Source organism: Arachis hypogaea, chromosome 15 (genome assembly GCF_003086295.3).
Source record: "Arachis hypogaea cultivar Tifrunner chromosome 15, arahy.Tifrunner.gnm2.J5K5, whole genome shotgun sequence".
NCBI lineage: Eukaryota > Viridiplantae > Streptophyta > Magnoliopsida > Fabales > Fabaceae > Arachis > Arachis hypogaea.
In genome coordinates, this window is record NC_092050.1 from 5,836,887 (window position 1) to 5,908,975 (window position 72,089).

At 32.9% G+C, this 72,089-nt stretch overlaps 5 protein-coding genes across 13 annotated transcripts in view; 2 read left to right on the plus strand and 3 right to left on the minus strand.

The window, feature by feature from the left end:
• Positions 1 to 984: 984 nt before the first annotated feature.
• Positions 985 to 3,468, minus strand: LOC112748025 (uncharacterized). Its single transcript, XM_025796233.2, has 2 exons — positions 2,737 to 3,468; positions 985 to 1,695 (listed from the first exon to the last, which is right to left on the minus strand). Exons 1-2 carry the CDS (start codon positions 2,974 to 2,976, stop codon positions 1,459 to 1,461), a joined length of 477 nt encoding a protein of 158 aa, XP_025652018.1. The 5' UTR covers positions 2,977 to 3,468; the 3' UTR covers positions 985 to 1,458.
• A 3,014-nt stretch (positions 3,469 to 6,482) lies between these two features.
• Positions 6,483 to 11,102, plus strand: LOC112748027 (AT-hook motif nuclear-localized protein 8-like). Its single transcript, XM_072217566.1, has 6 exons — positions 6,483 to 7,280; positions 7,328 to 7,379; positions 7,468 to 7,520; positions 8,028 to 8,159; positions 9,932 to 10,093; positions 10,271 to 11,102. Exons 1-6 carry the CDS (start codon positions 6,771 to 6,773, stop codon positions 10,547 to 10,549), a joined length of 1,188 nt encoding a protein of 395 aa, XP_072073667.1. The 5' UTR covers positions 6,483 to 6,770; the 3' UTR covers positions 10,550 to 11,102.
• A 1,135-nt stretch (positions 11,103 to 12,237) lies between these two features.
• LOC112748029 (auxin-responsive protein SAUR77-like) lies at positions 12,238 to 12,618 on the plus strand. The gene has a single exon (XM_025796236.2). The coding sequence runs from the start codon at positions 12,238 to 12,240 to the stop codon at positions 12,616 to 12,618; it is 381 nt and encodes a 126-aa protein (XP_025652021.1).
• A 13,702-nt stretch (positions 12,619 to 26,320) lies between these two features.
• LOC112748039 (AT-hook motif nuclear-localized protein 23-like) lies at positions 26,321 to 28,059 on the minus strand. The gene has a single exon (XM_025796244.3). It carries the CDS (start codon positions 27,550 to 27,552, stop codon positions 26,671 to 26,673), a length of 882 nt encoding a protein of 293 aa, XP_025652029.1. The 5' UTR covers positions 27,553 to 28,059; the 3' UTR covers positions 26,321 to 26,670.
• Positions 28,060 to 63,258: 35,199 nt separating this feature from the next.
• The window catches only part of LOC112748041 (DNA ligase 1-like), an 11,123-nt gene continuing 2,292 nt past the window's right edge, over positions 63,259 to 72,089 (minus strand). For 2 of the 9 annotated variants that reach the window (XM_072217567.1, XM_025796248.3), the window contains 18 exons: positions 69,325 to 72,089; positions 69,087 to 69,198; positions 68,858 to 68,974; positions 68,254 to 68,355; positions 68,053 to 68,169; positions 67,533 to 67,763; positions 67,345 to 67,439; positions 67,082 to 67,169; positions 66,794 to 66,925; positions 65,965 to 66,077; positions 65,750 to 65,851; positions 65,610 to 65,671; positions 65,346 to 65,417; positions 65,184 to 65,257; positions 65,059 to 65,115; positions 64,726 to 64,803; positions 64,048 to 64,125; positions 63,259 to 63,778 (listed from right to left, as the gene is read on the minus strand). The exon at positions 69,325 to 72,089 is cut by the window's right edge and continues 1,281 nt beyond it. In XM_072217567.1, the coding sequence (XP_072073668.1) occupies positions 63,548 to 63,778; positions 64,048 to 64,125; positions 64,726 to 64,803; positions 65,059 to 65,115; positions 65,184 to 65,257; positions 65,346 to 65,417; positions 65,610 to 65,671; positions 65,750 to 65,851; positions 65,965 to 66,077; positions 66,794 to 66,925; positions 67,082 to 67,169; positions 67,345 to 67,439; positions 67,533 to 67,763; positions 68,053 to 68,169; positions 68,254 to 68,355; positions 68,858 to 68,974; positions 69,087 to 69,198; positions 69,325 to 69,809 (2,346 nt within the window). In that variant the 5' untranslated portion in view covers positions 69,810 to 72,089 and the 3' untranslated portion in view covers positions 63,259 to 63,547. Of the gene's footprint in view, positions 63,779 to 64,047; positions 64,170 to 64,725; positions 64,804 to 65,058; positions 65,126 to 65,183; positions 65,258 to 65,345; positions 65,418 to 65,598; positions 65,672 to 65,749; positions 65,852 to 65,964; positions 66,078 to 66,793; positions 66,926 to 67,081; positions 67,170 to 67,344; positions 67,440 to 67,532; positions 67,764 to 68,052; positions 68,170 to 68,253; positions 68,356 to 68,857; positions 68,975 to 69,086; positions 69,199 to 69,324 lie in introns of those variants that run through there. The other 7 variants (XR_003174976.3, XR_003174977.3, XR_011872757.1 and 4 more) reach the window with 7 other exon arrangements.

The window sequence follows — 72,089 nt, forward strand, 5'->3', positions numbered from 1 at the left end:
AGCAACATATGCAGCCTTTTGGTTATATAGATAGATCAAAGCTCTTTTCAGAGTCTTCTGTGCCGATCTTCCCGTGTTCTGTCTTCAACTTGAACCATTAGGAGGTAGCAAAATCTATCTAACCCCACTATATATTTGGATTCAATCATTACAAGAATGTCAGGATCAATTGAAAGTTACTATTTTGTGTTCATCAGGCGTGCATCATTTTAACTTGATGACTTTGCATAGTTGCCTGTGAAAAAGAAATATCAAATATCAAAAGTAGTGGTTATGGGTGCAAAGTTGAGGAAGAAACCATCTTACTAACTAGGTCCTGAAAATCTCAAAATCCTATTCCTTAATCTGGTTAATTTGTTGTTACTGGCTCCAATTAAATGGGAGTAAAAAAATAGTTCCCAGTGGACCAAAGTGTCACCATACCCACCAAAACTTCTTCAACACAAGAGATAAATTACATTCACCTTATCAATGTATGGTCCAAATTTTGGACCACCAAGTATCAATTTATAGCTGTATAAAATTGACACCCACAACCACAAGCAACACTAAATAACAAGAATTAATAATTGCATTTGCATTATGCAAAAGTGTGCTCTGGCAAACTCACAACAGCAAAACAACGACTAAGAAGTATGCCAAAAGATATGGTTCAATAATTGAACAAAAGCTTTTACTGTTAAATAAATGCGTTTCCCTACAATGGTTAATCTTATAATGACCTTATCGGTAATTCAATTCAATACGCTAATGAATGCCTCATTTGGCAGACAAATCAATGAAACATTTACGTTTAGTTTACATATTATGTAGAAGAAGAGAACAGAGACACAAGCCAGGCACATGTAATCAGATGGTAACAACCACCCTCCTTATCGATGGCCTGTTTTTATACCCTTAATTTTGACATTCACATAATATCAAACTATTTAGCATAACAAACAGTTAAAACAGTAGTTAGAAAGAGACAAAGAACAGATCGGCTTTTTGGTTAGCAGAATCAAACGTGCAACATTTCAATAATTACAGAACACTGCCATTCCTCGCAACTCGGAAGGAGCTTCATTGGAAAACTACTTGGAGCTTGGAAGTTAAGAGCTCCATAACTCTCCTCAAACATGGTCCTGTTCAATCAAATACCCTTCTACATTACATTATTCAATGTTTGTACCAAAAAATGCAGAAACTTGACACAAAAGCTGTGTATAATACTAGAGAGAAGATTCAGAAGCTTAATTTGTAGGGTGACTCACTCGGACTTTCTTAAATTTTACATTGAATCCCCACAAGCATTTCCCAGGCATATTCATAACTTAAGATATATCCAAAGAGCAAAAAGGAACCATCAAGTAAAGCTCATTTAAAACACTAGTTTTTAGACCCTTTCTTGTGCAACTTCCCCCACCGTACAGAAAGTCCAAAGAATCAATTTCTAGACCGGTTTCATGTAAGGATATTTTATACCAACAACAATCTGCCCTGGTGTTCCACACAATGCTGAAGTTTCCTCTCATCTGACATGATCTGTTTTCTCACTTTGACCAGTTTAGTATTGTACTTCAGCTTAAACCTTGGCTCCATTTGATAATGATCTACTGCAGGTGCTGATGACTCTGAAGAAATCTCCTCAATGAATTCGTCTGCTACATCTCCATCTTCATCTATCCTAAGACGCTTTGCATACCACTTTAGACCCTGATAAAGAGAAACACGACAACTCAAAAAGATTAATGACCTGCTAGGCGCTCATCAGTGAATAACTGGACAAAGGAAGGGGAAAAAGTTTAAAAGTGCAAAATGTCATCTAACTATGCAACTCCCCTAATGTATTTGAGAAAACAAAATAAATGCATCAATTGGATTTAGCAGAACCCGCAAAAAATGAAGCACTGGAAACTGCATAAGCAAGAAGCAATGCAAAACCTTATCCAGATCTCAGGCCAGAAAAGTTACGATAATTCTTTCTTATCAAGCAGGACAATGCCCATTGATATGCAATTAACAAGGCCAGTGAAATATTTTGGATACAAGGCATATGACAAACCGAGCAGTCTAAAATTTCACCGTGAACAATTCAAGTGACATAAAGGTGAGCAGAATAGGCTTAATGCTTGATCTAACATACATAGTTAAACTAAATCCAGCAGAAGATAGTAAAGCATGCACAAGCCTCATATGTTACCAATACTACCATAGTACCTAATTCCTCTATTTTCAGTCAATACATGTCAGCCAAACCCCATTAAAGTGCATAAAAAAAAAAATTAGGTTAACGATATTGCAAAATTCCACATTCCACAAGAATAAGATTTTCCTAGTTTAAGAATGATAGTAATAACATTCTCACAACAACCAAAAACACGATACAAAAAAAATGTAGCAGTCAATAGCAGTTCTACTCTCTATATATAGATGCTGGAACTCCAAGTGAAAAACAATGGAAGGGCCATATGATCTGCATTCTTCATGATCATGACCATGAAAACAAACACTACAACAGTTACCAATTTATACCCTGAAATTCAGATACTTAGCAGCGCAGAAGGTAAATAAAAAGCATAAATTGAGCATCCCGAATACACCAAGTTAAGCCCTTTTCTGGTCGCGCAAATTAGATTCAAGGTCTCAGGAAATTAGATTCGATTCGAAGTTAATCAAAACCAAAACTACCCTCAATTCAAGCAAGTGAAAGGGGAAAAAATAAAATTGGCTAATTGAAATTGACGATTGACGGACCTGAACTCCGCCGTTGCCGGAGGTACAAGGCGTGATAACGGGACCAGGTTGGGGGCGATCGACGACGACTTGGGCGGGAACGCTAAAGCCCCTTCTCGGAAGCCCAGTTTCCTGGACGCGAAGCGGTGTAGCACGAGGTTGAGCATCGGGTTCGGCGTCGGCATCGTGCCTGGGATCGTGGTCATGGGGTTCGTCCTTCGAAAACCCTAACAATCCAGCTACCTTTTTGAAGAATCCCATTAGTCAGATGGAATACAGAAAACGACGTCGTGGCAGCAGTAACAGCAGCGTTTGGTTTGATTGGTGTGTTTTCTGCACGCAAGCTTAGAAATTTTGAAGCAGCGAAACGAAGAGACTTAGCAACGACACCAATCTGCTTTGATGATGCACGCTCTCCTTTCGAGTTTCTATGCCAATTTAAAGTGTAATAATAAATCAGGATAAAAAAACGGATAAATTCAACAGTAATGAATATTCCAATTCCAATATAATCAATTCCAAGTGATGTGGATTTTGGTCCTCAAATTGAATGGTTGACTCAATGTGATTTTTAACTTGTAAAATAGTTTATTCAAATTGAAAAATTAAAATTTGATGAGAAATCTCACTTATAATTATAATGGACAAAGTTAAAGGATGCCTTGTTTTGAAGGAAGTGGGGGAAAGATGAATGAGTTACAAAATTTTTTTTTCAATGGTATTTTTTTTAAAGATTTTTTATAAAAATAAAAATAATTTTATTTTTGGATATCTCATATAAAAATATTTTTTATTTATTAATTATGTTTGAATAAAATAAAATAAAAATACTTTTTGTTAATTTATTATGTAAAAACATCTTTTTTTAAGAAAATTTTTTTAAAAAAAATTATAAATTGTAATTTTTCAAAAAAAAATTTTAATTTTTTTTATTTTTATTATTAAAAATTTATTAAATATATTAAAAAAATACTTTTTATTAAGAAAAATTTTATTATCAATTTAATAGCAACCGAACAAGCACAAACGTTAGTAGTTACTATTGCCATCTATTTGAAATCTCTATCTTTTTTATTTTGACCCTTCAAATTAGAGGTTAAAGGGGAAAACACACTAAAAATCCTTTGCGTTGTCATTCTCTTTCTCGTTGCTTTTCGATTCTAATATATTTATTATGAGACATGTCTTTTAATTGTTCATAAAACTTTTTACACATAGGGTAAAATTCTAGATAACTTTTCACTTATTAAGATGGTTATGGGCCAAAGAGGGGGAACAATTTTAATATAGGACCAAAACTTGAGTTTTCAAGTATATTATTTTTTCACCCCAAAATATGGAGATAGTTTAGCAGAAAATAAAATCAAATGATCTGATTTTAATTTTAATTTTTTTTATTTTTAAAAAAAATCAGAGTGTTTAAAAGTAAAAGAAAGCCTTAACGTCCAATTCTAAATAAACTTTAATACATAATTTTAATCATATTTGCACTTGTCAATAATAAACTAACTCATTTTTATATATATTTACCAGGAATTTTAGTCCTACTTCATCGTTTCGTCGTCGCTTGTACGACTTTAGGCGAACGAGAATTATCCGCTCTACAACCTCGCAAAACACTACTATAGAGTTCTTTTGGTTTCCATCGAAAAACTTTAAAGATTAACCTACTGAACAATAGAGATTATTATCTATGCAATTTTTGGATAAATTGATTTTCGTTGATCGAATCGCCTTTTTTGACTGTCTGATCATCAATCTAATCACAAAATTTTAAATTTTTTATTTTTTAAAGTAAAAATTAAAAGGTCTGATTCGATTTGAAATAAATAATTTAAAATATTTTAATTTTTTAAAAATAGAAATTAAAAAGCTCGATTTTTTCCCCTTAAAAATCAGAAGGTTCGGATTTATTTTTTTCAAAATATAGAGTCAATTTTTTTTTTTAAATAAAATGGTGCTACAAGTAAAATTAACACTCTTAAAAATTCATAATCTTAAAAAATGGTCCGATGAGTTTTAAATCATTTGTCACCTCTATATAATACCACCAAAATCCAAATAACATATATACTGGATTATGTTAAATTTTAGATTTAATTTTTAAATTTGGCTAACAAATACTTTTATCTTTATTTACGTTATGAAATATAACAAAAGTACATTTTTTTATAAGTCTTTTGTATTTACTAAACCACTTGTATATTTGATCCTAAATTTGGTAGGAATGTTTAAATAACAATTTAAAAAATGTATAAAAAAATAAACTAAAATTCAATTTTTAAATTTTTTATTTTTAAAGATAGTTTAGTCCATTTATAAAAAAAATATGGAAAAAAATTTATTTATTTAAATATTAAATTTTAAGAATAAAAATATATCATTTTTCTATATTTGTTAAAAATGATATCAAATTTTAATTTTTAAAATTTTTGAAAATATATATTTAATGATTGGATATTTTTATCGTATTTTAAAATATTTTGAAATTATTTTTCAGCACATATTTTTCATTATTATATTGACATTGAAATTCTCGTATATTTTTAACTTCTCATCACCTTCATAAATTCTAACACAATTTTCATATATTTTTTATTTTTTAACCTGATCTTCACAAATTTCAATACAAATACATCTCTATCACATATTAGGTATCGACTTCTATCTATTTATATTACTTTTTTGTGCGTTGTTTTTGTATTTTTTTAATAGATCTATGTTTGTTTGTTTTTTATCTTTTCTTTGAAATGTGAAGAGGTTGACTTGGTTTATGAAAACTAATCATAAAATTTTTCTTACAAGAACATTAGTCAAAATTATAATAACAATATATATATAGATATATAATCATAAGAGTAGTTTATTTGAGATATGTGTCCCATTTTTTGTGATCTGTAGAGGTGAGCTAATATACATATAAATTTTATTATTGACTAATGATAACTCTATTTATATTAGTACAATCAAGTAAATATTTAAACTATTAGTCTCTAAAATTTGAGTTAGGTAATTTAGTATTTTTAATAATAATGTTTAGGATAAAATAAATTTTGTTAATATTTATATAAAATTTTAAATTTAAAAAATAAAAGAGTTTATTTATTACAATTGTTTATTATGAATTTTTTATTTTAAAATTATTTTATTTTAAAATATTATATAAAATTTTAAAGAATTTGAAAAAATAAATTATTTTTCGTTATAAACATATTTATTATAATTTTTTTAAGTTTTAAAAGATGTTTATTAAACATAATTGTGGTACTTGTGCTTATTAAAAATTATTTTTAATTTGATTTTACTAAACGCAAGTGTTGCAGCTTTTAAAAAGTAGCTTTCATAAACTACTTTCAAAAAATAAAAACATTACCAAACAAAGCCTAACATTAGTGAAGATAATATGCTTGTTTGGACGCTATTATTTTGATAAAAAATGTCTTTTTTATTTTTTAACGTATTTGATAAATTTTTAGTAATAAAAGTAAAAATACTAGAAAAATAAAAATATATCTTTTCTGTTTACATTTTTTTTAATTTAAAAAAAAGATATTTTTTATGTAGGAAATAAATAAAAAAATATTTTTATATTATTATATCCAAACATAATTAATAAATAAATTTTTTTTATATAAATATAAAATTACCTCTATATCATAAGATTAAAAAAAAATAACTAAAAAAAATCTTTTTTAGAAGTTCGGCTAAACAAACCCAGTAACGATGAATAGTAAATAAGGCGAAAAGGAGGAGGGGAATAAGATGGAAATCTAAGAGAGATTACAAAACCCTAAATTAATAAACCCAAAGAAAAGAAAGAAGGAAGAGAAGGTTTCCCAGGCAATGTGTGTATTTATGAATGAGAGAGAGTGTTGGGGTCCGCGTTCCCATTGTTCCAGTCAGCCGAGTCAGTGATATACTCACTCGTATTTTGTTTTGTTTATACAAATCCCACTCTCTCTTTCTCTCTCTTCAAATCTTCCCTTCAATTAGAGGCAGCACCGCAACCATCGCCAACAACCTCACTTCTCTCGTTTCCCGTAACCGCATTCTCCATGGATTCTCGGGAACCCCACCACCAACCTTCCCATCACCACCACCCTCACCACCACCACCACCAGCAACCACCACCTCCTCCCAACATGATGGTCGGCATGGGACCCACCCAATACTCTCCCTCCATGATGGCCCCCACCACCGCCCGATTTCCCTTTACCTCCGTCGTCCACCACCAGCATCAGCAGCACCAGCAACAACAACAGCAGCAACAGCAGCAGCACCACCAGCACCAGCACCAGCACCAGCACCAGCAGCCGCCCGTTCCACCCACCAACAACAACGGCAACGCCGCTAACGATAACAACAACACCGTCGCGCTTTACGACGGTTCCTCTTCCGCCCTTAAGCCCTGCGGATTCCCCACCACCGACTCCGCCTCCGCCGCCAAGAAGAAGAGGGGCCGACCCCGGAAGTACTCCCCAGACGGCAACATTGCCTTGGGACTCTCTACCACCCACGCCTCTCCCTCTCCCGCAGTACCACCACGCGCCGATTCTCTGCCGGAGGTTCTGGTGGCGGTGGCGCAACCCCCTCATCGGAGCCTCTGGCCAAGAAGCACAGAGGGAGGCCTCCTGGCTCCGGCAAAAAGCAGATGGATGCGCTTGGTACTATTATTTGTTTGAAGTAATTTTCTTTTTAATGTCATTGGTTCGTTGGTTATCGATTAATGGCTTTCTTTATTGGAATGTGCAGGAGCTGGTGGGATAGGTTTTACTCCGCACGTGATCTTAGTGGAGTCTGGTGAGGTATGCAGTAGGATCACTGAGACATAGATGAAGCTAATGATTATGAGTTCTATATAGTCTACAAATCACTGATATTAACTAATTATCTATCTTCTTAGTTGCATTTTTTTGGGTTTTGATTACTATTTGGTTCAATGGATGCTTGAAATAGAAGCAGAATTAATACTTGCAATGAGTTTAGATTGTTTTGTTTACTGTAGTATCTCAATATATTTGGTAAATGGAAGTGGCATGATGGTTTCATGTATTCATTGAGTGTTGATGTTGGTACCGTGTTATTGGATTGCCTCTTTCCATTTTAGTGATGATGGATATAATGCTTCGCTTTCAGGATTTTGAAGGTTGGTTATGTTATAAATTGCATTGATAGTGTAGATCACCTGTATCTGTATTGCAATCTTATATTGTGAATTACTTTCTTTTTAGGTGGGTTTGTAAATCATCTTCTTCTTAAGTATCCATTGTCTTATATCCTTCTTCTCACTGGCATGTTTCTCTTGTTTGCAGGATGTTGCAGCTAAAATTATGGCCTTCTGCCAGCAAGGACCTCGGACTGTAGTCATTCTTTCGGCTAATGGTGCAATCTGTAATGTCACCCTTAAGCAGCCGACAACGTTGGGGGGTACTGTGACATACGAGGTACTTTTTTAGGTCCCTTTTACAATATATTAACAACTGTTTATCTGCCATGATGAAAGATTTATTAATATTGTTTATATCAATGATATGGTATAATATATACTTGCTTGGTAATTGATATGCATATTCCTAAAAGTATGGGTTGGCGAGGACATGAAACTACATGCATTTCTTGTTGTCTAGCATGTAATCAACATATTCCATATTCTCCACTATTTTGCTTGTAAATGTATAATCTATCAGTATTATATATCATAGTGCTTCATTTACCTCGTAATAAAACATGAAAGCCTGTGTACCTTGTGGGATACCAGCTGAAATAATAGTTTTGTATCTTTAATTTAACATCCTTTCTTTATATTCCCGTCGTTTTGGTTGGTTAAATAATTTGCAAGCGTTATTTTCTGTGCCATTGAAGATATTTGGAATCATAAAATCTTGAATTACTGGAACTATTTAGGCACATCTACTTTAAGAAAAGGTTTCAAAAGGTATACTGAATTCTGCATGTTCAGTTAGAATTAAAAACCTTAAAATTGATTTGAATGATATTGGATTAGAATCTGAGTTATGAGATGCATATGAAATGTTTTCATATTTTTCTTTTTTATCCATGAATGAGCTGGAAAATATGTTCTTTGGACATTTATTCCTGCTGGAGGGAGCTGGACCTTACATTGTATGGTGCAGCTCCACCAGGATTCTGTATCCATATGTAATTTGGCCAGCGAAGGAAAGATCTTTCATATTTTGAAGTGCCTTCCACAATTTAATTTGTCAGGTTAAAAGTCATCACCTTTCTACTCCCTTTCTTGTCTATCTCAGGTTTTTTCTGTTGATCCAACAACTAAGAATGCTGTGAAGCTTTACGTGAAGTATTACTTATAAGAATATCTTGATGAGAATTTTTCATGGTTGCTTAATTAAAAATGTTAAATAAACACATGGATCAGCACTCATTTTCTTGATGTATATTTAATCCTCTGATCAGCACTCATTTATTATATTTTTTGTTTTTAGGATTGTGAAGGGAATTATGAGACACAGGAAATTAGAAAAATGTTTTATTATTTATTCTTTTTCCATCACAAAATTTTGAAAAGAAAAAAAACACCAAAATTGAAAGTCAGAAAATGAAAATAGATACCAAACACTTTGCGTGTTTTTTTCAAGTGTTGTTTTAACCTGTTTTTCTTAGACCAGTTGTTGTTGGTCTGATAATAATTTGGGTAGTGGTGATGGGGGGTCAGTAGTTTGGTACATTTTGGAGTGTGGTTTTTGTCCTAATTCCTAATTCTGAGAATAACTACTATTTGTAGATGCTCCTTAATTTCATTCCTGGTTGGTGGTGTTGACCTTCACTGAACCAAGTTTTGGAACACATAATTGAGCATATTAAGGGTCTCTGCGATTTATGTTTCCTGTTTTTTAAATTTTAACAAAGAGAAGAATAAAGAAAACAATGAAAAGGTGTTTTCATTTCTTATTTTCAATTTTTCCTTCACATAATACTGAAAATGAAACAAGTTTGTTGGAATAATTTGATTCACATCACATTCAGGTTTACCCCTTAAAATTTATTTTCAAATTCACTGTTTGGACTTATGGCGGTTTGTTTTTTGAGAAGGAACCAGGTTTCTCAGAATCTTCCATTACATATAGCTTTAAATTTATATAAAGATCTGAAGATGTCATTATTTGACATTGTTGGCTGATTACATTATTATGCATATAGGTTTAATAATTCTCTTCACTTGATGTTTTCGTTACAGGGCCGATTTGAAATTATATCTCTGTCGGGTTCTTTACTACATTCTGAAAATAATAGTGATCGAAGCAGACCGGGCGGCTTGAATGTCTCCCTTGCAGGTTCCGATGGACGAGTTTTAGGGGGTGGAGTTGCTGGAATGCTAACTGCAGCATCACCAGTACAGGTAAAGCTCTTAAGGGGTAGAAAATTTATATCTATTTTTCATAATGGTTCTCGGCCTTAACCCTGTATAGATTATCTAAAATTGTTTATAGTTCATCACCTCATAGGCATTGAAGGGTTTTCCTCCCCTTTCGGCATGAATGATTAAACTGTGTGGCTTATTTAAAATGATTAACAGGTCATTGTGGGTAGCTTTATTGAAGATGGCAAAAAGTCAAATAGCTCAAGTAACAATAAATCAGGGCCTTCGTCAACGCCATCAACCCAAATGCTAAATTTTGGCGCTCCTATGACTCCAACCAGTCCTACCTCTCAGGGGGCTTCCTCGGAATCATCTGACGACAATGATCAGAGTCCTCCTAATAGGGGGCCTGGACTCTACAATAATGCTAGTCAGCCCATTCATAATATGTCGATGTACCATCATCAACTATGGGCTGGCCAAACTCAGCAGTGAGGACAGATTTTAGGTTTGAAGAGTTCAGTGCAGTGCGGGGGCGGGGTATTTTCATGATGACTGTTGAATGTAGTGGCTAGAGGTCAAATTCTAAAATGCTAACATGCCTTATTGGGACTGATTTCGAAGAGCCTATCCTAAGGCTGGAGTTTGTTTCTCTCCATTTTTATGTTGATTAGGGTTTTTAAAATCATAATTCAGGTGATGCTAACGTTGCCAGTGATGATAGCTTTTAGTCTTTTGAGCTTGTTGCGGAATTTGATCCGTTTGTGTTCATTAGGTGCTTGTATTGTGTTCTGAGGTACGTGTCCATTTTTAGATGCTGTGTGGTATATATCTCTTTGGCTTTGCTTAAGCAGTTAAGCTTACCAAAGCGCTCTGGCAATGGACATCAAATTGCTATCCTGCCTCATCCATAGATTGAGTCAAATTCTTTCTGGTTGTTTTGGCTTTGACAAAGATGTGGTTTGGTCAACCAAGACTAACTTTGCAGCCAAATTTGTCCTTTGACATGCATTATTAAATTATGGGATGAGTATCGCGGTTCCATTAATAGTTGAGATGTCAGCTTTTTATTCTCTTCTAATATTTGTGATGGGTTATGGGTGCAAAAGTTGTTTTAAAGTAAGCCATAGGTGATAAGGTGGTGATCATCACACTAGGGACACGTAGAAATACATATATTTTATATACAAATGGCTGAGTTTAATAACCCAAGCTTTATGTGTGATTTGATTGAATTGTAATTTAGGAATTGGAGCACTATATGTGGCCAAAATCACGATTTTGGTTGGTAGTTTGCACTACGGCCTATGGTATGAAATGGGCGAAAAACCGTGCAAAGTGTAGAGCAACATGATAATGACCAAGTTTGATTAAGTCCACTTAGAATATGGCTTTGCATGACGACTTATGTTGATGTACCGTGTATGGATGCACCACAATATTTTCTCGCCGACGTACCAACACAATACCCAACCCTCTTCGGTTCTTCATTTTCGTTTTTCAATATATTTCTTGGCCTTTTGACTCCCAATCTAGTTGGCAGATGTTTTCAAAATTTTAAATACTCGCTATATTTCAAGTTCAGCAAGGAATAACTTATTTCCATATTTTAATAAATAGCTTTTGCAATTAATTGTTGTGTTAGTTTCATGAGGAATCATTAAAACGCAGTAGTATTAATTAATTTCTGATGTAAGGCGTCAATGTCATTCTCATCCAGCTAAACGGATACTGAGGGGCACGAAACGACAACTAGCTCCCTTTTTAAAAATATTCATGTGGATATCACTTGGGATTTTAAATGTTGAAAACCTAATCTTGAATTGATGCGTCACATGATTTATCATATTAGTATTATAAGTACTATACACTTTTTGGGTACATATTTATGTCCACATTGAATATGAAATGGTAACTAAAATTTAACATTAAAGACGGTGCTGGCTAACGAAGTTAACAATGGGTTATGTATATAAGTTGCGTGTCCAGGAGCCTAACACCACTGAAAGCGAGAGGCCACCTCATACACTCACACCACGCGCCTCCTCACACGCGTAAGCACTCTCCAACGGCTACTTTCCATGCAAACTTACTTAACCCACCAACATAAATAACCAAATTGCTAAGTTTGTTTTGTTCCCTTCTTGTTCCAATTTTCAATCTCTATTCTTCTAGCCCCTTCCATGGATTGCTTGGTGATGCCGGTCTCGTTGATCCGGCGACGCTCCGTGAACTCTCGGATGGGGTATAGGCCACTGGGCAATGATGGGCTGTTGGATGATCATGAGAGGCCGGTGACTGTTGTGGTTGGGAAAGAGAGGAGGGTGTTCATGGTGGAGCCTTTCATCTTGCGAGAGAATCCATTCAGGGTTTTGATGGAAATTTCAATGAAGAAGGCGGAGAAGGATCACTTCCACTTCACGAGCAACGAAAGAAGAGTGATATTTGTGGATGTGGATTCAATATTGTTCGAGCATATGCTGTGGCTAATGCAAAATGATGCCTCTTCTCTCTTCCAGCTCAATTTGAAGGAGATCATTGACTTCTATTCTCAGGATATTTAATGTAATAATATAACTCATAGATTTCAGTAATATACCTCATAATTAATATGTTATCCCCTGTTTCTTTTCTTTTGCTAAATTTTAATTTTACCTTACTATAAACTAGGCTAAAGTCACTTTGTTATATAAGAATGTGGTTTAGTGCAGTTTCTAAACCATTCGGTTCGTTTCTAAAAGAACTGCACCATAAACACCTCTAGATAAGATAATTTCAAAAGAATCCTGCTAGGATTTTTGTAACAATGTTCTCATACGCAATTAATAACAACCGATTACGAGGGTTTAGTGTATGAATAGTGTTATTGATTTCTAAATTATCTTATGTTGTGATTTGTGAGTGAGTAATTCAAGTTGTTGTTGGGGCTGTGGATTTGTCCCTATTAAGTTTCTTACCTTGTAATGTAACCCTTCTTTATACGGCGGATTGGATAAATTTGTTTCTTCAAATGTATGCTTTGCTGGCGTCATCTCTTGATAACTTCCAAAAGGCTTTTTCATGCTCATCATCTAATGCAAGATATAGACATGTTACATGTAGTTTTCCTTTTCTATCGATCAATCTAAAAGGCTTAAATTTCTAACTATATTTTTGTTGGTGTCTAAAAGACACTTAAAAACCATATTAAAATTGTAGGTCCCCTGTCAATTATCAGCTAATCTATACTTTATCGCCATGAAAGGAACCTTTGTTGCTTTTATCTTTTCATTTTTTCTACATTGCTAGTTTGCTACCATGAAAAGGAAACTACGTGCTTATTTTATTTAGCTTTTTTTTTTTTTTTGGTCAAGATTTAGCTTTCATTTTGCTTTTCGGCTTGTTTTAGGAAAATGGGAAATGTGTTGGGCTCAAAAGTAGAAATCATGTGTACAAGTTATAGGCCCACTTTTGAATAAAAAAAGTTATAGGCCCACTTTTATGATGGATAACTATTATGGAGTCATTTCTTTCTAAAAAAGGGTGCAAACAATTTTGGTCAACATTCTCAAATTCATAATCCATATCAAGAATTGGACTTCACCTTTTTCAATATTAGTTTTCTACAGATCTTACAATTAGGTTTGGCACAGTTTCTCAAATTTGGGCTAACTGGGATCAGCAAGTTGTTCACTGCCTCTAACCCCACACCAAAAAAAAAAAAAAAAGTAAAAGAGAAACAAAAAAAAGGTTGAAAAAGTTTGTACACAAAAACCATTGAAGGCAACTGAGGCTTTGGTTGAATGTAGTAGTGGAAACATGCACTCTACTGTGGCTACTCAACCTGGTCGGGTAGAGTTGTGAACTCGATCTGCAATGAGTAGGGTAAAGTGCGGGTAGGATTCTCATGCGAATTGGGTAGAGTTCTCATGCGGGTTGAGTCACAATTCTACCGACCAACTCACATCTTATATATGTATATGTTATATTTTTATATAAAAATATGTTTTAAGTTGATGTTAAACTAAAGTCCTCTCACTAAATGCAAAAGATCCTTAATCACTAAAAGAAATCATTAATTTAATATATTTTTTTACATAAAAGTCAATTCTATTTTAAATTATCATCAGGTTATATAATAATGTTGCATCTTTTTTTTAACCAGTAAGTAGGGTCGGGTATCCACAGATTAAGAATTGGTAGGGTTAAGGTTGGGATATTCTGAACTCACAAATAAAAAAGAGTTGAATTTATATAAAAATCTCAACCCGTGGATAAAATTAGGATTGGATCCAAACCCTACTCTATCATACCCATTATCACCCCTAGTTGAATAGTTATATGCGTTACTTCTTAATATGTTACACCCGAATTTAAATCTTGACAATAATCATGTAGTTTTCTAAAATTGAGAATTGTTCGATCTATCTGATAAAAATAACCATTGAAAAATTTTCTAATGTTAATATGGATAATTTTGCCTCCACGTATTTTTCTTTTTAAGTGGTGCATGGGATTAAGGTTGAACTTATAGTTTAGTTGTTATGTTTACATATCTCATTTGAACATGTAAGGTTTTTTTCCCTTACTTTCATTATTCTTAAAGTCTCTTCTTTTTTATTATGTCACATTTTGCATTACCTTCACTAAAATGATTGGAGCACATATTTCAATCAAGCAAGAAAGGAAGGACAGTTCAAATTTGACCCAATATTTAGAAGTTGGATTAATTCGGCCAAATCAGAACACAAGGGTAGAATCAAAGAAAGCGAAGAATAAAGTAAGCAAAAATCGTCTTTGACTTTATGGGAAACTTTTGATACAGTGTTCTCCCATAAGTTTAAACATTATTTCAGATTGTGACATCTTTAAGCGTATTTCACTCACCTACACCCAAAAGGTTATTATTATCTTCCTCTTAGCAGATTGAAGGGTCAAACAAACCTCATGTTAGCTCTATCGGCGTAGTTGCCGTACAGCCTTCAAATATGACAGTTTAAAGTTTTTTTTTTTATCTAATAAAGATATAGAAAAACTAATGCAAGTCGGTACAAATGGATGAAAATTCGATACTCTGGTGTGAAACTTTTTTTTTAGATATTTTTTTTATATATAATTTTAATTTTTCTCTTTCTAAAATTTAAATCTAAAACTTTTTAGATAAATTATAAATTAATTATTATCTCAACTAATTCTATTTTTATTATATTTATATATATTTAATAAAAAATAATGCTTATAATTTATAAAAAATTAATAATATTTAACTAGTTTGCTGCTGAGGTTCCTGAAATGGGGTTACATTATTATTACTTCATATACTTGTGATGAAATGGAGCCATATTATATTGTTGATATGTAGCATCTTTTGGAGTTAGGACAGCATGTCCAGAATATATATTAGGAAAAGTAGACCTTCAAGTTTCATCCCATGTCCCATGGTGATATATATATAACAATTAACATAAGTGTATGTTCATCATTACTTGAATTTTATATGTACTATGCCCTTTTATTGTTTAAAGCTTGATCAAATATAAGACCAAAGCAACTCCGTAGTACTTTGACATCATTGTAATTTTGGCCTCATCTCATAATGGTCACTATACGACAAACATCATAAAACAGCCCTCGATATAACGTGGTTTTGCTTTGTCGCTCTTGATTTTCAACATATAATATTGAATTACAAAACTAATACTGTACGGTCAAAATCAGCTACTAAAATTAATTATTATATATTTATACATAAATATATAATTTAATATATTTTTAATATATATTTTATTTTATGATATATATTCTATTTTAATAAATAGAAAAAGTATAGAGAATTAATGACCTAAGCGTATAATGTGTACAATGAAGGTTTAGAAAGTATTAGAGATATGATTATTAGTGTTACATTATCCTATCAGGTTATGCTTTTGGGATGAATAGTTTCAGGACATGATATTAGAGTTTCAGATCCGGAAGGTCAAGAGTTCGAATTCGGATGGTTATCCTGGTATCCGGATGATTATTCTGGATAATATAGGTGATTGTACACATTGTACATTTAGGTCATTAGCTCCCTAGTACTACTCTAATAAATAATTATAATATACACCTAGTATAATTAATTTAATTAAATTGAACACAAAACTAATAAGTTTTCTGTTTGAAATTAAGTATAAAATTCAACTGCTCTATCTTGTGGTATATTATATTTGAAAAGGTGACATCTTAGAATCAAATGGGTGCAAGCATTCGGATAAAATGGTATTAAATTAATAAATTCCACACACGACTAAGTCTCAGTTTGATTCTTTTATCCAAGACTACTATTTTATCTTCTTCTTTTTATATTTAAAAAAAAACTTAATTATTAATTAACCAAACTTGCACTAATAATTTATGTTCGGGATGGAGTTGGAATCTTCCTTCCCAACAACCCCTTCAGGTGTCGTGTACCATGTTTCATATATGTTCTCATCAACTGTGTGTTAAAACCTTCACTAGTAAATAATTATGAAGACTTGAATAAGTTCCCTCAAGATAAATCTATATATAATTCTTTTTTTTTATGGGGACTAGTTCTTGAATCAATAAATTTCTCACCAGCTTAATGTAAATTAATACTAGAGGCGATTATTGTCTCACTCTTCAAATTTGGAAGAAATTTTATATTGGTAGTAGGTAAGAGAATGTCTTTTATTATTATCGCTACATTTGGAAGAAAGGCTAATATTAGTTTAGTAAAGATTTTATTTTTTAAAAGAAGTTTATAAAAGTTAATTTTTAGAAATTAATTTTTTAAAAATTGTAATATTTTTGTTTAGTAAATTAAATTAAAAATAACTTTTAATAAATACAAACAACAACAAATGTATTTAGTAAAATAATTTTTAAAATATAAAAATACTATAATAGATAATAAATACTTTTAAAATAGTTTTTAAAATTTAGATATTAATTAATATATAAAATTATATTAAACTTTTTAATTTTGATAAACACAAGTCAACTTTAAAAAGTTTTCTTTTAGATGCTTTTAAAAGCACTCCTAACCTTTAAAAACTACAAGTACAAATACATAAATTTTTTGATTTACCAAATGCAAAATTAGGTGCTTGTACTTTTGAAAAGTACAAATATCTCTTCGAAAAATTTTATAAAATCAAGTCTAAGAATAAGACACAAAAACTAAATTAAGTTTTTGTACTATATATATTAATATAAAATGTATTAAAATAAATATATTTTAGTATCATATTTGATTTAAGATAAATATAAAGACTAAAAGATAAATTTAAAATTTAAAAAATTAAATAAAATAATTTTTTAAAAAGATATTATTAAAATTTCAATCTCTATCTTTTAAAATTTTAATTTTAAATTCTAATTATCAAACACAATACTCAATTTCAGCCAACTCAAAAACAAAAGTAACATATATACTTTACTAATTGATTGTCAAAATAATGGAAACTCGCTCTCCTAGAGTTTCACCACTAGAGGATGACCAAATGCAAAGAAGCACGAAAAAAGTGAAGACTCGCCGAGAGGTGGAACTACACAAGCCTCCCGACTGTATGGATATTATGCCAAGTGATGAAAGTGCCATAAAACCAACACCAAAAGGCTCCTATAAGGATACTCTTTTGACTGGCCCTGGTTTGGGAGGCTATCATGAGGAAGATGAACCAATAGACATAGACGATGATGGTCCTAATCCTGAAGATAAGTGGTACAAAGACAATGAAGAACGAGAGAACGAAGATAAACCTTTTGACCCTTGTCCCACGATCCCAGTGTCAAAGGAGGAGTTTGAAGAATGGTGTAAACCATGGAAAAGTGCACTCATGGTCAAGGTTCTAGGAAAAAGGATGTCTTTTGCATTCATGGAGCAACGATTACATAGAGACTGGGCTAATAAAGGTAAGATTCATGTTATTGATATGAATCGTGATTATTTTTTAGTTCACTTTTCAGATGAGGAGGATTATTCGCATGCACTTATGGAAGGACCTTGGATGATTGCGGGACACTACCTCATTGTGCAAAGATGGAGACCCTTCTTCCTCGCAGGCTCAACGGAAGTTAGAAAAATTGCCGCTTGGATTCGCATTCCGAATCTCCCAATTGAGCTATACAACCAACGGTTTCTTTGGAGGGTAGGCTCGGCCATCGGACATATGCTCAAAATTGATCGTACTACATCCATTCATTCGAGGGGAAAGTTTGCACGTATTTGTGTCGAGATAGACCTTGCTAAGCAATTAGTACCGCGGATCTCCGTGCTTGGGTGCGAACTTCATCTGGAGTATGAAGGCCTTTACCAAATCTGCTTTTCCTGCGGCAAGTATGGTCATAGGGCGGAGCAATGTATGGAGAATCCGGTGGCTAACGGTGATCCTGTGGACGTAGCAGCTGCTGAAGAAAGCTCCACAACGGAAGGGAAGGCTGCAACGGTTGAAAACCAAAATGGAAAGAATGAATTTTCATCCAATCAGCGTGATCCTAGTACCGAAAATATCTCCACTGACTTCGGACCTTGGATGCTAGTTAAAAGATATAGTAAAAAAAAGAAAGTCCCATTAAGGCAAGGAAGATCCTCCGCCGTTCAAGATCATGCCACTATATATAATTCCGAAGAGGATAATTCTCCAAGAAAGAAAGATATGGAATCAGGGTCTCGATTTATTATATTACATGAGGAAAGGCAAGAGAACATGCATGAAATTGTAAATCATGAGGAAAAGGCCCAAGAAGAGCCAAATCAATGTGGGCCTCAAAAGCCACAAGCCCAACTTGTGAATGGTAAAACCCAATCCGTGCAAAAAAAGATCCTAAGACCAGGCGCCGGGAAAAATCCACAAAATCAAAGGAAATCAATCTCCCATCCAAAACTTGGAACCGACCCAAATGGAAAAGGAAATAGAAACAAAATTAAAATTCCTGAAGACTCTAATGTGAACCCTAAAGGATTGGAAGCCTCACCAAGTTCCGTGAAAGGGAAAGGCAAAAAGGTTGAAATCGAAGACATGGAGCTTGTCGTCAGGGAATATATGAAACGTATGGAGAAAGATCAATGGGAAGCCTCCGAAGTGTTGAAGAAGGCTAGTGCTAATTTGGGAAACCATACCATAAGAGACAATCTTCTGTTCAACTCTGGGCACAACCAAATGAGAACGGAGGCGCCAACTGTGGTCGCTGGAACTACTAGCAGCCTAGCAAAACATGCGGACACCACTATGGGTGATGTTATGATGGATGGCAAGAAAGAGGAGTCTACCTCCCGGGACCAAGCTGGTCCAGATCAGAGGGCCTCTGGCCGTAAATGACATTGGTCCTATGTGACCCCTCCTCTACGTTTTAGTTTTAATGATGAACATCATTAGTTGGAATTGCCGCGGTGTTGGCAGTAAAGCCTTCCCCTCCCTCATCAGAGATCTTCGACATGAATATGGGGTGAACTTCATCATCCTTCTTGAAACTCAGATCAGCGGTGATCGAGGGAAGCAGATTAGGGATAAGATGGGCTTTGATAAGTCTTATGTTGTGGAAGCAGTGGGTCGCGCTGGTGGTATCTGGTGCTTGTGGGATTCTTCTAAATGGATAGTTGAAGTGCTGGAACACGATAGGCAATTTGTGCACCTCAAAATATCTGGTAATAATCATAACCCTTGGCTCCTTACAGCTATTTATGGCAATCCTCATAAGGTGTATAGGAGGTCTCTATGGAATTCTCTAAAAGAGTATGCCAATAATGTTATCCTTCCTTGGTGTCTGATGGGCGATTTCAACGCGATGCTACACAACCATGAGAAGCAGGGAGGGGCAATTAATAACGGTCAAAGTGCCTGTAAGGACTTTCAAGACTGTGTCTCCACTTGCGGTTTAGTCGATTTGGGTTTCTCTGGCTGGCCCTTCACCTGGAAGAGAGGGAACCTTGCGGAGAGGTTGGATAGGGGGTTGAGTAATCTGGACTGGCAAATTGCTTTTCCTGAAGCAAGAATAAAGCATCTGCCCATGCTCAAGTCAGATCATTCACCTATATGCCTTCAACTTCTTTCTCCTATGGATCATAATAGAGGTCGACGCCCCTTCCGCTTTCTTGCTTCTTGGCTTACTCACCCTGATTTTGGAAATGTGGTTAATAATTCTTGGAATATTCAGACCTCCTGGACTGAGGGTTTATCGACATTTAAAGACCATATCAGGGATTGGAACAGGTCGGTGTTTGGGAATATTTTCAAACGAAAGCAGAAAATCCTTAGAAGATTACAAGGCATAACCAGCAGTTTGATATACAATTCAAATCCTTTTCTTGATAAGCTACAACAGGACCTATGGCGAGAGTATGAAGATATCCTTATCCAAGAAGAAATTCTTTGGTTCCAGAAGTCTAGGTGCAAGTGGATTGAGTTTGGGGATCGCAATACGAAATTTTTTCATGGCTCAACTATGATCCGAAGACGTAGAAACAAGATTGTGTCTCTCCAGGATGATAATGGAAATTGGGTCACAGACAAGGCAACTCTCGAGGTTATGGCTACTTCCTTCTTCATGGATCTCTATTCTGACAACTCTATAAATGTTCCTTACATTGTAAATAATATGTTTCCCAATCTTAATAGTACTGATTTGCAAAGCTTGAACCAAGAGGTATCTAATGCTGATATTAAAGATGCTATCTTTAGTATTGGAAGCTGGAAAGCCCCAGGAAGAGACGGTCTACAAGCCATTTTCTATCAGAGTCAGTGGAATAGAATTGGGGATGATGTCTGCAACCTGATAAAGAATATCTTCAACCAACCTGACAAGATTGGAGAGGTTAATGAAACTCTTATTACTCTTATCCCTAAAGTAGATCCTGTTACTCACCTTAAACAATTGCGGCCCATCAGCCTATGTAATGTATCCTATAAGGTGGTTACAAAAATCTTGGCAAATCGCCTGAGAAAAATTATGGATAAATTGGTGATGCCTACTCAATGTAGCTTTGTTCCGGGGAGACACAGTTCCGATAACATCATCATCACCCAAGAAGTCATCCACTCTATGCGACAAAAAAAAGGGAAGAAAGGATGGATGGCCATCAAGATTGACTTGGAGAAAGCTTATGACCGGTTAAAATGGAGTTTCATCAGTGACACCCTTATGGATATTGGTCTTCCCCAAATGTTTATAAAGTTAATTCTTAACTGCATCTCAACTGCTAAGATGAGAGTCCTGTGGAATGGTGAAGAGTTGGAAGAGTTCTCCCCCTTAAGAGGCATCAGACAGGGAGATCCTATATCTCCCTACATCTTTGTTCTCTGTATTGAGAGGCTGTCCCAGCTTATTGGTGCAGCGGTGGATCATAAATTCTGGAAGCCTATCAGGCTGAAAAAGGACGGCCCACCTATCTCTCATCTCTGCTTTGCAGATGACCTTATCCTGTTTGCTGAAGCCAGTCTAGATCAAGCCAATGTTATTAACAAGTGCCTTGAGGCATTTTGTGAAAGCTCCGGGCAGAAAGTCAGTAAAGAAAAGACTCGTATTTTCTTTTCCAAGAATGTGGGGCATAATGTCCGAACAGAGATAAGCAACACGTTGCAATTTGCCAGGACTGATGACTTAGGGAAATACCTAGGTGTTCCTATTCTTCACTCTAAAGTCTCAAGAAATACCTTTGAAGATATCATCAACAAACTCAATACCAGGCTCAATTCCTGGAAAGCCTCATCTCTTTCTCTTGCGGGAAGAGTTACCCTGGTGAAATCTGTCTTATCCTCTATGCCTTCTTATACTATGCAATCTGCCTATTTGCCTTCTTCTACTTGTGATATGATTGATCGTAAATGCAGGAATTTTCTTTGGGGAGATACAGAGCAGTCTAAGAAGATACACCTGCTAAATTGGAAGAAAGTTTGTGAACCGAAAAATTCTGGTGGATTGGGTATTAGACATGCAAGCCAAATGAACAAGGCGTTCATGATGAAGGCGGGATGGGGTTTGGTTGAGAAGAAAGACGCACTTTGGGTCAGAATTCTTAGATCAAAATATGGCAGTGGTAACAATGTCATTCCTAGAGTAGAAAGGAAGAGGAGCAACTCGAATCTCTGGAAAGGAATTTGTCAGTTGTGGCCGGAAGTCCAAAGTAACTGCATTTGGAGGATAGGGGATGGGGCCCAAATTCGTTTCTGGGACCACAACTGGGTTCCGGGATTAGGTCGTCTCGATAGAGTTGCAAACCAGGTAAGTAGTAATTTTAATTACTCAAATTCACTGATGGAGTTTCTTGACGTTTCAGGGCATTGGGATACTGGGAAGCTACAAGAACTATTACCGGAGGATGTGGTGAAAAAGATAGTGGCGATTTCTTCTCCCTCTCCATGGAAGGGTACTGACCATTTAGCTTGGGGTCTCACCCCTGATGGGTTGTTCAACACCAAGTCAGCGTACCAGAGCTTGTCTGAAGAGCAACATACTCCGAATACAGTTTTTAGGCAAGTCTGGAATTGGCAAGGTCCGGAGCGAATCAGAACGTTCCTCTGGTTGGTGGCTCATAATGCCATCCTTACTAATTCAGAGAGAAGGCGAAGACACCTGACGAACGATGATTCCTGCCCACGGTGCCATCATCATGATGAAACAGTTATTCATGTGCTACGAGACTGTTCCTACGCACAATGCATTTGGAAATATCTTCTCCCTCCCAATTTTGTGAACTCTTTTTTCAATACGGATCTGAAGGACTGGTTGATGCAGAACCTCACTAGCAAGAATGACTGGCCATGTCTCTTTGGTGTAGCTGCCTCCTCTATATGGCACTTCAGGAACAAGCTCATTTTTAATGGCCAGTCTGTTCCTATGGTCACAGCGGTGAGTCGAATTAAAGCGCGGTCGGAGGAGTTTCTAAAAGTCACGAAAAGCAACATTCTACCCAGGAACCTCCAGGCTGCCGGGAATTGTTACATTGCTTGGTCTCGACCCCCTACAGATTTTGTTAAACTTAATGTTGACGGCTCCCTTTATGCCTATAGAAACAATGCGGCATGTGGTGGAGTGTTTAGAGATGCAGATGGTAGATTTTTGAAAGGTTTCTCATGTAATTTAGGTGGATGCTCTATTATGCATGCTGAATTATGGGCAATCGTCCATGGCCTACAAATTGCGGTAGTTAACGGATACCAGTCCATTGTCGTAGAATCTGATTCAGCTGCGGCTATCAAGTTCATCAATCATGGCTGCTCCCCAACTCATCCCTGTGCCCCCCTCATTCAGGACATTCGTATCATGGCAGCTCGCTTGCAGCACATTATTTGGTTACACTCCCTTCGTGAAGCTAACTCTGTAGCAGACCTTCTAGCCAAAAAAGGGCAAGACATGCCTCTTGGTTTACACCTGTTTGATAGAGCACCATCTGATATTACTTATGCACTTTTTTGTGATTGTTACGGGGCCCTCCGTTTAAGAGGGTCCTGATCTGCTCTTTTATTTTTGCTTTTTTCTTTTCTGTTTTCTTTTGCTGTTGGGGTCCTTCCCCCCTTTGCTCATCAAAAAAAAAATTGATTGTCAAAGAGAATCTATATATTTATGCTAGCTATACCTTATTAATTACTTGATCGTCACTAGAGATTCTTAGTTTTGTTTAAATTAATAAAGTCAGAGATTTTTAAAACACAGTCATTCAATAATGCTCAGATCTAAACATTAAAAATGCAGCTAAAATAGCAACAAGATATATATAATTTTAAATATTCTACAAAACTACTAAAGTATTAATTAAGTGTCATATCCAAAGAAACTAGTATTAAAATTCTTCAAGTGTCACTTGCTTTTTCACTTGAACTAGCTAGCTAGTACTCCATTTTCAAATAATACTGAGATCAGAAAACATCTTAGATGTTTATAACCATCTAATAAGGTACGTAATAGTAACCAAAGATCATTGGTTGGAGGGGGGCAAACTAATTTATTTTGGCAGCATATTCTCGAAGCTAAGTGCTTTATGGAATCAAATGCATTTGAGGGGGAGGATACGATATAAAGAAAGAAAGAAGGGCTTGTTTGATCAAAGTGTAGTACGGTTTCCCTAGCTACTATGGTTGCAAACCCAGCACTTTGTCCATTAGAGAAATATGCAACCCACTTAGCATATAAATATAAAATAATAATATAGTGGGGAATAACTAAAAGTTGACATTACATGTTTGCTATATTAAAATCCTTTGGGCGCCGGAAACCTAGCTGCCTACTCGTATATAATTATTTGCTTATCTAAAACATATATATAATTCATGAGTCGTTGAACTTCGAAATTAGACCCTCCATGCTTCTCAAAACTTAGTTGTAATAAGATGAGTGCTATTCCGGCAAACAAAGGGGAACTTGGTAGGTTGTACGCAATCGATTTCACAATTTATAATTCAGAAAGTGTTAGGAGTAAGCAGATTTTAATAATTTTGGTCTATTATTTTTAGCAGATGTAGGTATAAATTATGTTGATTTATTTATATAAATTCTAATAAATACAAATATAAATTATGTATCTCATGTGTGTAAATTTTTTTAAATATAAATTATTACTGATTACGTATTAATTTAAAATGATAATATTTACTAGTTATATAATATTGTTAATTGTAATTAATTATCTTGGTAGAGTTAGAAAGCGTTTTTAACAACATTTTTCATTTGAGATAATATTAATAATACTAATTAAGCAAGTGGATTAGCCAAATAGCTATACTTGTTTTTTTTTTTTTTTAAATTAAGAGCGAGACTCGAATTTTAAATTTCTAAATAAAAATGAAGAAATTACACTATTTGACTTATAGTTCGATACCTAACTATGTTTGTTCATTATGATTGCATTTTTTTGGGGTTTAATTTGATTTCATTGACAGGAGTTTTGGTCCAAGTCTTAGGCTAAGAAGTATTATTGTGTTAGTTTTTTTTATTAGTTTAAATTTTTTGAACAAACAATTTTATAAAATAGTATTATTATTGAAGAGTGTTAGGGTGAGTAGTTTTTGTGATTTGTAGTTATCAATTAATCATCAGTAATATTTTAAATGGTGTGAGTCCAATGATATGAAATTAATCACTTTTCTTTTGTTGATTAAATATTAGCCAAATTTTAATAAAAGTGCTAACCTCCAAAACTTTCTCTTTAATATTTTTAGAATAAATGTCTTTTATAATTTCTAACTATTTTGTCAAAAAGTCAAAAATATTTTTTTATAATTCAAAAATTCTTAATCAGTCTCCAACTATACAATTAATTGGTCTAAATAGTTTTTGTTATTGGACTAACCGATCCTTAACACTTCAACAGGTACTTATTTACAAAAACTACTTAGACTAATTACTTGAAGACTACTTAAAAATTTTTGAATTATAGAAAAGATGTTATTTTTTTCGAATAAATAATCATAAATTAAAAAGAGTATTTACTCATATTTTTATGACAAAAAAAATTTAGAATTCGAAATTTATACAAAATTTATATCAATTCTAAAGAGACTTTTATATAAAAATATGTCCTAAAAATATAATTATATATTTATCTCATTTTATTGTTTTAAACTTTTAAGATAAGTAATTTTAAGTAAAAAAAAAAGCATACATTTCCTTAATTTATTTCTTTTACATAATTATGAAACGCTTAGGTCTCATAAAAACAATCAAAAGAATTCTAAAATAAACTATCATCAGATTTTGGGTTCACAAATTTTGACTTCCATGGATGCAGCCACAAATTAAACAAAAATGACAGGAAAGCTTAGCTTGATGATGCATGGCATATATATAAGTTAGCCTTTTGAGTTGGTAAAGGCTTATTTATTTATATATATCATTTCTCTCTATAGATATATTATTGCAGTGGGGAAAGCTTATCAAAAATAGGCTTAATAATCCAAACTAAAATATAGAGTGTGGCAGTGAACATGCGGAACATTAATAAAGATTTATTGACGAAAAATTGATAATGTGTTATATGTAATTAGAGTACATGATGATTATATATTATATTCTTGTGCATCACCAACTTGAAGTTCTTATACGGAAGAAACCTGCTATATATTTGATCTTATGCTGCGGTTTATTAATATACATTCAACGCCGGAATTATATTAAGACCGCTAATGTATCTATAATATCGCTTGTTATATATTTATATCAAATATATATGTATCCTCCTTAATTAGGGATATGTAGGTATATAAAATAGAAGGCACCAGTGGATATGATTATTTAGATAGTAATTAATTAGAGAGACGAAATTTGAAGTTAAAAAAAAAAAGATCAACATTACAGAAGACTAACATACTATAAATATAGTTCAATGGCAAGCTAAAGTTCTGAAAATTGAAATAAAAAACATTTGAGACAAACACTAATTAATTCATATAAGAAAGTAAGTAAAACAAGTGATAAAAAAAAGTACACATGACATGACTCACTGAATAAACCACACTACAAGAACAAGAAGAAGAAGAAGAACAAATATATATATGTAGTCCGCGATTTGATTTTGCTGACCTCAAATTCAAGAAAGGCAAACTCATGATCATGATGAAGGGGCGCGCAGTTGCAAAAATTGCTGGATCAACACTTTGAACATCCACATTAATTAGATTAAGAGTGCAATAGTAATCAAATTAAAATGGTGGTGGTGGTGGTGGTGGTGGACGTGAAAACCCATCCACTGCTGATGGCAACTGAACATTATTCGGCATATTCACCGGCAAATTAAAGAAAGGAAGCCCTGAGGACGGGTCACCAAACGGACTATTACCACCACCACCACCGGAACCCTGACCGCCGCCGCCACCTGGAAGCTGCTGTTCATCTTCGTCCAAAGGCAACCTCTCATAAGCCACGTTCGTGAACGAAGAAGCGATCACAATCACCGGCCCCGCCGCGATCAACTCTCCAACCACACTCCCTCCGACCACCTGTCCCTGCCCTCCGGCGAGGTATATGCTTAGGCTGGTGGCGCCGGGGGGAGCCGGCGGCGGAAGGAACGAGCCGGAGAGGGACAATATCTCGAACCTGCCGTGGAGCGTGACTACTGCTCCGGCGGCGGCTGGTTGCCTGATGGTGACGTTATTGACGGTGCCGCTGCCACTGAGGATGCAGATCCCGCGCTGGCGGCGGCGGGCGTAGGTGGCGACGCTGTCAAAGACGTCGCAGCCGCTGGCTACCTCGAGGATGTGTGCTCTGAGCGTGTTGGCGCTCTCCCTGGTTATGATGACCGGCGGCTTGGGCTTGTTCTTGGATCCCGGCGGCCTACCCCTAGGACGGCGTGCGACGACATCTCCCGCGGAGGCCGTTGCGAGGTCCAAACCCGTGTGGTCGTGGGGAGCATCATCCTCATAGTGATCTTGGTGGTTGTTGTTGGCGTCTTCTTCAGAATCTTGTTGGTGATGATGATGATGATGATGTTGTTGTTGATGATGATGGTTGTGATGCAGGTTGAATTCTGGTCTGTGCAGGTTTTGAACGAAGCGTGAAGCTGTTCCTAAATCCAAACCAGCCATAGACACATCAAACCCAAGAGAGAGAAAGAGAGATTTATTTTTATTATTATTAGAATGAATTATATATTAACTCAAAACTAGTAAAAACTTTTTAATATATATATAGTATTTTATATTATTAATAATTAATAATATAGGATGGAATTGAAGTAGGAGTGAATTGAATAAATTTCTCCCTTATAAAAACTGTTCTTTTGCCCCCCCTTGCCTTTAAAATAAGGGAAGTAGTGTGTGTATGTAATATTGGATCAGATAAATGCTTTTAGTTTATGCATAGAAAGATGAGAGAAGAGAGAAATGGAGAAGACAGAAGAGAGAGAGATAGAGAGGGTTGAAAAACAAAGGAGAGAGGAGGGTGTGATGGATGGAGTGCACAGAGAGAAAAAGGAATGAAGAAGAAGACGGAGGAGGAGAGAGTTGCAGGAGGAGACAAACACTAAGACGCAGTCATTTGTTTGGCCAAACAAAACTTTATTATTCAAATAATAATTGGTTGGGGAAATGAATGTTTTAATAAGCTTTCTTCTTCGAAGGACACAAATTGAATAAAAATATAATAGGTTGAAACATTTGATCACTCATGATCCCGGAGCGTGCCTACTACGCGATCCTAAATTTTTAAATTTATATAAAGGACGACTTACTTAAATAAAATTATTGAAATTCAATTTTATCATATTATAATTTTGTAAAATTTGATACGTATACTTTTTTTTTTATCTATATAAACCGCTGCACGGTGTAGTACTGTAGTAATTTTTAAATTGAACATAATTCACTATAGACATCTGCGATCTACATAAACAAACGAGTTGGATAAAAACTGTTAAAAACTGTAACAATTTCTACAAAAAATGTAGATTACATAAATAGTTGTTGTCTATAGCAATTTATGAAAAAAACAACGGCGGTCATAAATTGTTAGAAGATGTCGCGATTTACGTGAAAGCTGATTATAAAACCGCGATAGCCACCGACGAATCTTTCATTTGGATATTTAAGTGGGACCATGGTGGACAAAGACCGCTTGTACTAACTCAACAGCGTTATTCACGTTGTTGGAGGCATTAATAAAGAGGTTAATTTGTTTTTTTTAGTATTAGAGTTTAGAATATAAAATCTAGTATTTAGAATATAGGAATTAGAATATAAAATTTAAAATTTATAATTTAATATTTAAAATTTAAGATTTAAGATTCAAAACTGATGAATTTGTAACTTATTCTAAAATACATTAGCATTCATTCTATTTTATTATTTAGACAGTCATATATATTAAATATGTGATTAATGTATATATTAGAATTATCAGTAATTTATTGATTATGTTTTAATATATTGGAATTTTTATGTTTCTTATTTTCACTTCTAAAGGATTGGATAGAAAACAGTTACGTAGTTATTGCACTAGATTAGGACATTTGTAGTAATAATTTATAGTTTAGGCTTGAAAGTATTTGATTATAATTACGGTGTAGTTATTTTTATCACATGATGCAGCCGAGTAGGTGTATACTATTTACAGCATTCGAAGGCAACAGAATATACCCATGCATGAAAGGATCATACCTTATTTGGAGAAGGCTGGTTTGTACCACTTGTCCAGGCTGAACAGTCGTTGGTTCTAGTTGGATGAGTCTATGGTCAGCGCATTCATTGAGAGGTGGCGTCTTGAGACGCACATTTTTCACATGCCGTTCAGAGAGTGTACCATCATGCTGCAAGATGTCGCGCATCAAATGGGGTTGCCCATCCATGGAAAAGCTGTTAGTAGGTGCCTCACTGACTTTGAAAATTTTATGGAGGACGGCAGATCAGCTTGGAAGTGGTTTCAGGAATTATTCGATGAGCTGCCACCGCCAAATAAGGTCAAGCAGATGACAGTCCACTTCACATGGTTCCACGAGATGTTTAGAGTGCTACTAGCCGATGTGAGTGAGGATACTATTCCAGGACTCTGCATTTTTCCCTTCCAAAAGTGCAAACGCAATTGGCAAGATATTCGAGTTTCCATCTTGCGCGAAAGTCAGGAACAAAGTACCTCCATACTTGCCATACAAGTGAGTAGTATCGATGTCGACCAGTGGCTTGCAATGTTAAAAAGACTCAATACAAGGAGGAGAAGTCAATAAGAGACGATAAAAGTATAAGGTAGAGGATTCATCAACTTGATCAACAACTCTAATTGAAGAAGTCTTCGACAGAGTAATAGTTCCCTCCATGATGGATTGCACACCAAAGATCCATCGAAGCAACTCGCCATAAGACTCTTCCCAATCTCCATAGATTTGTGCTATTGCCTTTTACTTCGCCATCCAGACCTTCCTATCGCTAGGCCTGAATCCATAGGTTGCTTCTGTAGCTTGCTACAACACCTTTATCGTAACCGCGGCATCATCTCTAACCAACGAAAAGATCCTCGCACAAATGACATGACAATCAAGTTGCCGGTGATCGCATGAAATCAAGGTAGCCAAGCAAGTGTGAGGTCCGTTGTACCCTCTAACCTCCCAAGTACACTTTCGTTGCTATAGTGTAATGCGAATCAACCACGTGCAATCTTTACAAAACTACTTACATCTCCCATGGTATTTAAGATGATCTGATTCTATCACCCTGTACTCAACTCTACGATAGATGCTGTAATCCTTTTCACTCAACTCAGCTTCCTCCTTCGAAAACTCTGGCCAATTTGAAATTCTATAAGAGCGGTTCTATCATGCAGTCCTTGACTCCCAAAAGAAGGATCTACGTCCGGCTGTTAGCCGATGGCTTCCAAGTTCAAGATTGAGAAATGTGGAGGATGTTGCTGTGTACCGAAACTCGATGGTTCATGATGTGTAGGTGAATTTCTCAGAGTATCCTTGTCACTGTCCCCAACAATGTCAATGGGCTCTTCATCCGAATCATCATCTTGCATCGCATTTTCAACTCGATCCGGTCCACCCTCAACTATAAAATTAAGAATCAGACGAAGTAAACTAGCCATTCCAACTACAATACATGGAGGATCAACCAACGGACAAGCAGATGCAACCACAGGTATCAAGGTTGAAGCACCCCCCAACGTAACCGATTGAAGATTCGGGGCTGATGCCCCAGAACTATTGACATCATCTTCTAACTTGGCAAATAACTCGTGTAATCTAACTTATGGAAAACTTTGCATACAATGAAACAAGACGTGCATATCTTCATCGGAACCTATGATAAATGTATCATATATACTCCACACCGGTTGACACAACAGTAATAGAGATATTGTAAAACAATCTTGTCACCCACTTTGTCTCACACACCTTCCAACTTTTGTAATATACTTATCTTTAGCTCTGGCAAGATATTTGATGACCGGATAAAGACACTCAACAGTTTCCTGTTCGAAAACTTAACACCATATCTTTTACTTTTCTGAATTTTTTCAAAGCAATACACTAGAGCTAGAAAATTTTTTTCACTATCCATATGTAAAAAGGACACTCTACTTCTTTCTAATTGCCTTTCACGGGTATATATAGAGAATTCATCTATACATAAAACCGCTACAGTGTGTTACGGATTGAGCAACATAATATTTTTTCATAAACTGCTATAGCAAACAGTGGCTTATATAGAGTGTTATCTCCTTCAAAAACTGCTACAACCTCTAGTAGTTTCTGCCTAGCTCACTTTTTTACGTAAACCATGGATGCTTGTAGCAGATTACGTTCAATTTAAAAACTACTACACGCTTTAGCAATTTATATAGATATAAAAATGTTGCAATGACGTATGCTATTTTAAAAAATTGTAATATAGTAAATTTGGATTCCAATCATTTTATTTAAATGACTTGTCTTATTATAATATTTAATTTTGATTCATGTATAATATATATTTTACTCCATCCTCTAATTATATCTACTTTTTAATAATGATTCAAGCTGTCAAAATAAAAAGTAATTAGTTTTTGTTTTACAAATATATATGTAAATTATTTTACAATGATAATATATCAAAATTATATATTTTTATTATACTATCATATCGCATGTATTATTACTATTAATATTATTACTATTATTATTATGAGCACATAATAATTTTTTGCTAAAAAAAATTTGAATATTAACAAAACTGACTATGAAAAAATTAAACTAATATTATAGTCATAAAAGATTAATTCTGTTAGACAAAACTAATTGCATTAACTATGTTAAAAAAACACCTTACCCATGTCATAATCTTCAATCTCTTAACATGTTCAACAACAATTAAAACCACCAACCCTCCGTTTTAAAAACTCTAAATTGTAAGATCCAAAATTTTTAAAAAATCTTATTATAAGTTAATTTTAATATATTTATTCCGTAAAGACTTTTTGTTTTCATAATTAAAGATTTGATTCATATTCGCAAAGTGTCAATATTAAATAAATATAGTATCAAATTAAAGGATTAGAGGTAAGTAGCGCTTGAACTTTTAGTATAATCATGCAGTGTTAAAAGTAAGGGTATTACATTACGGTATTAGAGCAGTTCATTTTGATTAGAGCCTTAAAAATAGACTGATTATACTTCATTGCATACTTTGAGTGTCTGTCATGTTGTAAGTCTTGTCTAGATAACAAGAATTAGAACTTTATGTACATGACTGTCTATTAATTAACAATGTTAGCTTACCATCCCATATCTGTTGATTTTAAGTCTAGCCAATTTAATGTTGATGATTTATGTGTACGGAGAAGTTAATAGGTTATTATAGATAAATTGAAATTGATAAGTAATGGGTAATGCGAGTCACGTGGTTCAGGAATGCTAGAGTTCACTTTTCGTGCTTGATTTCGACTTTCGAATTTTTGTTTGCGTCGCTTAAGTTGGCATATCAATTCTTCTTTACTACTTTCATTGAAGTTTCTTGACTCAGATTCCTTTCTTGAACCATGATTTGACCATTCTCCAACCATATTTTATTATTCGTCCATAATTTTGCTTGATTGTATTCTTGAGAGTGTGCTTGCGTTTTTCAAAAATATCCATCTTTATCATTGATTATACTCTTCTTCATAAATTCAGTGCTTATTGATCTTATCTTGAACCTGATTTTGCGCAATGCATGATCCTTAAATCTTGAGCGGTCTGAACTTTGAAAGTTATGATTCAAACTAAGCTAATCATGTAATTTGATGCTTTTGCTTCATGCCTAATGTATATCGAGATCTGACCATCTTCTTGATTATCTCTTCAATTTTTGATATCATAGTTCCTGACCTTGAATTCCTCTATGTGATCTGTGTAATTCTTTGACGTAAACTGAGCTTGTTATGGTGTGATGCATCATTCCTTACAATCTATTTCTAGAGTTCTTGTTCCGGATTGAAAAAGTTTTGAATTGACTCTTTTCTTGTCTAATTCTGTTCCCCAATCATCTTTTGAATTTTTTTATGAGATCACTTTTTATTTAGCATATACTTCCCTACATAGATTCAAAAAAATTTCTTTATATGGTTTATTCGGTATTTGAAAATTTATGTATATACCAAAATTTTTTACTTTTCTAAAGTATTTAAAAGTAATGTATCAAAATTATGTAATATTTTATGTATTATTTTAATTTTTGAGGACAAAAATTTTTATGAGATGAGTTGAATGTAATATTCATAATTAAATATTCGGTTCATATTCACAAAACTTAATATTAAATAAATATAATATCAAATTAAAAAATTAAAGGTAAATAACGATTAAACTTTTAGTACAATAATGAGATGTTAAAAATAAGAGTGTTACATAAATCACCAGAATCCTCTTTTATCACCACCTTTACTACTAACATCACTAGCAACGTCATCAAAATAACATAACACAGCAGAAAAATCACCTTTTATTGTGACCAAATAGTTGGGTATTGTTCTTTGTAGTTTTCTTAATTACCTTTTATTTTTATGGATTTGCAAAAGTTTGTTTTGCAGAAATTAACGGTATTTCCTCTCAACCTTTAGAATTTGTGGCTTTTTAACAATTATATGTAAAATTGTTTGGACAAAATGAAAATGTTATGATAAATCAATAAGATTCTTCATTGTTATGAACTTATGATCATTAAAAGTTAAAAAGGTTGAAATTTTTCTCTTGTTCTTTAGAATATTCATTTTCCTTCATTCTCAATCTTTACTTTACCGTGACCTCCCACACATCCATCTATGCTTCTGCTCCATCCTCGTCTTAGGCTCCGCACCTCCATAAAATTTAGACTCAAATTCAAAAAATAAAAAAAAAAAATTGTTGCAATTATAGTTATAGCTATATAGACATAGTAATCCAATGGTCACGACGAGATGACGATGCTAGCGAGAAGAAGTAGATACAGCAGCAACGATATGGGGAGTTGGAGGTGATTGAAGATAGTGTTACTAAAAGATGAGCTTGTCATTATGATTGAGTGAGTAAGGTTGAATTGGGCGAGAATGGATGAGGAAGGTAATTTATTAGGTGAGGGATAAGGGTTATTAGAGTTGATTCTGATTTTAAAAGAGGTTAGATTGAAGGGGTTAGGATGGAGAAGATGATAAAAAGAGTTATTTGGAAAATTTAAAAAAAAAATTATTAATAGAATAAACTTAAAATTTAATAATGGATTACTTTTGTCAAACATATCAATCTTCTATGGATATAACATTTGTTTAATTTTTTTTATAATTAATTTTATCAGCGTTTGAATTATTTATGGTTAGAAATAGTTATGTATTTATTATTATTTTTAAATAATAAATTCAATCAAACATTGATTTTGGATAGAGATAATTGTAAAAATATTATTTGTATATTAAAATTAGTCACTAAAATTAATATAAATATATATATTATTTAATTTATTTTTAATATGTATTTTATATTATAACGTATATATTAATAATTAAATTTAATAGCTAATTTTAGTATATATATAGTATAGTTGAATAATTGATATTTACCTATTTATTATTGACAAACGATCTAGGTATTACTTTTTGTGTATTTTTTTTATATTTATAATAATATAAAAGACAAATATTTTATTTTTTATCAATTATTTTAATATTAAAATAAAAGTATATAAAAATATATATAAAAAATGATGCATATATCATTTTTTTTATTATCAACCAATAAATATTTAATTCCGAGGTTGGTGTGTCGGCTCACAAGGTGGTATTGTTTGAGCTTCTATAGAATATAAATTAATAGTTACTAGCTAGGATTTTATATTACTTGTAATTTTGTATTCAAGCCTTCTATATTTTACAAGTTAAGTGAGATTTAGTTATGTGTTCTCTTATTAGATGACAACATTTCGGTTTTTAAAGAGAAAATATTAAGATTTAATAAAGTTTATTATTTTTGTCTAATATTTTTAGCCATTAATTTAATTTTTTTAATTTAATAATTTAATAATATACTTTTAATTTATATCTTTAAATATTATTAACTAATTATTAACTAAAAATAATAAATTTTAGTGACCCTATAGTTTTTTTTTTCATATATAACAACAGTTAATGAATAATTAAAAATGTTAGAGGATTGAATATTTAATTTGATATAATATAGTGTGCATGTTAGCCTGCTTTAATTTATATATATCTTTCGCATTCTGTGCAGCTTTAATTTGGTCCAAAATCAACACCGAAAAGATATTTTTTATTTTAGAACTTTTAACACTAATAACACACTAGAGATATATATATTATGATTAAAAGATGGCATGCGTTATATATATAAACTATAATTCCCTCTAACCATAAATCGTAAAGGGGTTTGGTTTGTTTTTAATTTTTTATTATAACTAGAGTTTAACGTACTCATCTACGCCAAGTGTCAAAGCCCCATAAATTGTTTATATTTCCTTTAATTTTTGCAAAGTCATAAATATTTTAGCCATGTCTCATTATTATGATTGTGGCACTCCTCACCTTTGTCATGTTCCTACCATGATATATTCTAGCCATTTCAGAGCTCACAAACAGAACAGAACAGAACTTGTTGGGGCTGTATATGTGCACATGTATCTCTTTCATAAAATTTAATTAATTCATAGAATAACATGTCCTACCAATAATGCAAATGGAGAAATATTAAAAATAAATTTATAATATCATCAAATTAATAATAAATAAAAATTCAAATGGCTAACTCATTAATAAGATATGAATGAGAACATAATAGCATTACAGATTATCTCTTATATTCTGGTTGTACTAATTAACTTACTACTACTAAATTGGTGCATATGGTGGGATTTTATTTATAAAAATATTATGAACACATATATAAAAAATTAGTCATTAAATTAATTATCATATAATTATATACAAATATATATATTATTAAATTTATTTTTAATGTATATTTTATATTTTAATATATATTTTATATCGATAGTTAATTTAGTAGTTAATTTTTTTACATATAAGAGAAAGTTATTATAGAAAGATAATAATTTAAAATTATTTTATTTAAGTTAATATTTATAATTTTATACATGTAGTATTTATAATTATATATTTATTATATTTAGTATTATTTAATTATTTTTACGATAAATAAAAAATATATATTTTTTAACATTTTTGTTAATAAACGTGGATGGAGAGAAATACTTACAAGAAACATATATGTTTAATGCATGCTTTATGAACAACATTTTTAATTATTTATTATGATAAACATTTTTAAATATATATTTTTAATTACATTAATATTTGCTAATATTATAGATTAATATTTTATTTTTATACTATTAGAATTTAAAATTTAATATTTAAAGATAATTAAATATTGATTAAAATTAATAGATTTTGTTGGCCATATAACTTTACTTATTCATTAATCGTCGCATTTAATTATTGATAAGGTAGATGTTAGAAAAATTAAATCTGACAACATGTATCCGGAAGGAAACTAGCCAGGGAATCAGAAATGGATTTTCTTAATTTTTTTTAATAACTAAAAAAATAAAATATATTTTTTAATTTTTAAATATATTTTTTTATATATATATTTTTTAATTTCACCTATAAAATTAATAATAAAAAATTATATTTTATTTCTTTAATTGTTTTAAGAAATTGAAAGTACTCATTCCCTGTCATAATTAGATGAGCAACAAGTCCCACATAAAGTCTAAGAACGGATTTAATGCTTAATTATCCCCGTGATGAACAGCTCCCTTTATCGATTAAATAACCTCAATCATGTGCTAGTTAAGTAAAGATTTTAGACTTTAAATTACTAACAAACCAAATTCCTAACATAAATAACATTATCCCAGAAATTAAAGATTGAAGAGCAAGTTTTGGTGAAAAGAACCAGTGAAATTAAAATAAAATAAACGATACTATGTATGTAGAAATTTTTTTATTAGAATTAGCATATTGCATCATATATATATAGTTTAATTTAATCTGTTGCGATCCCTAGCTATAGCTGATGGGGCTTAAGCTATAGGGAGAAGCTAGCTTGACCTATAATAATGGCGATTACGTACTAACTAGATTTTTGCTTCAACATATGCTTTAATCATAATAAGTTTTAATTTGCATTGGTCAAAAAGATACTTGCTTGTTCTATATATCAATTTTCAAGTGTCGCACAAGTTTCTTGTTTATGTATCTCATTCACCCTACAGTATGAAATTAATAATTAACGAAGTCCATAATTCCTCTTTAGTATTGTATTATGATTTATGATCATGCTACTAATAAAGGTGACTTTCTCAATATTCTAATGCCCTGGATCTTTCTGTATGTGTTTAGTAACAATTTAGTTTTGTAAAATAATTTTAGATATATACTACAGTCATCACTCGTGTCGTAAGTCATCTATATATTAAATATAGGCCAGCAGTTCATGTACGCCTTTTTTATTATAATAAGTTTTGGCTCCGATGATTATTAGGATTTTTTTATTTAAATTAATTAAATATTTTATTTACAAATTAAAAAAGTATAAACAGTCAAATATTTATTGTTAGAAACAAGAGATTAAATTAAAAAAATATGATGTATTATTGAGTGAGTTGAAAATGATACAATATACAAGGGTATATATAAATGTTAGAAGAATTAAAGTAATAAAAGCGTAATATATTATGATAAATATACAGATATGCTAAATAATGCTAATTGATCTAATTGATCTTAATTATACTCTAACATTCCCTCTCAAATTTAAGTAGGAGCTAAAGATATCAGCAGTATGATCAAGAGTTCCAATAGCTACGAGACGAATAACATCAATAAGAAGGCGTTATCGGACAAAATGACAATCAATATCAATGTGTTGGTACCTTCATAGAAAACATCATGATAAGCAATTTGAATAGCACTTTTGCTGTCACAATAAACATCAGTTGGGGACGATTGAGGGGCACCCAAGTCTTCGAGAAGCCAACGAATCGAGACAACTTCAACAGTAGTGTTAGCGAAAGTACGGTATTCATCTTCGGTGCTTGATTGAGTAGTGAACGTTTGTTTCTTGGCTCGCCAGGAAATGAAAGAGTCACCAAGAAACAAATAATAACCAGTAGTAGAACAACGATCAGTGGGATTATCAGTCTAATCTGCATCTGAGTACGCCTAAAGGGTTAAGGATGAATGGGCAGAAAAATAAAGACCATGAAACAGAGTGCCTTTGATGTAGCAAAGAATACGAAGAACTGCATCATAGTGAGTAGTACGAGGAACTGACAAGAACTAGCTAAGAACATGAACTGGAAAGGCGATGTCTGGTCGTGTGATAGTCAAGTAGACGAGACCTCCAACTAAATATCGATAAAGAGTGGGGTTATCCAAAACAGTGCCATCCATAGGAGTAAATCGAACATTAGGCTGAAGAGGGATAAACTCAATGCGACTATCTGTAATTCTGATTCGAGCAAGAAGATCAGAAGCATACTTAGCTTGAGAGAGAATAAAGAGATAGATGCCATCATCTGAAGATATGACTTTAATGCCAAGAAAATAACTAAGAGAACCAAGATCTTTCATCTCAAAAGTGTGGTGAAGGGATGCTTTAAGATGAGATACCATCAACATCATCTCCAGTAATGATCATGTCATCAACATACAAAAGTAGAAAAACAACCCCACGTTCACTTTTACAAATAAAGAGAGCATTCTCATGAGGGCTGCAAGTAAAATTGAGATTGCATATAGTGGTGCTGAACTTTTCAAACCATTCACCAGGAGAATGCTTAAGACCATAAAGTGCCTTACGAATGAGACAAACTTTGCTATAAGGACAAGAATATCTCGGGAGTGGTTTCATATAGACCTTCTTTTTCAAATCCCTATTAAGAAATGCATTCTTCACATTTATCTAACTGAGAGACCATTTTCTGACCGCATCAATGGTAAAGAGAGCGCGAACAGATGTGAAACGAGTAATAGGAGCAAAAGTCTCTTCATAATCAATACCATACTCTTGCATACATCCTTGAGTGACCAAACGTGCTTTATAACGGTCAATAGAACCATCAGAGCGAGTCTTAATCTTGTGTACCCATCTGCTATCCACAATTTTGTGATCAGAAGAAGGATTAACCAAGTCCCAAGTGTGTTCTTTTTCAAGTTCCTGAATTTCTTCTTGCATTATTTGCTACCAATTTGGATTTGTGGAGGTTTCTCAGAATGACTGAAGTTCATAGTGATGAAAAGTAGCAAAAAAACAATGATAATCAAGAAGATGAGGAGGTGGATTTCTTACCTTAGAAAAATGATTAGAGGGAGGAGGCATGATAGCAAGAGCAGGATCATCGTCCGGTCTGGAATCATCGAGAGATGAAAAATGAGGAAGAGTAGAAGGCTCAAAAGGTTGACTAGAGATAGAACTTGTATAATCATCACTAGGAAAAAGATCAAGATTAGGGTTAGTAAAAAACGGTGACTGAGTAGAAGGAATGGATTCAAATAAGGAGAACTTAGAAAACATGTGATGCTTCCAGAATACAACATGACGAGATATACAAATATGTCTAGAAAGAGGATCCAATCACTTGTGTTCAACGCCATAACTAAGAAAACAACACATGCGAGCCTGACGTTCAAGTTTATTATGTTCACGAGGCTGAAGGAGAACAAAACAAACACAATAAAAAACTTGAAGAGAACTGTAATTTGGAGGAGTATGATAAAGACACTCAAAGAAAGCAATATTACAAAGGACAGAAGAAGGGAGTCTATTGATAATTTGGATAACAGTAAGAACAGCTTCACCCAAGTACACTCATGACACGAAGAAGAAATAAGTATTGCACGAACAGAGTTAAGAATATGACAATGTTTACGTTTTGCCCGTCCATTTTGTTGAGACGTACCAGGACAAGAAAACTCAGACGAAGTATCCTGTTCAGCAAGAAAAGTTAAAAGTTTGGAGTCACGGTATTCCATAGCATTATCGCGTTGAAAAACTTTAATGACCTTGAAAAATGGAGTTTTAATCATAGTAGCAAAGTTAATATCAATCTGAGGTAGCTCATGGTGATTAGTCATCAAATAAATCCAAGTAAAGCGTGAATAATCATCAATGAAAACTACAAATTATCAAGTCCCTCCTATAAAAGCGGTGGAAGCGGGCCTCAAACATCAGAGTGGATAAGATCAAAAGGAGACCAAGCACGAGATGAATTATTGTAAAAAGATAAAGCAGGTTGTTTGGTAGTTTGACAAGAAATGCAATCAAAAGACTCATTATTAACTTGACCCAAAACACCCTTAGACATAAGATGACGCAATTTTCCTAAAAAGCTGTGGGCAAGACGGTGATGCCACAAGTGAAGGGTAGATGGAGAAGAAACAACACAGAGATTTGACACAGGAATATGAAGATTCTCGAGTTCAAACAACCTTTCGACCTTATACGTCCCATCCCAATGATCTGTCTCATCCAACGATCCTGCATACGACAACCAGAAATAGAAAAATTGACATCAAAACCGAGTTCAACAAGTTGACCAACAGAGATAAGATTAAATTTTGATTTTAGAATAATATAAATATCAGGGAGATTAAGATTGGACTGTGAAATAAAACCCTTATGTGTCACATGCAAAAGGAAACTATCAACAATGTTAACAGGAGGTGCATTTGTGGTGGTAGACAAAGATAAAAAAGGATGACGCAAAGAAGACATGTGATTAAAGCAACTAGAATCAAAATACCATTTAGAATTACCTACAGGAGTAGAAAGAGCAGCAGGAGTATTACCAAAAAAGGAGAGAAGTAGCTTAAGAAGATACTCAATATTGGACAGAGAGAGAGAAGGTAGATTGAGGGAAGCAGAGTTTGTGGATTCAGTAGTAGTAGTAGAAGCAAGCACATTCTGATTAGTGTAGATGGAATGAGAATGATACTTGTTCTAATCTGAATGTTGTGGGCAAATAGGACAGGTAGTAATCAAGTTTTTCAAGAACTTGCAATAATGACAGAACGATGTTGGACAATTGGAGCCAATGTGACATTTCTATTTGCATTTTTGACATTCAATAGAAGGACAGTCTAAGAAGAAGTGTCCAAAATGGGTACAGTTGTGACAAAATGTACCCTTTCTATTTGTGCCAGCAAAAACATCTTATTTTTACATGAAAGTAGATACAAAGACGAGAAAGAGAAGAAACTGTAAAAACGGGGCAAAATCAAGAAAATAAAGGCTAGAATCGAAAAGAACTCACCAAAAAATTTTAGGGAGGGTCCTACTGTCCGCCATGTTAGCAGCCATAGAAATGTGGCGAGGCCTGATTGGAGGAAGAAGACACGTCAAGGATGACACGGCAGTGAGTTGGAGCACAGAGCTGCCGTTGGGTCGGTCGGGTCGGATTGGGATGACGCGCGGGTTGGCTGAAGCAACGCGTCTTTGACATGTGAACGATTCTAGAGCGTTGATCTTGGATGCAGATCAACGGTCCTAGATGTGTCTGGAAGGAAGAAGAGGTGATACGAGCAAGGAGTTTGCGATGGTGCGTGGTGGTGCGGTAGGGCGTTTCCAACGATGTGGTTAGGCTCGTTGGACTCAGGACGACAAAACGAAGAGAATGGTGTGGTCACTGACAAAGAAAAACATAAAGATATAAAAAACATGTATAAAGAGGCTGCTGGAAGAAGAAAACATGAAAGGCAAGGAACAATTTTTCTTGGAAAAAAATAATATATGCTCTTAATACCATGTTAGAAATAAGAGATTAAACTGAAAAAAGTATAGTGTATTGTTGAGTGAGTTGAGAATGATACAATGTATAAGAGTATATATAAGTGTTAAAAGAATCAAAGTAATAAAAACGTACTATCCTATAATAAATATACAGATATGTTAAATAATACTAATTGATCTAATTGATCTTAATTATACTCTAACATTTATCACGTAACGTGATACATATTGAATACTGTGAGTCTGACCTTTTTATAATTATATCTCAAGTGGTGTGTATTCGGAATAAGTAACAAGGTTGAGCACATTTCAATTGCATCTAGGATATTTGTAAGATAGTATTTTTGGATGTTGAGCATTTGAGATATGCACACATAGTATTTTCACCCACAATACCCAAGATATGCAGAAGCGGGCTTATATATATAGCGTACAGCCGAGACGATCTTTTATGCATTTGTGAGGTTTTAATAAGTTGTAACACTTTTTTTAAATTTTCTTTCAACTCTTCGAAAGTATATCGCAGTCCGACAATAAGTGTATACTACCCTATTATATGTTGCAGCATTAGATCTCAAACATTATCCTCGCATGGTTATCAACTTGAACTTTAAATAAATGTCCTATATATTTTGAAATTCTCCATTTAAGAGCGTTAATAGAAATCTATAACCAACTCTTTCAACTTCCTTACATCTAACTATCTCCATGTTAATCAAAATGATATTTTTTAACGCATCGAAAGAATTTAAACAACAAATATTCAATATCACAAAAAAACTATACTCAAATATCACTTCTTTATCACTATTTTTTATTATCGTATTTGCATAAACAACCACCAAAAGAATCTCATTATTAGTCATATATATGAATATAGCTAGAGAGAAGAGAATGTAGTGTGTACGAATAAATCTAATGATTTATGAAACTTTAAGCTCCTTATATAGGTAATTTTTTTTTGTAACTATCTATGAGGTAAAGTAATTGAATTACGTTTGTACAAATTTCTTCGGATACACTGCATTCAAATTTTTTTAAATATGTTATACATCTCAAATGTATAATACTCGAATTATTAGTAAAGAGAGATATATAATAATTATTTAAATCGATAAATATTTTATAGGAAAAACTACCAAAAGTATCTATGAAGTTTACGAATGCTGACAAAAGTACCTATAAACTAAGGAAATTAACGCTGTACCCATAAAAGATAAATTCCGTATGACAAAAATATCCAAATTCTAAATTTTTGTTGATTTTTTAATAAAATTCCTAAACTATCCTATACTCAACCTCAACTCACTTTTTCAACCTTTCATAACCCAATCTGCACCAACCCTTGCCATGGAGTCCGAAACTACTCCTACAACAAACCAGACCGAAATTAATGGTAGTGGTGGTGGTGGTGGGGGATCGGACCTCAACCGATTCACTCATAAATTTACAATCCATACTCAAACCAAATCAATCAAACACCAAAAAATACTCAACATATAAAAATTTTCAAATTCATTCATCCAATTTCAATTCACTTTAGCAAAACTAGAAGTAAAAACAACCATCAACCATAAAAAATCAACAAATTCATTCATCAAATTTGAAATTTATTTCAGCAAAAATCAGAAGTAGAAGTAGCCATAAACCTGATCTTCTGTAAATCAATCTCAGCCTTCATAAAAAATAGAAGCAGATTAAAAAAATAGAACAATATCATTTTAGCAGTAACTAAATCAATTTCTGAAAAGAAGAAAAATGAAATAAAAAATGTTTAAAAAAAAAAGAAATACATTTTCTTCGCCGACTGTAACATCGTCAATGGCAGAACCTCCATCCATAACGCCACCTCCTTTTCTTCTTTGATTTCTTTTTACCGAACCCTCTTCCTGCATGCAAGAGCACCACGACCCCTCTCTCTTCTCAGGCGTGCGACGATGGTATTCTCCTCTGCTGGGTCAGGCGCTCCACGACGACGACGTTCTCCTCGGCTGCAACAGGTGCGCCACGGCGATATTCTCCTTAGGTTGGGTCACAGGCGCGCGATGAAGGTGTTATAGTCACCTTAAGAGTGAAAGGGAGAAGACTCTGTGAGGGTTTTTGAGAGAGGGATAAGTGAGGAGAGAGGAAGAAGTGAGAAGAGAGGGAGTGACGGTAGAATGGGATAAAGGTGGGGTAATTTGAGAATTTTATTAAAAAATCAATAAAAATTTGGGATTTGGATACTTTTGTCATACGGAATCCATCTTTTATGGGTACAATGTTAATTTGCTTAGTTTATAGATACTTTTGTCAGCGTTCATAAATTTCATGGGTACTTTTGATAATTTTTTTTATTTTATAAATAATATATATTAAAAATAAAATATTTCACATATCACGATAAATGGTAAGTTTTTTTCCTTTCTTATTAACAATAATTGGGAATACCCAAATTATACTACAGTTATTATTCTACATCAGGTAATATCCGTTTTATCAAAAACAGAAGTTGAAAAAATATTAGATAAAGAAGGATTAAATCTAACTAAATTATCAAAAACATATTCACTCATGGTTAGTTTGGTAGTAACTTTTAAATTAGAATTGAATTGCAAAAGTGCAACCACGTGTTAGGCTGGGAACTGCAATCGATCGATCAGTTTTTGCGATATTATATTGTTAAAAATTGAGACGTCTCTGAATTTTATAGTTAGTGTGAATAAATATTTAATTTCAATTAGTCTGGAATGAACTCTAGGGTTTTGGCTGGGTTTAAATGCTTAATTAACTGAATATTTATTTCCACCACTTGATAATCATTGCTCGGCATATATATAATGAATAAACAACTATAAAAAGACTTTTAAAAATTAAATTTCTTACGAGTTATGAGCAGGCGATCCCAACTTTTAAGTCTCTATCCTGTAATTGTGGAAGATCTATCATTAAACAATAATTTAATTTTGTTTTATGTATATAGTAATTTATTAGTTAATAACAAATTTTTAAATAAAATTTAAATTTATAATAAATTAATTATTAATCTATTAAATTAAAAGATAAAAAAATTGAATAACTAATTTAAAAAAAAACTATACAATTAAAAAAAATTCACATAATGACATTTTCACTCAACAAATTAAATAGTTCAATTAAATATATTCGATTAAACATATCAAACTATATAAATTTATAATATTATCTTTATATAAAAATATCAAATGTCATAATAAAAATATCTACCTACAATAATTAAAGGTCCTTACTAAAAGTATTTCAACAATGCATTTCTGTATTTCTAACTTGTGTAGCTTAGGGTGACTCTATTAATTAGGTTAGTATTTTCAAGATTTAGTTATATTTATTCTATGGATACACTTTAAAAATAATAATAATAATAAAATTTTAAGTTTTGATCTATTTAATATATTAATTAAAAATATAGAAAATGTATTTCTTTAATAGCTTCTAATAAGATATTTTTTTTAATATTCTAGCAAAAGTGTGTTTTCAAAATAAATGTTAGCAAAATTCATATCATAAAGGTTCTTTCATTCTCCGGGCATCAATTAGCTAGCCACACCAAACTAAAGGCCACACACTTTCTCACCCGCTCTGCTTATAACCAAAATCTGTGTGTAATTTCGACATAATTTGATGTTCATCCGTGAAACGACAAATTACCAATTAAATTAAATGACAACCAACCAATACGAATCCTTGGGAAAAATAAAAGAAAGAGGTTAAAATAATAATAAAAAAAACTTTTTGCAAGACATAGCTAGCATATACTTTAATAGTGGAGCACTTAAGATAAGATATGTTATTTTAATTAATAAAATGCAATTTAATATGCTTGATGAAAGTGATTTATGTAAAGCCTTTCTATTGTTGGATCTGACATATGTTAGTGCTACTTGGTAATAATTAGTGGAATACTAAATGCTATATATAAATATATTACTTAGATCAGTGCTGAAACGTTGGATACTTTTTATCTAAACGTAACCATCAACAATATATATATAGCCTAATTAAGGAAACGTTCATGCAAGTTTTGAAGGTTCAAAGAGTGCATCACGGTTCCTAAATCCTAACCGTATTGAGTTGTAAAAACAAGCGTAAATTTGTACCAGGATGTTTAATTTATCAGAAGCTGATGAACAACGATCATCAGTCATAGCTATAAAAAAATAGAGTTATTTTAATATTTTATTTTTTAACACTATAATTAAATATTCAAATTAATATATATTTTTGACAAATATCATAAATATCAAATTTTTTATATTTTTTAATGAATAATTTTATCGCAAAAAATTACTTCCCAATTTTAACACTCATTTGTTTTTAATTTACTTTACTATTTTTTTTCTAAATTTTGTCAATTTTGATATCATACTGCTCTCAGTTTGGAATCATACTACTCATTCTTTATCTTCAAAATCTCAATTTATGCTTCAGTTTCAAAATCTCATCTCATTCTTTGTTAAAAAATTTTGTTAAGAATATTTTATGGTCAATAAGTATCAAAATAAATAGTATTTTTTACGATTTATAAGTATCACAGAAAATATATTCTCAATTTTTTCTAACAAATTATTTTTGACAGTCAATATTTATCAAAATAAAATTTAAACTTTTTTCACAATTACTTATATGTTAAAAATACTATTTTTGACAAAATTTTTATTAACATATTTTTATAGTTAAAATAATGTCAAAATTTATTTTTTTGATAAATTTTGATTTTTTTTTACACATATAACTTTAAAAAATAATTTATATTATCGTAGTGCATGATTATATATATTTCTATTATCTAAAGAACTGTCACAATGAATTGAGATTAAAATACAAAAATCGATAGTAAAATAGTATAAAAAATGATAACATTCTGATTTATTATTTTTTAATATCAAAATTATCGTTACATTCTTGTTTAACCTCGATCTAAATAATAAATAACTAAAGTCATTTCACTTTAATTTATTATACTCTTACCAAATAACTACTTTTAATCTAGAAAAATAAACAAAAACCTCATGAAGTATCAAGCAAATAAAAAAATTAAAATAATAATCTGCTGAAAGCCTTCATCAGCATCATTATTCAAGCTTTTTTTTATGAAATTTGTTTAAAAAAAATCCAGCATACAAACATTCTATCTAATCAACGCAGATCAAAATCCAAAACAAAAATTACACTTAAATAGTATAATATAAAACGTTTAACTTGATAATTACATCGGTACTAATTTTACAACTTGAATTCGTATCTTTGAGGTCAGCCAGTCAAAAATAATCTAACCACTACTCTAAGATTATTTTTAGAAAAAGTATAGAGTGGCAATATATTATCTACTAATTTATTGGTAATAATAATTAATTATTATATTTTAATATATATAAAAAAATACATCCAAAAATATATCTATAAAGAGTTAAAGATATTTTTATTAAATACAGTTATAAAAAAGACATTTTTATTAAACACATCTATAAAGATATTTCTATTAAATTCAGTTATAAATAAGAGTTGGTAGAAGTTAGCAGATATATTGTTGGTAACGTAGCGAGATTGTTATTTTTATATATAAAATTCATTAATAAAAAAAATACAATAATTAGCACGTTGGTCTATTATATATTGGGGGGCCAAGAGATTCTCACGAGTATGATTTTGGCCTGCTCTTATTGGAGAGCTTATCCTGATTAATCTAATGTACCATGTTAATATTTGTCCCTATAATAATGCTATATATACATGTATAGTTATTAGCACATACACTCCATATATATATACACAAGAATATTATATATCATAGTTCTAAAAATTCAACCGTACTGACTGGTTTGACTGAATTAATTTAGAATCGACCTTTTAATCTGTTTAGTTGAATAAAAAGTTATTTTGTAAAAAATTGATAAAAAAAATTGGTCAAACCGATACTTAACTAATAAATTGTGTAAATTGATCTAGTTTTAGAAAGTGAACGATTTAAAAGATCTCACTATAAAAGTGACCTCGTTTAGTTTATTAAAAGAAAATTCTCTCAGTCCAAGTTACTAACTTAAGTTATAAACAATATTTTGTTGGAAAAACACTTAAAAAGATGATTGATATATACAGATTTATAGTCTAAACAAAATTATGCAACCGATAAATTTAACATTTTATGTTTTCAATTTGCTTAGATATTGTATCCTGAAACGATAGAAGTTCAGTAGATATTCTGTTAATGTAATTTGACGATTTTAAGATAAATATTTTTTATATTATTTTTTGATATTAATTATTTTTCACTAACATTTTGTATAACTGTACTCTTGAGTTCTTGATTGGCTCTAACATAATTTTCTTTAATATTGTTTGGGGTTCCGTTTACTTTTGCGATTGATATTTCACTAATTTGCAAAGTTAAAAATTTAGTTACTAATCTTTCATACCATGAATATATTCATTTTTTTTAATATTTGAACTTATTTATAAAATTTTTAATAATAAATTATAATGTAAAATTATAAATTTTTAAATTTTATCAATCTTAAAATTATTGAATTTAAAATTTTAAAATTTTTAATAATTTTATTTTATATTTAATTAAATCAATTTAACTGCAGTTTAATTATTGAATCAGTCAGTCACTCGATTGATTTATTGACAATCTTACAACTTTGCTATATATTAAGGAAAGTGATGATCTAAGTAGTTGGTAGTGCCTGCGAGATAGAGACTCAATTGCTGCCGTTAACCAAGCAATTATATTATATATTGGGTAGTGTTTGGTGGAGAGACAGAGACTAAGAGACAGATATAGAAATATATTTTAGTATTTTGTTTGGTATAAAGTGGGAGACAAAAATTAAAACAATAATGAAACTCTAATTTAATTTGTACAAAAGGTAAAATTAAAATTAATTAATTGAAATAAGAATACTTTAGGTATAAAATATTATTAAAGTTTCAGTCTCTGTTTTTAAAAATTTTAGTCCCTGTGTCCTCACTGTTTAGAGGTACTGAAATATTGAAATTTGAGGAATAGAAAGAGAACTTTTAATACCAGTCTCTGAGTCAACAAACATAATATTGAGTCTCAATTTTTCGATCTCTATTTCAATACCTCAAAACAAATGCTACCTTGTATTTCTGGCTTGGCTTGCACTGCCGCTGCTAAATTTAAATTGCATGAAATAGAAAGCTTAATAGCTATCTGACTGTCCCAATCTAGGAGGAACAGGGTCACACTTTCAATTCATTTATGTATGCCACTTTTCTCTACCTATTTTATATTACAATTCAACGCAAGTTTAAAATCATTAATGGCAGATGTTTCTTGATCTGCATTTTAATTATTATTCATCTAAACATGACGCACTCCGATCCCTGGTAAGAGTATTTTACTATATGAAATTTATTTCAACATCAATGCATTAAAACTAACACAATAACACTAAGATCTTATCTCACTAATTATAATCAATTACATAAAAATTCAGACAACACTATTATCCAGGCATTCTTGTATTCTTTTGTTGTTTAATATTCTGTATAATATCCTTAAATTTAAAAAATAATTTGAATCACGTATAAAGCAGACTGAATGAGAAGAATGAATGTTGAAAAAGCATTGGTGACGTATGTTATTTAAGGAAAAGTTTAAAGGCACCAACTTTTGTGTTTTTTGGCCAACACTTAATTATAAAAAAAGTGAGTGATTTTTTATTATTAGATGTAATCTCACACCATTAAAAACACTATTGATGATCAATTAATGGTTATAAAATACCAAAATTGCTGATCCCTATCATTCCTCGTTATTTAATTGGAGAGAGATGAGGAGATTGATGAGCCCTTGAAATCCGGGGGGGTTAAAAATGGTTGAGCAGATGTGTTTCGTCCTCACATATACCTAATCTGCCACTCTCTCATTCACCACTGGCCCCATAAAAGTATCCCTACTCCACCTGGTGGCGCGTTGCATCCACGCGAGGCATTGGGAAAAGGTCCCTAGCTGAATTTGAGGCTTAGGTTTTTCAACGGTCAACGAGCAGAGAAGGAAGAAGAAGAATGCAACAACCACCAGAGTCATTGACATGATTATATGATAGGACTCACTGCACCCGATCAGATCCAACTCCACCAACCCTAACTCTCTTCTCTGCATCCCATTCACGGGTTTCAACTAACCTACCTTCAATCAATTCAATGCTCCTTCCTCCTCTCATCTCACCACCTTCCGCTCCTTAATTTCCAACGTGCAAACCCTTAAGGTACTATGGACTTTGTATTCTATTATTTGGAAAACAAAGTTGCATGATTCATAATTATTATTGTAATTAAAGTCAGGAAAAAATGGATTCCTTATTCAACGTAACATTCTTTAGGGTTTGCACTTTTCAAACAACCTTTGTTTAGCAAGATAATGAAGATGAAGATGACTAACTATTTTTATTTTTTCCTTTTGTATAATTGATCGCTATTTTTCGCCCGCAATTTAGTTATTGGTAAATGTTACCCAACCCCTCTAAAATAACATGTAATTTACCCTTCATTATGTGTCATATTGTAATTGGTCCTTATCTTAACCATAGTTGGATTATTTTATAATTTATTATTCTTAAAATATCAAAGCTTCACTCCCGTTAATTGAAACACATTCCACTCCTCCATTCTTTGTTTATCACTTTATCACCTAGATTTGGTCCTTCCAAGCACCGTCGCGTTCGTGAGAAGAAGCGCTAACGTCATCGCCATGCCCTCCCACACAACCTCTCTTCTCAGTATAGTATAGCCAGTGCCTCTTTTTGACGTGAATCACTGCTTACCCACATAATTAATGGTTAATTTGGTTATTAAATTTTTTTATTAAAAAAAGATATCTTTATTTAATTATGTGATGGAACATATATTTATATGTAAAATATAATATAATAAAATAAATCTATTCAAAATATTTAAAAGTATAATTAAAATCATGAACATACAAATATAATAATAAAATTTGTACTTAAAAAAAATAAACATTTTTTTTATCATATATATATTATTTAAAAATAAATATATTATTAAAATTAATAACAGAAATTTAAAATGATAAAATTCAACTATTTTACCGTATTTTTTATAGTATTTTTATTTTTTAATTTTTAATTTATTAGTACTTTATTATTTAATTAATAATTAAACAAATTATTTTTATGAAAAATTATTTTTTATATTATATTAGAGAAGAGACCAATATAACAGTTTAAAAAATAAATTGTATAAATATTTAAGAGATAAATATGAAATACATACCTAAGTAATGTTTAGTTTGATTACTAAATTTTTTTATTAAAATAAATCTTTACTTAATTACACGATAGAATATATATTCATATGTAAAATATAATATAATAACTCTATTTAGAGTACTTAAAAGTATAATTAAAATCAGAAAAAATATATTTTTTATCGACATAAATTATTTTAAAAAATAATAAATTGTTAAAATTAATAACACAAGTTTAAAATGATAAAATCTAACTTTCTTACAAGTATTTTTTATAGTATTTTTATTCTTTTAATTTTTAATTTATTCGTACTTTATTATTTAATTAATGATTAAATAAATTATCTTCATGATAAATTATTTTTTGTATTATCTTAAAGAAGAGACCAGTATAACAGTCTAAAAAATAATGTAAAAATAATTTTTAAATAAAAAATAGATAATATTAAATTTTTTAAATAGAAAAGTAAATTATATAGATAGATATTTAAGAGATAAATATGAAATATATGCCTAAAATAAATAAAACAGACAAAAATAATTCTCCATTTTTCAACAGTACTCCCATTTTGTCTGTTTTATTTATTTTAGGTATGTATTTCATATTTATCTCTTAAATATTTATACAATTTATTTTTTAAACTGTTATATTGATCTCTTCTCTAATATAATACAAAAAATAATTTATTTAATTTTTAATTAAATAATAAAGTACTAATAAATTAAAAATTAAAAAAATAAAAATATTATAAAAAATAAGGTAAGAAAGTTAAATTTTATTATTTTAAATTTTTGTTATTAATTTTAATAATATATTTATTTTTTAAATAATATATGTATGATAAAAAAAATATGTTTATTTGTTTGAAGTACAAATTTTATTATTATATTTGTATGTTCATAATTTAAATTATACTTTTAAATACTTTGAATATATTTATTTTATTATATTATATTTTACATATAAATATATGTTCCATCACGTAACTAAATAAAGATATGTTTTTTTAATAAAAAATTTAATAACCAAATTAACAATTAATTATGTGGGTAAGCAGTGATTCACGCCAAAAAGAGGCACTGGCTATACTATACTGGGAAGAGAGGTTGTGTGGGAGGGCATGGCGATGACGTTAGCGCTTCTTGTCACGAACGGTGCTTGGAAGGACCAAATCTATGTGATGAAGTGATAAACAAAGAATGGAGGAGTGGAATGTGCTTCAATTAACGGGAGTAGAGCTTTGATATTTTAAGAATAATAAATTATAAAATAACCCAACTATGGTTAAGATAAGGACCAATTACAATGTGACACATAATGAAGGGTAAATTACATGTTATTTTAGAGGGGATTGGGTAGCATTCACCTTAGTTATTATATCAATGCACAATAATATACAGTTTCAAAAATCTCAACTTATTACAAATAATGGACAAATTCTTGGGTGAAAAGATGAAGTCTCAAATATTTAATTACAACTTTATACATTCATACATTTGCCCAATATAATTCACTCTCTTGTTTACTATTTAAATGCTAATACAAATAACGAGAAAAGTTCAAAGTTAGTAAAATTTATATTTTTTGTCAATAATTTTAGTTATTAGTTCAATATATTTATCTAGTTAAAAGCTCAATAACATATTTTTTATTTTTAAATATTATTGGTCAATTCCTGACCAAAAATAATAAATTTTATTAGTCTTCTAACATTTTTTACAAATAAAAATCTATTTTGATACATTCAAAAAATAAAAATTTTATCAAATTGGCCTAAATATTTGTTTCATAAATCATTTTGCTTCGTCTTAAAATTGTATTTTCACATAAAAAATAAGACAATAAAGATTAGTTCTAGTCATGTTAATAATAACGACATATGAATTATAATAGATTGGAATAAGGATGTATGGATTATATATGAATTATGTTTCTTGAAAATTTGAAACATTGCATATGGATGATACTCTATCTAATAGATTTGATTAAGGATGTTTTTGGTAAAGTTTTCCGATCCCTTTTTGTAAAATTATGTTTAGTAAAATAAAAGTTTTTTTTAATAAATAACCAATGATTGTATTTGGTTTTTATAGTTTCAAAATATTTTATTAGATCCATACATTTTAAAAGTTTGTGATTGAAATTTATATTACATAAATTTTTTAAATTAGATTCATTCTAATATTTTTTATTAAAAAATATAAAATATTTTAAAATATTTATTTTTGTATTTAATATAATATAATTTGTAAATTTTTGAAGTAAATGCTCTAATATTATTATATTATTTTTTTTGAAAAAATACATTTACTAAAGGCTTAATTAATTATAAATTTGTATCTAGTACAAGGACTAAATTTGCAAGTAGATAATTATGTTATTTTGAGTTTGGTCTAATACTTACATTATTCGTGATCATGATTCATATCAAATTCTTTTCTAAGACATTGCTAGATATGGCATTTATGAGTTTTCTGATTTGATTGTACCTAAAACTTTTATTTCCATGTTATTTCCTTTCAATTGTAATGATGAAAACTATTATCAATCTGCTGTAACTCCTAAAACTGCTTTGACAATGACATCTAATAAAGAATTGCTAATTGATGTGGGGTACAAGAAATTAGAACACATAGCTATACCTATTGTATGTTATACAAGTTTTAAATAAATGTGTTATTAGTAATTACGATAGGAGAAAGTATGAGAAGTCAATGTCATTAGTGTATAATGTGTACAACAAAATTAAATTATAATTTAAATTAAATTATAATTAATTCATTAATTTTAAATATTTGTCAATTTAAAATTTGAAATAAATTAGGATTGATTGCCTTCAGTTATAAAAAAAAAATCAAAAGAAAAAGTATATAGAACCAATAGGTTATCAGTCAAAAACTAAATAAAATCACATTAACTTATATTAATAATTAATTTTAAATTTTTTAAATTCAAAATTTAAAAAATTTAAAATTAATTAAGTAAACATAATTAAAACCTATAAAAACCTTCTTCTTTTCTCTCACATTAACCTACCCACCTCCAATGCAACAATCACACTCATAAACCTCTCTCTCACTGTCAGGTCTTCTCCGCCTCCCCACCGCGACCCGTTTCTCTTCTATCACCGACATCTGGTTCATCGAATTCACCGCGGATCACCGACATCTGGTTCGTCTGATTCGCCGCCGTCGACAAGAACCGCTTTTCTTTCGTGAACGAGATGTGTTATCTTTCATGAGCAGCAGTGGCGGTTCTGGATCAAACTATTCAGGTGGTGAGCCACTGCCACCTCCTTCTCCAGGCATAGCATTAGGCTTCTCAAAGAGCACTTTCACATATGAGGAGTTGGCGCGAGCAACCAATGGCTTCTCCGACGCCAACCTCCTCGGATCAGGTGGATTCGGGTATGTGCATAGAGGAATTCTTCCCAACGGCAAGGAAGTGGCGGTGAAGCAGCTAAAGGCTGAAAGTGGGCAAAGAGAGCGTGAATTCCAAACTGAAGTAGAGATAATTAGTTGTGTTCATCACAAACACCATATTTCTTTGGTTGGATATTGCATCACTGGGACCAGAGGCTGCTTGTTTATGAATTTGTTCCCAACAACACGTTGGAATTCCATTTACACGGCCGTTTTATCGTCAAGTGTTGTTTTTTGAGTTTTGGGATATTAGGTGTCGTTTTGATTATTAAAGAAACTGCAAACTACACACTTGACCTTAGCTAAAAAGAGTCTTTAAATAATTACAGAAATATAAAAAAACATCCATTTAATATAAAAAAAACATCCTAATACTTAACAAAAGAAATATCCAGTTATATTTTAGTAAAAATAATTAAATATCTATAAAATTAAAAAAATATGAAATTCTTAAAGAAATAGAAACATTCACATTTGCAATACAAAAAAATTCGAAAAATATATAAAAGAACATCCATTTAGTATGAAAAAGAAACATTCTGATACTTAGCAGAAGAAACATCCATATATATTAACTCGTAGAGATTTTGAACTCACACAAATGTATTTGGCTAATTTTTTGTTAATACACTTTTGATTCCCTAGCATTGCTCAAATCAAAACTCTTTCTCTGAACGGTGTTAACAAAAAAAACGAAGATTCTCTCTCTCTCAACGGTGGTGCATCCTTTCTCATCCTTTTTCACCTTAACACGTTCCTGCCGATGCCGCCATCCACACCGACGAATGTCCAGCCGCGTCTGTCGATTGTGTGGGTCGTTGTCACGGGCTCACGGCACCGCATCAACCCAGACCAGGAACGACTCCGTCGTAGCTAGCGTGTGCATTTTTCCGGACGTCGACGACGCAAGGTAAAAGGGTAACAAGTGTTTTGTCAATTGATACGTCCGTTACCCGCGTGGAAGTTCGTAAATGGAGTGCAATATCGTTCATTTTCAGTTGGTGATCACAATTCACAATTCATCTGTTCAAGCTTTTTTTTTCTATTTTTTGTTTCTTCAGTTTTATGGTTACATCAAATCATAAGACTCATGTGTTAAATTATACACTTTTTTTTAATAAAAATTAAATTGTTGGATGATCATAGTTGTTTTTTCTGTTTATTCATCATCTTCTTCTATTTTAATGGTCAATTTAGGATGATCATTTTAGTAGGTATGCGAATGGTTATTTTAATTTTTATGTAGATGATTATTTTGATTGGATTGAGTTTAGTTATATATAATTAAAATATTAGATGTTTAATTCATTAGGCATGTGGATGATTATTTTTATCCTTAATTAGATGGTTATTTTTACTAAGAGTGAGTAGCGTATAGCAAACCAAGTAGTGATAGTGAAATGGGATTATTATTGATGAAGGTGGGGTGGCTGTCGAATGAAAAATAAGAGAGTATTGGAGTGAAATGTTTTAGTAAATTAGGATTTCATATGGTTATTTTTTTGAAATAACTAACTAGATTTTTTAAAAAATTAAAATTTGAAATTAAAAAATTTAAAATTTGAGGTGAAATAATTGAATAAGAGTTTTTGAATTTATTATTTATCTTTATTGAACTAAATAACCGGCTCATTTGCACAGATTTTCAAGATTCTTCACTTTTGTGTGAATTTTGCATTGTGTTAGAGCTAAAATGTATAGGCTTTATTTTGCAACCTCAAATATTGTCTATTTAAAACTTTTAGAACTTGTGTTTACTAATATATGGGGACCAGCCCCAACTTCTTCTAGAAATGATTTTATTATTATATCATTTTTGCTGATGCATGCACTAAATTTACTTGTTTGTATTTATTAATCAATAATCTCAAGACTTTACAGTTTTTAAAAATTATAAGTTATTCATGGAAAAACAAACTAGATGCATTTTGAAGTCTTTACAAACTGATCAAGGCATGATGAAGTTCCTTTCCAAACTGTTTACTGACTTTTTTGCTAGCCAAGAAATTCAGTATAGAAGGCCATGTGTCTACACTCACCAACAAGAGAGTGTAGAAAGGAGACATAGACGCATAATAGAAGTTGAATTATCTCTTTTGATCACAGCATCTCTTCTGATGTCTTTTTGGAAAGATGCATTTTCTAGTGGTGCCTTCATCATTAATAGGCTTCCAACAAAAATTCTGCATAACAAAAGTCCCTTTAAAGCTTTGTTTGGAAGAATTCCAGATTAACATTTAATGGAAGTATATATTTGGGTGTATTTGTTTTCATTTTCTGTGACCATATAATAGAGTAAAGTTGGATTGCAAATATGAAAAGTCCATTTTCTTAGGATGTGATAATAAAAATAGAGGTTACAAATGCATGAATAAAACTGGTAAAATATATCTCCCTAGCTAGACATGTAATGTTTGATGAAAAAAAGTTTTCTTATGCTACTTTGTTTCATGATAATTGTTAGAGAATCATTACAATCAATTTAGATCAATTAGTATCGTCTATATTTATATATAGTATATCTGTATATTAATTGTAGGATTCTATGCCTTTATTACTCTGATTCATTTAGCACCTATAAATATCTCTTGTATATTTTATCTTTTATGACACTCAATAATACACTTTTCAGATTACTCTCTCAGTCTCTTGTTTCTAACATGGTATCAAGAGCTTAGGTTCTTTTTTCCATGAAAATTCGTTTATAGTCCTTTGTTTTTCCTCTTCCGGCAGTATTCTTTGGTCTCTCTTTTCATTCCTTTTTCGACGCTTTGGTTCGTCACCGCCTTGACCACCGCCTTCATCTCGTCGCTGAAGTTCAACGAGTCCAGCTTCGTCGCCAGAAACCACCGCACGCGCCGCCACGCCCCGTCTGAAGGTCGCCGTCCGTTTGTTTCCGATCAATACTTTGTGCTCACTTTTCGGGTCTCAACCGATGCTTTGGTTCGTCACCGCCGCCACCCTCGCCTTCTCCTTGTTGCAAGCTTTTCAACGCCACCGGAATTATCGCCGTCAAAAGCCGGACGCGCCGCCACGCGCCGCCCGAAGTTGCCTGTCCGCGTTCAGCCGTTCTCCTTCCAGACGCCTCCAGCACCGTTGGATCAGCACTCCAGATCCATGGCTATGCTTCTGCCACGTGTTATGCCACTGTTCTCCCGACCCGAGATCGACCCGCGGTCTCGACCCGCGCGTCCGACCCACTCCGTTCTTCTGCCTGCATGGCACCCCGCCCCGTCAGCCCTGATGTGTCCTACTCATCCAATCTCGTAGCGCCACGAGTTTCTTTTTACTGACGTGGCTGCTGACGTGTCCTCCGACGTGGCAGCTGACGTGGCAGACAGTGGGACCCTCCCTAAGATTTTTTGGTGAACTCTTTCCGATTCTGCACTCCGATTTTTCATTTTCTGCTCCGAAATTGCCGTTTTTCTCTCCTATATTTGATCTTTGTGACTACTATCATGGAAAAGCCAGATGTTTTTGCTGCCACTGCTAGAAAGGGTAAATTTTATCGACCCTGTAACTGTTCTGGGCACCTATTCCCCGACTGTCCTTCTGTTGAATGTCGCACATGTCACCAGAAAGGTCATATTAGCTACCATTGTTCACAGCTGTTCTGCCGTTACTGCAAGCTCTCGGGACATTTAATTACTGCCTGTCCTACTCGCCCACCACGTCCTGATCCACTCAACTCGTCTCCTGTCTCTCTATCTGATATTGCATCTCTTTTTCAGCGTCTTCTCTCTACTTCTGGTAATACCCCTGCTGCTTTTTTCACCCCTATAGGTAATTCTACATGGTACTTTGACTCGGGTTGCTTTAATCACATGTCTCCGTTGCATAATATTTTCTCGTCCATGTCTACCACTACAAATGGACCTTCTGTCAATACTGCAAATGGCTCCCTCTTGCATGCAACACACACGGGTTCTATATATCCCAGTCAACTCTTAATCTTCCTGATACTTATTATATTCCCAAATTAAACTTCAATCTTATTTCTGTTGGTCAACTTGTTAATATGGGTTTTGAAGTCACTTTTTCCATTTCTGGTTGTCGTGTACAGGATCCTCGGACTGGTCAAATCATCGGGACTGGACGTAAGGTCGGAAGGCTGTTTGAACTCGAGAATCTTCATATTCCTCCTGTGCCAAATCTCTGTGCTGCTTCTTCTCCCTATACCCTCCACTTATGGCATCAACGTCTTGCCCACACCTCCTTAGAAAGACTGCGTCCTCTTGTGTCTCAGGGTGTTTTAGGTCAGGTTCCAAATGAATCTTTTGATTGCATTTCTTGCCAAACTGCCAAACAACCTGCTTTATCTTTTCACAATAATTCATCTCTTACTTGCTCTCCTTTTGATCTCATTCACTCTGATGTTTGGGGCCCCGCTCCCACTGCCTCTATGGGCGGCGCTTGATACTTTGTCGTTTTCATTGATGATTATTCCCGTTTTACTTGGGTTTACTTGATGACTAATCGCCACGAGTTACCTCAGATCTATATCAATTTTGCTACTATGATTAAAACTCAGTTTTCCAAGATCATTAAGGTTTTTCGACGTGATAATGCTATGGAATACCGTGATTCCAAACTCTTAGCCTTTCTTGCAGAACAGGGTACTTTGTCTGAGTTTTCTTGTCCTGGTACGTCTCAACAAAATGGTCGAGCCGAACGCAAACACTATCACACTCTTGACTCCGTCCGTGCAATGCTCCTTTCTTTTTCGTGTCCTGAGCGTACTTAGGGTGAAGTTGTTCTTACTGCTGTTCATGTTATCAATAGACTCCCTTCTTCTGTTCTTGGTAATGTTACTCCCTTTGAGCGTCTTTATCATACCTCCCCAGATTATAGTTCTCTTCGAGTTTTCGATTGTGTATGTTTTGTTCTTCTTCAGCCTCATGAACATAGTAAACTTGAACCTCAGACTCGTATGTGTTGTTTCCTTGTTTATGGCACTGAACACAAGGGTTATCGTTGTTGGGATCCTCTCTCTAAACGTATTCATATATCTCGTCATGTTGTCTTCTGGGAGCACCACATGTTTTCTCGGTTCTCGTCCTTTGAGTCCATTCCTACTACTCAGTCACTGTTGTTTACTAACCCCAATGTTGATCTTTTTCCTAGTGATGATTCTACAGATTCTATCTCGAGTGACCCTCCACAGCCTCTTGTTCTTTCGCCTTCTCCATCTCCTGATGATTTCAGACCGAACGATGATCCTGCTCCTACCGTCATGCCTCCTCCTCCCACTCGTTCTTCTAGGGTAAGGAATCCACCTCCTCATCTTCTTGATTACCACTGCTTTTCTACTATCCTTCATCAACATGAACCTAAGTCATTCAGAGAAGCCTCCTCAAACCCGAGTTGGTAACAAACAATGCAAGAGAAAATACAGGCACTTGAAAAGGCACACACTTGGGATTTGGTTGATCCTCCTTCTGATCAGGAAGTTGTTGGCAGTAGATGGGTATACAAGATCATGACTCGCTCTGATAGATCTATTGACCGTTATAAGGCCCGCTTGGTTGCTCAAGGTTGTACGCAAGAGTATGGTATTGATTATAAAGAGACTTTTGCTCCTGTCGCTCGTCTTACGTCTATTAGAGCTCTTCTTGCCATTGCCACGGTTAAAAAATGGTCTCTCAGTCAGATGGATGTGAAGAATGCATTTCTTAATGGGGATTTGAAAAAGAAAGTCTATATGAAACCACCTCCAGGATATTCTTGTCCTTCTAATAAGGTTTGTCTCCTTCGCAAGGCACTTTATGGACTTAAACAAGCTCCTCGTGAATGGTTTGACAAGTTCAGCACTACCATATGTAGTCTTGGTTTTACTTCTAGCCCTCATAAGAATGCCCTCTTCATTCGTAAAAGTGAATGTGGAGTTGTTCTTCTACTTTTGTATGTTGATGACATGATCATTACTGGGGATGATGTTGATGGTATCTCTGATCTCAATGCCTCACTTCACCGTACCTTTGAGATGAAAGATCTTGGTTCTCTCAGCTATTTTTTTGGTCTCGAGATCATCTCCACCGATGATGACATCTATCTCTCTCAGGCTAAGTATGCTTCAGATCTTCTTGCTCGCGCTGGGATTACAGATAGTCGCACCGAGTCTACTTCTCTTGAGCCTAATGTTCGATTTACCCTTATGGATGGCACTATTTTGGATAATCCGACTCTCTATCGACAGTTAGTTGGCGGTCTCGTCTACTTGACTGTCACCCGACCAGACATCGCCTATCCGGTTCATGTACTTAGCCAGTTCTTGTCAGCTCCTCGTACTACTCACTATGCGGCAGTTATTTGCATTCTTCGCTACATCAAAGGCACTCTATTTCATGGCCTTTATTTTTTTGCCCATTCCTATTTGTCTCTTCAAGCTTACTCTGATGCTGATTGGGCTGGTGATCCCACTGATCGTCGTTCTACTACTGATTACTGTTTGTTTCTTGACGACGCTCTCATTTCTTGGCATGCTATAAAGCAAACGTTCACTGCTCGCTCAAGCACAGAAGCTGAGTACCGTGCTCTCGCTGACACCACTGCTGAAGTTATCTCGGTTCGTTGGCTTCTCGAAGATCTGGGTGCTCCTCAGTCGTCCCCTACTGATGTTTTTTGTGATAACCGCAGTGCTATTCAGATCATCCATAATGATGTGTTTCATGAACGCACCAAACACATTGAGATTGATTGTCACTTTGTTCGGCAACGTATCCTTATCGATGCTGTTCGTCTCATTACTGTTGGAACACTAGATCAGACTGCTGATATCTTCACGAAAGCTCATCACCCGACTCGTTTCCGGACTTTGTTATCCAAACTCAAGTTGGTATCCTTATCTCTCACTTGAGTTTGAGGGGGATGTTAGAGAATCATTACAATCAATTTTGATCAATTAGTATCGTTTATATTTATATATAGTATATCTGTATATTAATTGTATGATTCTATGCCTTTATTACTCTGATTCATTTAGCACATATAAATACCCCTTGTATATTGTACCTTTCATGACACTCAAAAATACACTTTTCAGATTACTCTCTCAGTCTCTTGTTTCTAACAATAATAATGATAACCAATATGTTAATTCTCTTACTACTAACAATTTTGTTTCTATTAATCCCGCGTTTTCACTTTTCAACAATCAAAACAGCATCCTCTACGCGTTCAATTGTAGAATGGAGCGCTTTTACACCCACGCGTACGCGTCATCTACGCGTGCGCGCCATTTTTGCATTTTGGCCTATTCACACGTCCGCGTCACTTACGCGTACGCGTGGCCTTCAGAATTTGAACTCGTGACACGTATGCGTGCGCGTGCGCGTTCATAGCAGCGCTAACTTTGAGAACGTAGCGCTCGACTTGAGAGCACTGTCCCATGCGTACGCGTCATCCATGCGTACGCGTGGTCTTCCAAAATGCCATTTCCACGCGTACGCGTCAGCCTTGCGTATGCGTGGTTCTTCAGAAATTTCACATCGACGCGTACGCGTTTCCCACGCGTGCGCGTCACCAATCGAAAATTTTCACTCCATTATCGCAGGCGCTCTTTGGAATGGAACGTAGCGTTTGCGCCAAAGGAGCACTCATCTTGTTTTAATCATGGGCCACGCTTTTAAAAGCGTGGTCTAAAACTCCAAAGCGTGCTCAAACTTTAAAATGTGTCCAGAATTCTTATTTTGAGCTTATTTTGCGCTTTCTACTTCTTTTCCTTCATCTCTTCACCTGTCATCAACCAAACAGATACATCAAAGCCTTGGCATAATCATCAAATCTTGTATCACTCATATTATCAACTAAATATTGCAAAAAAATCTCATAAAAATGCATAAAATCAACAATGTTTGATTGAATCAGGACAAGTATGAATTTCTCATCCAAGCACTTACTAATTTTCTAAAAATGCATGAAAACCAAGTAAAAACAGATAAAAATTGCTAGTAAGACATGCACAAAATGGCATGTCATCACATGCCACCATTCCAAACCTCCTCCATCAGATATTCTTTTCCTTTCCTCCCTCCCACCCAAAACCATCACTATATGTCACTTCTTTTTCTCCCTTTCTGCCACTAAACAACCGCCGCCTCTCTTTCTAAACCACCTCATCAGATCTTCTTTTCCTTTCCTCCCTCCCACCCAAAACCACCACTATATGTCACTTCTTTTTCTCTTTTTCTGCCACTAAACAACTGCCGCCTCTCTTTCTCCACTCTTTTCTCTTTCTCTTTTTCTTTGTTCCATGGCTATTTCATCACTGTTGTCGTGGCCCTCTGTCGTTGTTGCCTCCAGATCTGTCTTTCTTCCTCTCCCTCTTCGAGTCCTTCTCTCCCTTTCTCTGTCTTCGAGTTCGCCATTGTCGCATCTCCCTTTTTCTCTTCGAGATCGCCATTGTCGTCTATCTTTCTTGTCTCAATTTTTTCTTTTTTTTTTAACATAAGAGTTGTTGAATTGATTATTAAATAGAGTTTTTAATGTTATTAATTGAATTTGTTGTTGAAATTATTGAAATTTTCTATTATTTAAATTATTTATTTTTTATTATGAATGGTGATAGAGGAGAAAAATAGATGGTGATAGATGAAAAAGTTAGATGATGGTGGTGAAGGTAAATGATAGGGGTATCATGGACTTTTTAGTGTTTTATGTGTCTTGTGTATTTACTTTGCCAAACATAAGATATGTACATATGTATTTTGTGTGTCTTCTAAATTTATGTTTCAACGTCTTTGTCTCTTGGTATACACTAACCAAACGTAGCAAGGGTACATAGATATCTAATACACACCTAGAAGAGTTAGAAAGAATGCAAGTACATTGTACTGTTCAAAAACAAAAGATAACAAGACATGCATGTGACAGAATTAGCTCCAAAAATTGAAGATGCCAAGAGCATGTGCAAATTGCTAAGCAGCCTTAACTTGTCAAAGGGGAAACAAAATTTCTATACAAGTTAACACTAGCCGCTACATGAACAAGGAAGGAAAACTTCCCAAGATTATCCAAATAACAATGTAATTTGACGCAAATGCCAATTCCACATTGCAAGCTAAATTTTCAATTTATGAAAAATAAGCAACTATGATCTCTACATATGCTTATATGTAAAGAATTTTCCTCTGCACATTAGACTAACATTGGATGATCAGCAAAAATGCTGAGATTCTATTGGTACAATAGTGTATGACAGCAGCTCACTTATCTTCATCTTCATATGCATTACATCTACATCTACATCTTCATCTGCGACTTCGTCTTCGTCTTCATCTTCGTCTTCGCTGCAAATCTGTTTTTTTGGTGACTCACTACCATCCTGTTTGGTTGTTTCTTTTTCTTTAGTTTGAGTGGCTTTTTGAACATTATACATCTCAGCAACCTGTAAAAAGGGATTAAAGCATGTCAAAAGAATCAAATGTTTCCATTTGTTACTATTATTATAACATGAGAAATGCTCAAAACCTTGCACACATAAGTCTTAAGTTGACTAAACAAGCTCATCACAAAGCATTCTTCCCAACAGAGCAACAGATTATGAAACTAATTAACCGCAGTAGTTATCTAATTGATTAATTTTGTCAATTGACCTAATGCACCCAACTTGGATGCTACAAGTTTATGTAAGAACTTGTGAAGATTATACTTTACCTGCTCAGATGATGAGGCCTGCTCGGGTGTTTTGTCAGGTCGAACTCGAACTAGCCGTGGGAATCTAAGAGATATGCCCTTTAGGGGAGGAGGGGGGAAATACAGAGATACACCATTAAAGCCTGTCGATGAAAGTTAAATGCAGCAAGTACTAAAAATAGTAATAAAAATAAAGGACAAAATTCTGTTTTAGTCTCCGACGTTTGAGTTAAGTTCTAATTTTGTTTCTAACATTGAAATGTCAATTTTTTTTCACAAACGTCCTTGTCATATTTTAAGTCTTCTGGTTAAAACTAAAATTTTTTCTTTAAAAAATGTCCCTTTTCCTCCATCATTATCATCTTCTAGGCAGTGACCAACAATTGTAATTGTGGTTGGTGGCTGTAGCAGAGGTTGTAGTGATTTGGTAGTAAAAATGATAGAAGAATAAGGAAAAAAAAAAGATAATAATAGAGGGAAAAGGATATTTTCGGAAGAAGTTTTAATTTTGACTATAGACAAAAATAGAACGAAATAAGACGTTTCGGAAAAACTCAGACATTTCGAAGATACAAAATTAAGATTTAACCCAAATGTTAGAGACTAAAACAGTATTTTACCCTAACATGAATAACCAAAACGAGAAACCAAAAATTGTAATGTTTTTATAATCAATTAATTGTTTCTACTTTCTAGTACCTTATCTGAATCTACTATGCCCACTGCAGCTCGGTGAACTGGGCTGATGGTCAAATCTGCAGCTTTCACCTCCCATACCTGAATAAATAAATAAGATAATACATGATCAGAAGTATTCCCTACAAGTTAAATTGCGATATAACACTATACTTAAGGAAATATAGTTTAAGTGCTACTTATCAATGGCATATAGTACAGTAATAGAAAATGACCTCATATCTTCCATGTAAGCAATAGAAAGAAGTGTGCAGTATTCCAATAATGGCAAACGACAACTCATTGACAGAACTAGAGAACAAGAACAAAATTACCAAGGGCATACAACACTCTTACCTCGCTAGCTTCAAACCAGACATCAGGCTTCATTTTATCTCCATATCGATAGTATCGCTGAAAATCACTAGTAATATTAGGCAGGATTCAAACCAGGTTCAAAGAGGAACAAGAAATGGAGGTACCTTTGGCCCAGGAATCACTTGAGAACCAAGACTTTTAGAACGCTCTTCGAGCACTTCTTCAGTAAATCCTGTTCCTACTCAGTAAAAATTTCAAAATATAAGACAATTAATTTTAAGAAACAAAGGAACTCAACAGTGACTTAACAACATCCGATCACTCACCAATCTTACAAATACTTTGAAATTCTTCGTTATTGTAGTCATAGCAAGCAAGAAGAAAAGCACCATAGACTCCTACAAGACATCATTCAGCTTTCATTTCAAACCACTTTGAGCTCAGTCTGCAATATAGCATTATGTAGAAAATTCCTATGGCATACATGATATTGACAAGACAACATTGGAGGTAGCTGTTCTGCAATTAATAATAAAAGTAACATACAATACAGGCATCAGCATATCATGAAGAGTATACTTTATGATCACCTGTACGTTTCCCACGTCCGTGGAATGCAGCTATAGGTACCAAATCCATCGAGTCCCCTATGCTGCACATTAGAGAGAATGAATAAACAGAAATCCAGTAAAATTTAAGAGACTTAAGAAGTTAAATATTACACCCTTACTTATCCAGATAATCTTTCTTCAGTTTTAGCCAATTGTTTGACCGATTGGAAGGTTCATATGTAGAATCTTCATTTAAAGTTTTAATGATTAATCCCTCACAGCTGCAATTCAAGGGACAAGCCAAATGACAAAATTAAACATAAAATTGGGTTATGGAAAAATAGAAGTGATGAAATTTCTAAACAATTAAAATTAAATAGAATCAATAGGAGACCTTGATCCAACAGCTTTGTCGAGAAATTTCTGAATTTCCTCAGTGTCATTTGATGTTATTGCCGTTGCATACTGAAAAACTCCAGTTTCTTCTTCAAAAGAGGCATAAAGATGCTGCAATGAGAAAACAAGCACTTGTCAACATATTGTTCTTTACTTCTTGTTTATACAAGAACTCAAGAAGCCTATTAAAAGTGAGGCATAAAAGTTCACAGCATCTACATGAGATTCACAACTTTGGAACTTTTAAGAAACAGCATAGAAAAGTGATCCACTTGACCTCCCCAGAAAGCAAAAAGTCTTGCCAAACTCTTTAGTTCGAATTGGATTCCACTTCATTGTGTGAGTATTTACTAAAAGGGCATAAGCTATTGGTATTGGTCAATGCCAAATCTTTCAACTAAAGTACACCTGCCGAAGTACTACATTTAATTTCAATCCAACACACCTCTGCATCGCCTGCACAATATTCTGGCTCAAAGCCATCCATCCCCATGAGAATATATTTATAGACCTCAGTTTGACAACTGACAGTACTTGTGGAACCAAATCCTTATCACTAAGTTACAACCTCTTAGCAATGCATTAGCCTAACACAAGAACTGCATAGTATATTTAGTTATATCCATGTAAAGGTGTGCCAAGACAAGACACTAACTCAACCTAGACTTTACAGTGAATGTACTACTTATTGATGCCTTAAAGTTTTGTCTTAAACACCAGAATAACATCTTAGGGTTTGACCTTCAGCTAACCTTATAATAATATATTTACAAGATAAAGGAGACAATAAAATGAAACCATCGGCAGAGCAGAGATAAAAGTTGTACCTCTCTACGGATTTTCAGGTTATCCTGAAGAAGTACTCGGCCATTAAGATACAGTATATCAAAAGCAAATATGCAGACATCAACCTTTATATTATCCACAGATACATTTTTACGAGGCCGAGTAGTAAGATCCTGTCAAGATATTAGGTCATAAACATAAGTCCAATCTCAACTACTTACATAAAATAAAAGTAATTGCATCATCTAGACAGGTAAGACAGCATAGAGGCGATTATTAGCACAAAAGAATGTATTACCCACACAGAAAAGAACCAGCATGAAGTGTACCTGGAAAGGACGGATGGTCTGTTTCTCACGATTATATCCAACAATTTCACAATCAAGAACAAATGATGATACAGTTGATTTCTTTAACCTGCTCATTGATGGCAAATATCAAAATCAATTAAGTTGAAGAAATTTTAGAAGCAGTTGGTGCAATGATTTCAATGTAATCATAACAAAGAATGTTGATAATAGAAGTATTAATGATGACCCAAAAAAATGTTACTAGTCCTCAATTATAATATTTCCAACTCAGTTTTCTTCACCTTGAAATTGCAGCAACAACATCAGGAAACTTCCCAGTATTCCGCTCAGCATTTCTACTATAAATCTCAACTGAACCATTTTCCATGTAATGTACCTGTCTCAATAAAGTTAATGTTATTGCACATATATAAATAGATACTACTGTGCAGTATATTTCCAACAGAAAATTTGAACATGAAATTGTCACCTGGGCACGCTCTCCATCATACTTGTATTCACAAGTAAACTGCACATCTTGCAATGAATTTAGAATATCAGAGATACCCTTCCTCGGTTTTGACAGCATAGGTCCAACTGGAATACCAGGAGTAAAATTACATGTTGATGGAAGTTTCCATACACCATGTGTAAGAAGTGCAGATACTATTTCGTCGTAGACAGGTAGAACAGAATAGACTTGTTTAACAATTTTTACAGCCTGATGAAAAAAAGAAACCAGAAATAAACAAAAAGGAAATAAAGAAAGAATCGCTTCACTAGAGTGGTAGAGCCTATAACTTAATACATAAGAACCACGAAAACGTTGTATCATCATATAGTGCTGAAATGCTAATGCAACCCACAATAGACATCGTCAGCACTCCAGCCTCACAAGAATGAGCTTTGTATACTGATTAACTCCTTGCACCTTGTAACACCCAAACCAAAAGACAAACTCTTTGCATCATATTTCCCAAATCTCAACAACCACAATGAGATTAACTTACCTCTTCCAAAGGAGACTTAATACCAGCAGGTGGTTTAGAATGTTCTTCACTCTGTACTGCTGCTTGGCCTAATGCAGCTAAGAGAGTTTGCTCAGCCACACCAATCCGCAATTTTCCCTAGAAAACAAACCCACAGTGTGATTAATATTTAATATGGAGAAGTAAGCCTTCTGTATTTTTTCAATAAAGCAAAGCTTCAACCTGTAGAAAACGGATAAGATATTTAGGTTCGCAGTCAGTTGCAGCAACAAGAAGTGCCTTTATATGATTCTTTTTCTTCATTTGACTGTCTCTTCCAGATTCCTGTATACATTAGAAGTAAGGACAAATTGAGGGAATCCTACCAACATTCAGCTCTCAACCAAATAAATAATAATAATGAAAAAATCTTCCTTGTCTTTCATTCTCTTACAAGATACGAAATATGCCTATTAATATCCAACATAATCACCAATTAGAGAAGAATTGACCTAAAGACCAAAATACATAAAAATCTTTAATTAGTCATGATAGAAAACAAGCCTCTTCCAACCATGATTCAGTATCAACAAATGAGTTGAGATATGGACAATATTCCGGAAGGATGCTAATAAGTCAAGTTCCAATATTTTAAATATAAGAATAGGATCGGATCAGGATTTTTGTTGTTTCTCAGGTGTTTGAAAGAAAATTAAACCTCTAGAAAAACACTAAACACTAACATGTCCCTACATCTTATAACAAAGCACGAGCTTGAGAAAGAGGGAAGGTGTTGAAAACCTTGGCAATGCTAATTGCACAACATACAAATATGACAAAATTTCACCTTGGCAATAAGACGGAAGGTGTTGAAAACCTTCCTAATAGTCAGAGCCTCAGGCTTCCGCATCATGGACTGAGATGAACGGCATTCCTTGGCAACTTTTCCCAAATCACCCTCGTCCTGCCAAGAACAAACAACAAGAAAACATTCATCCTAAAGCAAAATGGCAACTCATCAAACAATCCCCATTGGGAAAGAGACAGTCAAAGACTACAAAACCCAAAAGAGTCACCTGATACAGCTTCTTGATTTTGGATTCAGTTCTTCCAGTTGCCTCAGCAAGTGCCTTAATAATGGAAGTCTCGCCAATTCCCAATTCCAGCCCTTCATGCGCCGGAGCAACCCTACCATGCATTTAAACTAACTTAATTTGCATCCAAAGCACTTTAAAATAATACAGAATCTTAAAATGAAAGTTAAATTTCACAACTTTTGAATGAAAATGACACTCTTGGAATTAAAACACTTACCTCTTCGCCAAGAGATAAATCAGAGGCACAAGATCCTCAGGGGTAGAGTATATCACAGTCTTCATCAAATTGCACGCAATATCTGTCATCTTGATTCTGCCAGGCTCCAGAGAAATCATGTCAAGCGCCAACGCCAGTAACGAGAACGGCACAGGCGTGCCCTTCTCCCAACAAGCCACTGAGCTAGGATCGAATTTCGAAGGCTTCGCCGTCAGCTGCGGAACGCGCTTCTTCAGCTCCTGCAAGGCAGATGAAGAAGACACGTGGCGAGTCTTGGTCGGAGGAGGGCCTTCTTTCTCCGGTTCTTCATTAGGGTTTAGCGTGGAGGTTGGAGTGGGGAGAGTGGAGGATGAAGGTTTTCGCTTCTTGGAAGAAGAAGCAGTTGGTTGCTGCGACTGCTCGGATTTCTTCTTCTTGGCAGCGGCGGCGGCGGCGGCGCGAGCACCGGACATGAGAGCGTCGAAGGCGGAGGGTGGTTTGGTCATTGTGCGGCATAAAAAGAATAAAAAGAATATTTTTTAAATAATAAATTAAAGAGCCAATAAAATATTTGTAAAATGTGTACAATGCGCTGCTTATTTAACCCAATATGAATTAAAATAAAAATTACTCACGAAATAATAAATTTAAAAACTCTTATTCAATTATTTCCTATCAAATTTTAAATTTCAAATTTCAAATTAAAAAAAAAAATACTGTTAGTTATTTCAAAAAAATAACCATCACTCCAATACTCTCTTCTTTTTCAAGTGACAGCCACCCCACTTTCATTAATAATCATTTGCCACACGCCACTCACCCTTAATAAAAATAACTATTCATTTAAGGATAAAAATAATTATCTGCATATCTAATGAATTAAACATCTAACATATTTTAATTATACTAGTAAAAAATATTTTTTAATTTTATATTTAACTTTTTAAATTTTTTTAATTTTATTATTTTTTTAAATTATTAATTTATATTTTTATTATATTACCTTACTATATCAAACACTATTCTTTCTCTTACTATTATTCTCTATACACATACCTGTCATTATCTCATCGTCATTATTATATTATCTTATTATCCTTTCTCGTTTTTTCTTATAACCATCTATTCTGTTAACTTTTATGAGTGGTTGAAGTTTTGTTAAAAGAAGTAAGACATAGAGCGTTTAATTTTTTTTTTCAATTATCAAAATTTGATATAAGTAATCCTAAAAAAATAATATCAAAATATATTATTTTCAACTAAAATAATACATAATTATAAGTTTTTTAACTAATAATTATAAATGTAAGTTGTAATTTAATATAGTAATTTGGGACAGAAGACAGCCATTGCTATCTATATTTGACTGCTACTATATAAGTTTCACATTTATTTTATTGTGCACATTAATTAAAATGTATTATTTTATTTTACATGTTTTGAAATAATGCCAGTATTATAAGGATGAGATTAATTTTTATAATCTAACGTGAATTTTTTTATTATTTTGTTTGTCATTTGAATACTATCCATAAAAAATAGTTACTTAAAGTGAAACACTATATAAAGAGAGACAGAAAATCTTTAGATTTATCATTCTAGTTTGCTTCTTATTAATCCTTACTTAATAAGTTATTAATAGTGAAACATTATTTGATGGTGGTGAATTTTTGTAATTAGTTACAAAATTTTAACTTTCTCTTTCTCTTTCTGTCTCTCTCTACCATTTTAGACAAAATCAATTTTATTAATAAAAAGTTTTTTAAGTTTAGAATATTTTTAACTTCTTATATAATAATCAGATTTAATAAATTACCAAAATTCAAACCTATTTTCTTGAATTATTTCTTGATCATATAATTGAAATTGTTTAAACAGGAGATCTTTAGACTCTAAAATTTTCAAAATAAAAAATATAATAAAATAAATTAGAAAATCTAATAAAATAAAATAGTTTAAAAAATAGAATATATATAAAAAAATAATAAATTAAAACTTACATGGTCCATGAGATAGAAAAGTAAATAGAAAAATAAAGAGAAGAAAATAATCATTAAGGTTAAAACAATAAAAAACGTATAAGACAATTCTTAACTTACCACATTTAAATAATATATGTCTATCTAATAATCAATAAAAAATAATATTATTTAATGTAAAATAGATTAAAAATAAAAAAGAGATTAACAAAATCAATTAATAAATTTCTTATCTTAAGTCACCAAATTATTTGAAAAAGTAATTAACAAAGTTCTTATATTACTATATTTATTGTGTTATATATCGAACTAAAATCAATAAAAAATAATATCATCTAATATAAAATAGATTACAAATAAAAAAAGAAATTAACAAAATATGCATGAGAATTTTTTATTCTACCATTGGTAGATGTAGATATTTTTGTATCTTTTATATGTTAACTATATGACAAACAAATAATATTAAATTAATTAATTTTTTTGTAATATAATTTAAAAAATTAATAAATGTCAAATCAAGTACTCTATATAATTAAATATCAAACTCAATACTCTACATAATTAATAGTTTAGATAGTTTAAGAAATTAACATATTAATGTTTTTAAGCCAACTTTCTTGCGTCTTGTATATATGCCCCTCAAATTAGGGGTGTACATGGCCCGACCCGACTGGAAGATCCGGCCCGGCTCCGAACACTTTAGAGACTAATTTGGTATGATTTCACCGGGTTTAGGGTCGAGTAAGGGTCTCAAAAATAGACCCGGTCATTATTTCAGGTCGGGTCCATGCCATTACTCGGGTC

What these genes read in the sequence shown, in the direction of transcription:
- LOC112748025 (XM_025796233.2), bottom strand. Translation starts at nt 2,976, where the DNA reads ATGGGATTCTTCAAAAAGGTAGCTGGATTGTTAGGGTTTTCGAAGGAC. An exon ending in CCGGCAACGGCGGAGTTCAG is followed by an intron (nt 1,696 to 2,736) that starts GTCCGTCAATCG and finishes TCTCTTTATCAG; the next exon opens with GGTCTAAAGTGGTATGCAAA.
- LOC112748027 (XM_072217566.1), top strand. Translation starts at nt 6,771, where the DNA reads ATGGATTCTCGGGAACCCCACCACCAACCTTCCCATCACCACCACCCT. An exon ending in AAAGCAGATGGATGCGCTTG is followed by an intron (nt 7,380 to 7,467) that starts GTACTATTATTT and finishes TGGAATGTGCAG; the next exon opens with GAGCTGGTGGGATAGGTTTT. An exon ending in TCTTAGTGGAGTCTGGTGAG is followed by an intron (nt 7,521 to 8,027) that starts GTATGCAGTAGG and finishes TCTTGTTTGCAG; the next exon opens with GATGTTGCAGCTAAAATTAT.
- LOC112748029 (XM_025796236.2), top strand. Translation starts at nt 12,238, where the DNA reads ATGGATTGCTTGGTGATGCCGGTCTCGTTGATCCGGCGACGCTCCGTG.
- LOC112748039 (XM_025796244.3), bottom strand. Translation starts at nt 27,552, where the DNA reads ATGGCTGGTTTGGATTTAGGAACAGCTTCACGCTTCGTTCAAAACCTG.